The sequence below is a fragment of the Vipera berus genome (assembly GCF_964194415.1).
Source record: "Vipera berus genome assembly, chromosome: 1".
Lineage (NCBI taxonomy): Eukaryota > Metazoa > Chordata > Lepidosauria > Squamata > Viperidae > Vipera > Vipera berus.
In genome coordinates this window covers 114,618,506-114,690,594 of record NC_138202.1, presented here as the reverse complement: position 1 = coordinate 114,690,594, position 72,089 = coordinate 114,618,506, and the positions used below count along the sequence as shown (strand labels likewise).

The window sequence follows — 72,089 nt, the reverse complement described above, 5'->3', positions numbered from 1 at the left end:
CAGTATTGCCATGGCATTGGCTGAATTCCCCCTCAGTCACAGGGCAGCAACACCAAGTGCCAGGGCAATGAAGTTGTGGGAAGAAAGAAATATTTTTGGAAATATTTAAGAGGCAGAAATATTCCCAAGTCGCAAACTCTGTAGAAATGCAGATGTAAACCATTCAGGAAGGTTGAAGCTAGAAGATTAAGATGACAAAGACACCTAAAATCTACATTCCCCACCCAGACTCTAAGACAGAATAGGATTAACCCACAGATGCCAAAGGGCGCACTCAGACTCAGGTCAAAGTTAACACCACAGGAACAGCTCTAAACAAAAGGCTCCAGAGGGTATAAAAACCCACTCCCTACATATGTTCTCTCTCTCTTTTTCTTCCAGAGCCGTCTTCCTGTCTGACTGTCCTCTTCAATAAACTCAAACCTTCTTTCTAAAGCAGTCTCCATGTTGTTTATTCCCGGCTTGGACTGAACCATGATGAAGACTTTTCCTTTAACAAAGCTGAGGCAGTGAGCTTGGGGCCTTTTCCTCAGATGGCAGAGAGCTTCCTTGCTCTGGTAGCTGGCCTGCTTCAAACCTCAGAGCCTTCAGAGTACGAAAGAGCAATTCTCTCCTAAACAGGTTGAATTAACTCCTCCTCCCTCCAAAAAAAGCTTTAATTTCCCTCCTCCACCCAAAATTGAAAGTTGAATTAATTTCTCTCCCCCCTTCCCAAAAGGTTTAATTGATATTTGTTAATTAAAATATTGCAGTGCACAAGGTCCACTGTCGCTATTAATTTTATAAAAGTTTCAAGTTCTAAAGTTTCTAAATTCATAATAAATAAAGTTTAAACAAGTTCAACATACATCCAGAGAAAAAGGGGGAAATGGTGGATGAATGAAAGAGAAAGGGCAATTCACATGTTTTTTCTAAATGTGTTTCTTTTTAACTGTAGTTATCAGTGAGTAGTGAGATGTTTGGTGTATCAGATTACAGACCAGGAATTGGTGAGTTCTAGTCCTGTCTCGGGCAGAGAGCCAGCTGGCTGGCCTTGGCCTTGTCATTTTTCTCCTGCCTAGTTGAGAAACTGCCAGGTCACTTCTGGAAAATGCTGCCAGGAAACATGCAGGGGATAGTTGCAGGAGTCTAAAATGACTTAAAGCCACTACGTTCTAGCAGGTATATGATATGCACTATCAACAAGAGCAAACATTACAACATATACAACATATACAAAAGGCCAATACATTACAGAAACTACCCTTAGTCATTAATTCTTTATAGCTTATGAGTCTGTTGCTTTAAGATAAAACCTCTTTTCCCCCTGACTCCTTACCACCGCTGTCTCACAAGGGAGGTAGTTTTACGCTTTTGCTCTGGGGCTTCCCTTCTCTTCTTTTCTTCTTCAAAATTCTCTGGAATGTTTTTACGCTCTGGATCACTTGCAAAAGATCCCTGGGTACTCACGCCATCAGGTTTGTTGTATCGTTGTCCCACTAGATCACCGCTATTCTTGTGCAGCTGACAGCTGTCACTTCTTCACAGCCACCATTCTGGTCTGTCTCCTTCTCCCACCTGACTCCTCTGAGGCTTTCCTGCTTTTTACGGTTCGGACCACCATCCAGGACCGTTCTGCTGGGCACCTCCCTTTTAGATTTCCCTCTGAGAGAACTGGGGCTTTAAAAAGTCCACTGGGCACAGGGAAGCGGCTGTGGAATTGGCGCACTTATTAGGAGTGTCGTCTCAACACAGCCATTCTGTTTGGCAGCTGGACACATGGACCGTCTGTCCATTTCTGCCCAGTCCAAGGTTTTCTCTTAATTATCTCTTCCTCTGCTGGTAATTCTTCATCTTTCCAACTTGAGCAAATACTATTTTCACTGCAGTTAGTACATGTAACATTAAATATACACATTCTTTCTCATAATTTCCTACAATTATGTCTAACAAAAATAATTCTGGCTTAAAAGCTACATGTTTCTTTTATCATTTTCTCTAACCATATATGTATTCTTGACCAAAATCTTTTGGCTTTAGGGCATGTTGTTTTGGAACTGTTGATGAGACCGTTAAAAGTCGTTGGCACTGTTTGAATTTGTTCTACCAGCAGCAAGATCTGACTGCTGGCCCAGTGATGGATTCTACTGCAAATCAGGGCTGTTTCCAGAGGAGTCAGAGGAGGAGAGGACCTGGAGCTTATGGAGCGAAGGAACTGGATGAGGCTGTCGGCAGGCCCAGAGGAAGAGAGAGAGAGGCTTTTGGAGGAGTTGGTGGCGGCGGCAGCAGCGTGCTCCAGGGGTGAAAAGAAGCAAGGCCTCTTAAAGGAAAAGAAAGAGTCAGGATCAGAAAAAGGAAAGAAGGCGAGGTTGTCAGAATACAAGTGAATTTGAGGGCTAATCCACATGGAGACCCATTTCCATCTGTCCTGTTTGCCATCGTTCACTCCCTAGAGACTAAAATGGACAATGTGAAATTTGAGCGGGCCCCGAACAAGAAGTATATATCGGAGGTGGTGACCCTTTGAGAGCTGTATGCAACGAAATTTCATTTTGATGTATGCCGATTGGTGTACATTTAAAGTGACAATAAAGTTATCATCATCATGTCCACCAAAGATAATAGTATGTGCCTGGTTTTTCTCTACATTTCCAACAATTGGTAGACATATTTTTCAACATTTTTGCTAATGTTCAATGCCATCTGTAAAACATTTTATATAGATTTTCTAAGCCACTGCCTTTGTTATTTTAGAGATTCTTTCCCAAAGGCTTTGCCAGTTTTCTAACTCTATGTTATGCCCAAAGTTTTTGCCCATGTTATCATTGTTTCTGTTAGGTACTGGGTTTGATGCGTGATTGACGAGATGAGATGAGTGAGTTCAGCAAGAATCATTCTTTATTGGTTGCAGGAACTGAACTGAGAAAAAGGGCTGCGAATGCAGCAATTTATACCCTGGCCTCCAGGTGGCGGCCAATAGGTTTAAAGCAACCTATTGCCACCCTAGAGGCAGCCAATGGCGGCGCTGGAGACGGATTGTCTGAGGAGCTGGGAGCCATTAGCCAGCTTCCCTGCTTAAGCAACCTTCCAGCAATTAACCCCACGTGATGTTCCTAAGCAAAACAAAGCCCAATACATTACAGTTTCTTTAACTTGTTCCTCTTCGATCTTTAAACTTAACATATATTTATACAGTTTCTTAATCAATTTTCCATCTGATATCAATAGCATCTGGTCAAATTCTGTTTGTTCTTTATAAAATCCAGATGTTTTAGCATTTTTTTCATATCTCGTTTGAATTTGCAGGTGCGACCACCATGATAAATCAATGCCCTGTTCTTCCAATTCTTGTCTAGATTTTAGTTTCCCTTCAATTTTCAATATTCAAAATGTCTTTATAAGTCACAATTTTCTCATAGTTAATTAAGTTTACGTGAACAAACACTTCCATTGTTGAAAGCCATCCACGTATTTTTGTATAAATTTTTGCTTTTACCTTTTCCCATTCTAGAAGAATTGCATTTCTTATATAGTGGTTTTGAAAGTATCTATGTATTTTATTCTTCCCATACCATAGGAAGACATGCCATCCAAGTTATAGATCATGTACCTCATAATAATCTTTTATTTTATTTATTTTTATTTTAATCCCATTTATATCCCGCCCTTCTCCGAAGACTCAGGGCGACTTACAATTTTAAGCACAAACCAATGTGCTTAGCAATAGCCTTCATTCTATGTATATGCCTGCTTATTAGGGCTTTCGCCCCCCCCCCAAAGCGGCATTATTACAAAGTCAGCTTATTGCCCCCAACAATCTGGGTCCTCATTTTACCTACCTTTTATCTCTAAGAGTTATCCATTCTTTTAACCATGTTAATACAGATGATTGATAATATAAAGCCCAATCTGGCAGCCCGAATCCTCCATTTTATTCACTTCTTGTACCATTTTCAGTCTAATTCTGGCTTTTTTCCTTGCCAAATAAATTTCAAGATCAATGTATTTAATTCATCAAATAATTTACCCCCGGTTTTATAGGTATTGTTTGAAATAAAAACAATAATTTTGGTAAATTATTCATCTTCACCATTGCTATTCTCCCTAGCATTGAAAGTTGTAGATTTTTCTATTTTTCCAAATCTAGTTTTATTTGTTTAAATAATTTTACACACTTGTCTTTTATTATTTTATTTATATTTATAAAATTTTCTCCAAAGTCATTTCATTTAGTTGTTGAATCATAAATTGCCAATTTATGATATCAAAAGCCTTCAGTGCATCTAGGAGTATTAGCGCCATCTGCTTCCCTGGGTGCATTTCATACTATTTCAAAGTATCTAAAAATCATTCTTAAATTATTTTTATTTGTCTCTTTGGTAATAATCCATTTTGGTCTGTATATATAAATTCAATCAAAAATCTCTTTAATCTTTCTATTATTGAAGCAAAAATTTTATAGTCCATATTTAATAGAGATATTGGTCTATAATTCTTTATCTGTGTCAAGTCTGAATCTTCTTTGGGTATTAAAGTAATGTTGGCTTCTATGCAAGTATTTGGTATTCTAGCCTCTAAAAGTACCTCATTGCACAGTTCTTTCATTAATGGGCTTAATGTATCTTGTAAGCATTTATAAAACTCTGCAGGTAGCCCATCTGGAACCAGGGTCTTATCATTTTTTAGCCTTTTTATAGCTTCTCTTACCTCCATCGCTGATATTTTTTCATTTAGCATATTTTGGATGTTCTCTGAAATTTTTGGTAAATCAGCTTTTTTTATGTATTGCTTTATTTTTTCTTGAGAAGTTTCTTCTGTGTTGTAAAGTGTCTTTTAAATTCTTTGATTATTTTTTAATTATGTAGTTTTGAAATTGTAAAATGCCTTTTGAATATTGCAATTTATTTATCAATTTTTTCTCGCTTTCTTTTTTCAGTTTGTATGCTACTTGGCTTATTAGCATTTTCAAAAAAAATGTTTTGCCCTGTTAATTTGTTAGGCCATTTGCTCAGCCTCTGTTAAGTTTAATTTATGTTTTATTATTTCCATTTGCTTTTTAAGAGTTTTCTTTTGTGAATCTCTTTGTAGTTCTGATTTCAACTTTATAAATTCCTCCTTTAACTTCGTTTGTTGTTGCTTTTTTCTTTACTCTTTTTCACCATGTAAATTATAGACAAACCTCTAAAGTATGCTTTAGTTGTATCCCACATATTTTGAAGCGCTGTCTTTTCTTTTTTGTTTATTTTAAAGAAAAATTCCATTTCCTTTGTTGTTATTTGTATAAATTCTTTCTCTTTCAGTAAAGATTGATTCAGAGACCATCTTAGTTTTTTCTTAGCTCCTCTCCAAGTCATCTTTATCAGATTATGGTCTGCCCATATATTGGTTTCTATCTCAATCTTTTGTATAATTATGCTTAATTCAGGGGATATTCATATCATATCTGTTATGTACTGGGCTCTTGAGGGAATACCACGTGGGTTACAAGTCTCCTGTGCTGCAATTGGCTATCTCCAGGTGGCAAGGGTTGATTCAAACCTATTGGCTGCCACCTAGGGACTAGACTATATATTGTGGCTAGTTGCAGCCATTTCCCCAGTACAGTTTCTGCATGAAATAAACTATGAGTTACTTTGTACTCAGTTCCACGTCTTTCATTCCTGTGCCAAAGAACCCGCTATTTAACAGTGGTGACGAAGGTGGGATCCTGCTTCACTGATTGAAGAGTTGAAGTCTACAAGGAAAGGCAGTGCACGCCGGAGGGAAAAGGCATTTCCCCCCCCTCTCTCAAGGTCGGCTAGCAAGCTACGCTAGTGACCTCGTGCTCAGTGGACTCATCCCTTGAGCCTGGAAGCAGGATTCAGAAGAATGCAGGAACCAGCAAAAAAGAATGCCGAAGGTTGGAAAACTGCGAGAATTTGACATGAAACACCCGGAGGAATAGCCATCATATTTATCACAAGTAGAAAACTACCTCAGGATTGCGGAAGAAGGACTGAAGGCCGCAACGCTACTCTGCATGTGCGGCCCAGCAACCTTTGATTTCGCTGAGAACCTTTTCGCGCCGTCACCAATTGAAGCAGTCTCCTGCACAGATCTCAAAAAGAAGCTAACCAAGCATTTCCAGCCCAAGATATCTGAAATGGCTTGAAGGTTCAGGTTCGACCAAAGAGTGCAGCTACCTTGTGAATCAGCTTCGGAATTCATAGCGGGCCTAAGGCAGGCCACATGCCTATGCAAATTTTCAAATTTAGAAGAGCAACTACGAGACCGGCTCATCTGAGGCCTACGGGACAGAATGCTTCAGCAGAGACTCTTTGCTAGGCCAAACTTAACGTTTTCTGAAGCACAAGATGAGGTGATGGCCGACGAAGCTGCCGGGGGTGCAGTTCAAACAGTACAGCCCACCAAATCGACAAGGTTTGAAGAAACGGTCCACTTTGAGGACGCCAAATGGACTGAAAAATCTTTTGAGGAAGAAGAACCTGAAATAAATCAACTCCAAAAGCAACCCAACGTGCAACACCGCAACAGCCAGCAGCGAGAGGACAGTTACAAGGCAGTTCTCTTACCGAGATGTAAGGGGTGTGGCGGCAACCATTTTTGCTCCAATTTCAGATTTTGATCAGCCATGTGCAGAGTTTGCGGAAGGACAGGCCACATCGCAGTGGTTTGCAGAGCCCGCCAGAGAGACCGGCCACCCAAACACCAGTCGGAAGAACCGACTAGGAGAGGTACTGGGGCCCAGGGTCCAGTTAGTGTGGGGTTTTTCAGAAGCCGTAGAAGCGTATGCTGCACCGGGGCTCGATGCCCCCTCAAACCCAAACTTTAGCTCATGGTAGAGCTACAAGGAGTTCCATGTAAGATGGAATTGGACTCTGGCTCTGCAGTCTCAATTATTTCTCAAGACACTTTTAACTTCGTGTGTAGGCACAGTAACAATTGGGCCAAAGTAAGACCCTCAGATATAATCCTAATGGACTTTCAAAATGTTCACATTAAAGTTAAAGTTGTTGGTAAAGTTTAAAGGGTTTTGGGGGCACCTAGATGTAATAGTAGTAGGGGGCCAGAGAACAAGTCTCATTGGACTCGATGCCTTAGGTATTCAGATTACTGGCATAAACCGGACACAAACTGCAGACCTCGCGTCAGTATTTGATTCAACCCTAGGAACATACACAGGCCCGCCTATCTCATTTAAGTTAGATCCCAACGTAATTCCAATCAGAGTTAAGCCTCGTAGGGTCCCCTTTGCCTTAAAACATAAAATTGATTCCGAAATCGATAAGCTTGTAGAACAGGGCGTGTTACAGCCTGTTGATGGTGGGGAGTGGGAAACTCCTATAGTCACTCCACTTAAAGCCAACAGGGAAATTTGCATCTGTGCTGACTATAAATGCACTCTAAATAAAGCCCTCAAGCAACACACTTACCCGGTCCCAGTGGTCAACCTTATTTTAGCCTCCTTGCAAGGGGGGGACTATTTTTGCTAAACTTGATTTAGCACAGGCCTATCAGCGATTGCCAGTTGATGAGCCCACAGCCGCGGCTCAAACGATCGTGACTCACAAGGGGGCTTTCAAAGTTAAACGCTTATAGTTTGGAGTCAGTGTTGCACCGGGTATTTTTCAAGGAATCATGGACAATACACTCAAGGGTATTCAGGGTGTCTGCCTTTATTTTCATGATGTTATTATTGCAGGGGAATCCCCAGAAGTGTTGGCCAGTAGGCTCAGGGCTGTCTTGCAGAGGCTTCATGAAGCAGGCCTCAAATTAAAAAAGAACAAGTGTAGTATTGGAGTTTCTTCAACAGAACTCCTGGGTTTCTGAATTGATGCTAATGGCATTCACCCCGCTGATTCTAAAGTGAAGGCCATTAAAATGGCTCCTAGGCCCAAATCAAAAGGAGAGCTACAAGCATTCTTGGGTCTCCTAAACTTCTATCACACATTTCTACCTCATAAGGCCGCAATAGCAGAGCCCCTCCACAGGCTTCTAGATAAGAAAGCTCCATGGAAATGGACTAACTTACATGAAAAAAGTTTCCAGGATGTAAAAGCACTATTGTCAGAAAAGTCCACTGTAGCTCACTACAAAGAGTCTAAACCTGTATGTCTTGCATATGATGCATCTCCCTATGGGGTGGGGGCAGTTTTAAATCACATAGAAAAAAATGGGAAACAGGTTCCTATAGCATTTTACTCAAGGACATTGTACTCTGCTGAGCGCAACTATGCTCAGATTGACAAAGAGGCCCTAGCCATCGTTGCTGGAATAAAAAAATTCCATGACTATTTATATGGTAGGGATTCCATGGTCTACACTGATCACAAACCTCTGTTTGGACTTTTCACAACAGACAAACAAACCCACCACATACTATCTCCAAGAATGCTAAGATGGTCTATTTTCCTATCTACATACAATTTTAAATTAATTCACAAATCAGGGAAGGAAATGGGCCATGCTGATGGCCTCAGCAGACTACAACTGCCACTAATGGATCCAGATCCGTCTCCAGCTGCTAGAATATTGTCCATACAGGACATACCTGAAATTCCCCTCCATGCAGGTGGGAGGAAACACATACTCCCTGGTCTAAGGTTCACATAGACTATGCTGGGCCCTTTCAGGGGCAGCTCTTCCTGATAGTAGTGGATAGCCACTCAAAATGGCTGGAAGTAATTCCAGTTCCTAACATGACTACTGCTAGGACCATCCAGGTGCTGAGAAAACTCTTTGCCACACATGGGTTGCCAGATGTCTTAGTTTCAGACAATGGGGCCCAATTCACTGCTGCTGAATTTCAGGCCTTCCTTAGAGCTAATCTCATCAGACATGCAACATCTGTGCCTTTTCATCTATCTTCTAATGGTCAAGCTGAATGCATGGTGAGGACAATGGAAGCACTCAAGCGCATTGTCACAGGTGACTGGCATCACAGATTGGCAGATTTTTTACTCTGCCAGCATTCTACGCCCTGCACTGTTACTGGCAAAAGTCCTGCAGAACTACATTGGGGGAGGCGTTTGATCACTAAACTGGACAAGTTGCATCCAGATAGAGTGGCAGCAGAAGCCTCTCGACCAAAACTCCCAAGGGGGCTGCACATGGGTGATTGGGTTTGGGCCAGTAACTATGGTCATGGGAATCTTTGGGTTCCTGGTCAAATTACCAAGGCATCTGGACCCCTATCTTATGAAGTGGGGTTGGAGGGAGGGCGAGTTGTCAGACGATACATTGATCAGCTCAGGAAGAGATAGGGCTCGCAACTTGGGAGTCCTTCTAGATTCATGGCTCTCCTTAGAAGATCATATAGGAGCTGTGACTAGGGGGGCCTTCGCCCAGCTTCGCCTGGTGCGCCAGTTGCGGCCCTATCTAGACCGGGATGCCTTGCGTACAGTCACTCATGCGCTCGTGACCTCTCGTTTGGACTACTGCAATGCTCTCTACATGGGGCTGCCCTTGAGGACCACCCGGAGGCTTCAACTGGTGCAGAATGCAGCCGCGCGAGTTGTGTTGGCGGTCTCCCGATACTCCCATGTTACACCTCTGCTCCACGAGCTGCATTGGCTGCCAGTTGCCCTCCGGGTGAGATTCAAGGTGCTGGTTATGACCTACAAAGCCCTACATGGCATGGGTCTGGATTACCTACGGCAGCACCTGCTGCCGGCATCAACCTCCCTCCGTCCAGTGCGCTCCCACAGAGAGGGCCTCCTCAGGGTGCCTCCAATCAAAGAATGTCGATTGGTGGCCCCCAGGGGGAGGGCGTTCTCTGTGGGCATGCCAGACCTGTGGAACCGCCTTCCGGTTGAGCTCCGGATGGCCCCCGACCTTCCGCTCCTTCCGGCGTGATTTAAAAACCTATCTATTTGAACAATCTGGCCTGGTCTGATGGGTTTGGGGTTGGATTTAAATAAGTTCTTAACACATTTTTAGTATTGTATTCTTGGGCATAATTATTTATTTTTTTTTAATCTCTTTTTTAACTTTTGTATTTACACTTTTGATATTTATTGCCCTGTACCCCACCCTGAGTCCTTCGGGAGAAGGGCGGTATAAAAATTTAATAAATAATAAATAATAATAAAATGGTTTCCAGAGCGGCCACTAAGTGAAGACTGCATCATAAGTCCCTCCCAAGGTCCTCAAACTCGTGGCCAAGCCAGTCCTCACATGGACTATCAGGACTTTTCCTTCTTAACTGAGGTGTAACTGGGGAGTCCTGGAATGCAACATGGGTCCCCTGAAGGAGCAAGCCAACAGAACATCAGCAACCACTGTGCCTACTCTGCCAAACAGTCTGACTCTGGGGTGGGCCAACCTGGAAAGGCCAGCCACAGTGCATCGAATCCCCTTGACTCAGGAGCACAAAGGGACACAAGTCTACCCAGCCCACTGGGTAAGCTGGTAGACCACAAAGTGATGGGAACTCTGAGACGTTCCTCTAGGGCACACAAGCCTCCTTCATATCTTGCAGATTACGTTGTAAAATAAAGAGCTATATATTGTTGTAATTCCTGTTTGCCACTATACTACAGAAACTAGTGTTATGATGTAACTGTCTAAAAGTGCCATCTTCGAAGCCTATTCATTCAGACTTTGTTTAATAACATTGTAACCTACATTGTTTTTTATCTTTTATTAGTATTATCACTTTTACTTTAGTGTGTTTGGACAATGAGTCTTGACAATTGTTGAGACTAATTGGTGTTATTATGGTCTGTTCTAAGAGGGGAGGGGTGTTATGTACTGGGCTCTTGAGGAATACCACGTGGGTTGCTGGAGCAGCTAATGGCTCTCCAGTAACCCAGTTTACAAGTCTCCTGTGCTGCAATTGGCTATCTCCAGGCGGCAAGGGTTGATTCAAACCTATTGGCTGCCGCCTAGGGGCTAGACTACAGTATATATTGCAGCTAGTTGCAGCCATTTCCCCAGTACAGTTTCTGCACGAAATAAACTATGAGTTACTTTGTACTCAGTTCCACATCTTTCATTCCTGCGCCAAAGAACCCGCTATTTAACAATATCAATTCTGGACCATGATTTGTGCCTGTTTGAGTAAAAATGTATATTGTGATTTTTGGGGGGTTCTTTTCTCTTCATATATCCTGTATACAGATTTTTCTGCCATTTTAAAGAAAGTCTTAGGTAGTATATTCCTTCCTTTTTTCCCTATTTCACTACTTCTGTAATCCAGCTTCCTGTCTACAATTGCATTAAAGTCTCCCATTAAGCAAATATTTTGATATTCCAATTCCACTATTTTTATGTAATTTTTTTATAAAATTCTTCTTGTTTGTTATTAGGTGCATATATTGCTACTACCAATATCTGTTTTTGATTTATCATTATTTCCACCATTAATATTCTTCCCTCTTCATCTGCATAGATTTGTTTGGGGTTCATTGTCTCTTATAAAGCTATTCCTCTTTTCTTTTGTTGTGCTAGTGTGAAGTAGAGTTTCCCAATTTTCAGTTGTTCCAACAGTTTATAGTGTTGTCTCTTAATATGTGTTTCTTAGAGAAAAATTATATCCGTTTTTAATGTTTTTAGTTGTGTAAAAAAAATTCTTTTTGCAGGGGAGTTCAATCTGTTTATATTCATTGAAAGAAATCCATTTTCCTTTTCCATCTCCTTCAGTTATATTTAGGTTTTATTCTCCTAGTTGTTCTTATCTGTCTCTGTTCTCTTGCCCCTTCTTCTAATGTTTGTGTTGTCTGTTTCTTCTTCTTCCCTTGGTTGGGCAGCTCCTTCTGTTGCTCTCTCTTCCTGTTTTTTTGCTTCTTTCTCTGCATGAAATTCTGGACTTTGCCCTTCCAAAAAAGCTTTGTAGCTCTCATAGAACTCCATTGCCTTGAGTACAGAGTCCAATCAGTATCTTTTCATGTCTCAATTAATTAAAATCCCTTCTGGAATCAGCCATCTAAAATTTACTCCTTTTTCAATTAATTTTCAGGTCAGGAATTGGTATTCTCTTCGTGAATCTCTTATCCTCCTGGGGATCTGCTTCAATGCTACAAATTCCTTTTCACTCTTCTCAATATCTCATCTCTTATAGATCTTTTGATGAATCTAACATGTACTTCTCTAGGGACTTTATTTCTCCTTGCATAGCTTGAATTGACTCAAAATATCTGGTCTATCTCTCCTTCCATTTCCTGTTTTCCGATTTCCAGTGCCTCAGCCAATAGCTCTGTCATCAAGTCAAGGTCCTCTTCCTTATCCTCCATTATGTTTTGAAATCTTTAAAAATAAGATACTTTTTCCATTTCCAAAACTGCCGTTGAATCTTCCAATTCTCTATTTGCCTGCATGAGCCTCTGATTTTCATCTTTTATTTCTTCCATCTTTTGATCATTCTCTACTGACTTGTCTTCTATTTTCTGAATTATTTGTTCATTCTTTGTAACCATTTGTTGGAAGCTTTCTAGTTGAGAATTTATGAATTTCTTGATTCATTTTATCAAAGTTGATTTTTGTCTCCTCATGATTTTTCCTTGTATCTTCTTTGTGAGAGGAGATTGCCTCTTGAATTGCTTGTAATGCCACTTGCATATCCTTCTGAAAATTGTTAGATTTTTCTTGTTGAAGCATTAATTCAATTGATCTCTGATACACAGAACTTGTAGAGGTGGAGGATGGGATGAGGGTATTTTTCTTGCCAGTTTTAGCTAAATTCAGAACACTCATTTTTGTTTCCACCCCTCAAATCTTTTATCAGCTCTAATACTTTTACTCAGTGCCTGCATTAAACAAAACTATTAATCTTATATTCAATACCGCAATATAACATTTAAATTTATCTTAAATAACTCTTATAGTTCTTGTCTATAATATCTGTAATCCAATAAACTCCCGAAAGAAAATGGAGAACAAAGAAAAAAGATACGTAATCCATTTCTGTTTGTAAGGCTCACTTCCAGAGCAGTTATCCAAAATCCAAAGTTATCGCTCAGTCAGAATTTATAATCCACAAGGTCCTACTATTCAAAGTTAATAGTCCATAGGGCCTTCTCCAAGGGAAGTCATGAACAGTTGAGCTTCCACTGTTCTTAAATAGTTCTGAGATTAAAAATCTATAATACAGTTGGCTCCCCAGGCAACAAGAAAAAACAAATAAAAAATAAAAAGGAAAAAAATGGGGAGAGGAAAAAAAGTTTACAATCCACTTCTGTCTTCTGACACCAACTATAACCAATTGTCCCAAACTACAAAGTTGCCAGTCTGCCAAGGTTATAATCCAAAATGTTTTACTGTTGATAGTTTCTTACCATTTACTCTGTCTCTAAATAGTTTGTAAAATTATAAGTCAAGCAGTATTTGTAATCCAAAGAAGCCAGGTGGCTTCAAAATAGTTTGTAGTTTTAGTTGTAATCCATCCTGCAGAAAAGACAGCCCAAAAAGGTTTTCTCTTTTTCCAGCTGCAATTTACAAGGCTATGAAATTCAGAGACAGCGAAGGATTTAGTCTATTATCTATGTCTGGGCTTCAGGCCAAGTTCCCTCACTCCAGACAAAATATAAACAGAACCTGGTGTGGTTCGTTTTTTTACCACTAGATGTTGATAGGTGTCTATTTTGTAACTTTCCAGCCAGGATTTTTTTTAATAAGGCTTTGCTCTGATACACTCCAAGGAAGGTAATTTAAAAAAAAGTATTATAACTCCCCAAACTTTTTTTTCTCTACTGTGTCCAAGTTAATTTTATAGTCTTCTCTATTTCCCCCCAAGACAGCTTAAACCACCACTTTTATTCTGGGAGCAGGGGTAAAAAAAAATCAAAATTAAAGACTCTTGTGCTATTTCTGCACAGTTAAAAGTAGATTGTGCCTGAATCTCATTCTATGGAATCCTGGATCAGCACACAAGATGTCTAAAAGTGTTGAAAGGAAAATCATCAGGTCCAGTCCAAGCTGGGAGTAAACAAAATGGAGGCTAAGACACTAGAAATAAAAAGGAGGCTGCTTAAGAAAGAAGGTTCTTGTTTATTTAGTTGCCGGAAACTTCAGTGACACAGCATGTTTCTGGGGTGGCTGACAAAATGGAGTCGAGAATTGGCTGGGTTTTTATACCTTCTTGGGCTTTGTGTTTGAGGTGCCTGTTTCTGTCTCAGCACTTTGACCTGAGCTTGAGTGTGCCCTTTTGGTATTATAATAGGGTTAATCCTATTACGTCCTAAAGGTCATGTTCCTGTCCTTGGAGTCTTTGTTTTTCTAATCCCATCAGCTCAAATCTTCTTTGGGGTGGTGGCTGAAGGCATTTTGCTTATGAATAGGTGGCATAGTCTTTCTGAATAGGATTATCAAATCTGCATTTCTAAAAGCTGGCTTGCTCAGTTTCTGCTTAGAGGAAAGGTTGCTAAAGCCCAGAATGGACTTCCAGAAGCGGCATCCACACAGAGAACCAGTTGTTCACATATTTGAATCCCACCACTGGACATATTCACATATTATGAGAGCATGAGTACCATTATGGATCTGTTTGTTTCTACTGTTGAGATGGCAGAGAGTTTTCATAGGAAAAGTGTGAGAAGATCCATGGAAGTCAGATTATTTAAACCATCATCATCATCATGGGATTGTTAAGCAAATCACATGATTGTTAAGAGAATCCAGATTCCTGCCAAAAACTGCCAAAAAAGCTCACAATTTGTGATTACATGACACCAGTCATAAATGTGAGCCTGTTGCCAAATACATGAACTGAAATGATGTGTCCCCACCCCCAAGGTTGCTCTGATGGTTATAAATGTGAGTACAGGTTGTAAAGTACTTTTTTCTGAAATTATTACTTTGAACCATTGTTAAATGAATAACCATAAGTTGAAGGCTCCCTGTATTCTTTTGTTTATGCTCTTTAGGCTCTGGGATGGGCAGGATTGGAACCCTGTTTTAATCATGAAGATGGGAGCTATACTTGAGATCATGTCCTTATTTTAAATCTTGCTTATTTTTAAAGAACATTGTTCAGAAATAATTTGGGGGCAAATCATTAGAAGTTATTGACTTGTATATAGGATGAAAAAAGATCTGGGTGTCTTAATGGCTCATAAGTTGATCAGGAGCTAATCATGTGATTCAGGAGCCATTAAATAAAATACGGTGGTATAGTGTCAAGATCAAGAATATCCATTGTTTCTATTCTGGGTTGATCAGAATGCATGAAGAATATTGTTCCTGTACTTCCGGCAGTGAATGATAATAATGATAATAATGATATCTTTATTGTCACTTTGAATGTACACCAATTGGCATACATCAAAATGAAATTTTGTTGCATACAGCTCTCAAAGGGTCACCACCTCCGATATATACTCCTTGTTCATGGCCTGCTCAAATTTCACATTGTCCATTTTAGTCTCTAGGGAGTGAACGATGGCAAACAGGACAGATGGAAATGGGGCTCCATGTGGATTAGCCCTCAAATTCGCTTGTATTCTGACAACCTTGCCTTCTTTCCTTTTTCTAATCCTGACTCTTCCACCTTTTCCTTTAAGAGGCCTTGCTTCTTTTTGCCCCTGGAGCATGCTGCTGCCACCACCAACTCCTCCAAAAGCCTCTCTCTCTTCCTCTAGGCCTGCCGACAGCCTCATCCAGTTCCTTCACTCCATAAGCTCCAGGTCCTCTCCTCCTCTGCCTCCTCTGGAAACAGCCCTAATTTGCAATACAGTCCATCACTAGGCCAGCAGTCAGATCTTGCTGCTGGTAAAACAAATTCAAACAGCGCCAACGACTTTTAATGGTCTCACCAACAGTTCCAAAACAACTAGAAACTCGCCATGCCAGCAAAGATTGTCGGTCGTATGTCGTATGTTACCTTAGTTCCACCATGTTGCTCAAACACATTAAAATCTTCCTGATCATGTGGCCTATAGCCCTTACTATCCCTCCCAAAACTATTCGCCTTCAAGAGCCAATGCAGCCGCAGCCATTCCAGGCGCCGCCATCTTAGATGACCGATAGAAAAGCTTCCCTCGAATGGCAACCTAGAAAGAATTACTTTCCATTAGGTTCAATACTGGTGCAGCTGAGACAAATGGAAACTAGTACTGATTTCTCCATTTCTTAAACCTATTATTTAACTTATTAATCTTTAAGTTGAAGGGAGGCTTCCTTCAGTTAGGAAACTGTACTTTCAATAGTTCAGTAGTTCTTTTGAACTAAAAAAATGATTTGGTACTTGAATTTAGCTTATAGAACAGGAAGACAAAGTTTTGGATTTTAAAAGGTTTTTGTGACTTAGCTGCTTATTTTAATTAGGAATTACTCTGAGGAATCTGCTTCTGTGATATTCAAGGCTGTATCCTTTCCCTTTTTTTCATTTCAAACTTTCATGATAAGGTTATTTTGTTTTTACTTAGCTCTGTGCTATTTGGTTCAGATCTATCAACTAAGGTAACTTGGAGAAGCCCTTTCTCTGTTTGGCTTCCTCGCTGTTTTTTCTGAGAAATCATAGTGTAATTATTCCCTTCAGCCACCAGAGAGTGATATTTAATATGCTGAGAAAAAAAGCCAAAGTGCAGCATATTCCTGCAGACTGAACTTCTCTTAAAATACTGCTACAATCCCTAGAAGCTAAATTTGATAAAATTGAAAAAGTACTCTAAATTATCCAAATTAGATACAATTCACTATCAGAAATGAAATGATAGAAGGTTTTGAAGCCACAGTGATCATCCAATATTGGAATTCAACATTGTGGAAGCACAAGCAATAGACAAAGTCAAACTGGAGTCTTGGACTTTAAGAGAGCTAATTTCAATCAACTTGGGAAGGATTCCATGGTTGAGAATCCTCAAAGGGAAAACAATCCAAGAAGCTTGGGAAACTTTGAAAAGTGGGATTATAAAAGCCCAGTCTAGCACAATACCAACAAAGAAGTAAAATAACAGCTCTCAAAAGAAACCAGCATGGCTACATAAACAACTCTCCGATAAACCGAAAGACAAAAAGGGCAAGTATGAAAAGTGGAAAGAGGGGCACATAATTAAGACAGAATATCAGCAAATAGCCCAAGCCTATAAAGATGAAGTGAGGAAAGCTAAGGCTCCAACACTGGAAGTTTTTAAAAAGAGACTGAAATGGATAGAGTTTCCTGCCTGAGCAAGGGGGCCCTAGAAGACCTCCAAGGTCCCTTCCAACTTATATTATTATTATTATTATTATTATTATTATTATTATTATTATTATTATTATTATTATTATTATTATTATTATTATTATTATTATTAAGCACTGATTGCTCATTTGAAATTAACCTTACTTCCTTTCCATCCACAAAATGCAATGCCTTCATGTACTTTCTTTTCAATTAAATTTTGAAAATATTCTGGAAGAAAAAAACAGTATGATTTCTGAAGCACTTTAGAACAAGTCACCCAAATGGTTACAGCCCATAACATTGATCTCTTCTGCCTGGGTACAGAGCACTGATGGAGATGATCATTGTTGTCCTCACAAGGAATGGCACCCAGGGTTGTTCAGAATGTCAGATAAGGAGTGAGGATGCAACATTAAGTAGGAGAAAGGAACATGAAGATGAAGAAAAGACAATTAGGCTTCCAAAGTTCTGTCTTTGCAGCACTGTGAACTGTACCAAATCAATTATTGAGGTTTTCCTTCGTTGTGCCAAATCCCCTCATTTTCACCACTCCTGCTTTGCTATGCTCTCTCTGTCCCCAGGTGTAAAATATGGACTGAGATCAGAGAGCACTATTATCTTGTGAGCAATACAAAGTAATAAGAATTTGGTGTAATGTATTGGGCTTGCTTGTTAACACCATGTAGTAATGGCTGGTAGGCTGCTGGAGCAGGGAGCTAGCTAATGACTCCCAGCATCTCAGACAACGCATCTCCAGCGCTGCCATTGGTTGCCCCCAGGCGGCAATAGGTTGCTTCAAACCTATTGGCTGCCTCCTAGGGGCCAGAGTATAAATTGCAGCATCTGCAGCCCTGTTCTCTAGTTCAGATCCTGCAAGCAATAAACCATGATCTTTGCTGAACTCACTCGCCTCATCTTCATTCCTGCACAATGAACCCAGTACACAACATTTGGAAAGCTTTGATTAGGTTTGAAAACTCAGAGATATGATTCATAAGAGATTCAAACACATTTCCAAATTAAATAGATTTACTCAAACCATTAAATGTGATTGATCCAAATGAATCTGACAGTTCAGACAATTCATGCACAAAAGCCATTTCCCCAAACTTTCCTTTTTCATTTTTCCCCCAGGTTGGATGTTTTGAATGCAGAAATCTCTTTTTAAAAATTACTTTGGCCGTCATTCATCTGTATTGCTGTATTGGTGCTTATCTTCATCTCTTCTAAGGACAAGGCAACAGTCTAGAAAAAAAAACAAGTGCTGGTAATGGCAAAATAAACTTGAAGAAGGAAGATTTTATCAAAACAAAACTCATTAACTTCTTTAATCTTTTTCTAAAAATCAAGCCAGCATAAATTAGTACAAAATTGCAGAAGATCAGATCTCTTTTATTGTATTCACCATTCCTGTAACTGCAGAAGCAGTAAGTGAATTAATGTCTAGCAAACAGGAATCTGAAGCAATTGCTGATATGTAAATCGAGTTCATAGACTGAATGCTCTACCTCTATGGCTTGCTGTGGTTTTTTGCAAAATCTCCCCAGGTCACATAATTGCAACAAGGAAGATATTTTGAAACTCTGGAATTTCAGATGTGGGCTGCCAATGATGTTATCTATTCCTGCTTTCCTGAAATAGTAATCAGCCTGTTCCTATGCTGGAGCAACCAGGAAGTATAACTGAGCCTTTTGACTGATATTTCTCCCCACTTGCAGTGAAAGAGGTGGAAACAATGTCCTTTTACATTGATTGGCTTACATGGATACCAGTGCAACATCAATTTTACCTAAGCAGTAAAGGAAGTGAAACTGGGGTGCAATGCAACTAGAAACAATGAACTTTGCACACTCCAAGACACTTAGGGTTCTCGCCAGTGGTGGGATTAGAATATGTGAACAACCAGTTCTCTGTGTGAATGCTGCTTCCGGAAGTCCATTCTGGGCCTGGGCAACAAAAAAATTAGCTACCGGTTCTGCCGAAGTGGTGCAAACCATCTGAATCCCAACACTGGTTCTCGCACAGAGTAGCACTTAAGTGCCCCTCTCAAGAGCAGCAGCCAGCAGGAAGCTGTGCCAGCTGAAAGAAGGGCTGACTTCACTCCCAACACTACTCTGTTTTGGCAACAAGGTAGTGTTAAAGTTCTGTTTCCACCCATAGCTAGGGAAGGAGAAAGATAGGGTGGAAAATGTCTCATTTCATTTGATGCAAATTACCAGCAGCAGAAAAGCCAATCATACTGTATCTGGCCATGAGTTCCTTAATCCTGTGAAATTAGAGAGCTGGAAAGAGAGAAGCTGTTCTGTGCTCATCCTCCTCTTCTCATGGATCTGATTACTCTGTGGGAACACAAGACTGGCACTAAAGAATCAATTATCTGCTATTTCTCCTGTACATATAATGAGAAAATGAGTGAGTGATTGAAGTGGGGATAGCCCCATGTGTGATTGAAGAACTGGCAGCAGAAAATGGAGAAGTTGTCTTCTTTAAGTTTAGCTCTACTCCTGATTATTGTCTTCTTCTGGATATTGTTTTATTTTTATTTTAAAATATTCTCCAGTGATCTCTCATCCAAGGAAGACAGCTCCGCTTAGCTCCTTAGTCCAGAAAAAGGAACTGGCATTCTAGGAGTCCAGGAAATGATATTTCCCAAAGCCCCTTTATCTGAAACATTACTGTTACAGCAAAGTAGATATTCTGTTAGGGTGGGAACATGCTGCTGTAAAGCAAAACTACAATCATTATTACACTCCCTCTGTGAGATACATTTTGGGAAAATGGGAAACAATCAAAGAGCGATAAATAGCCTGGGTGGGGAAATTTACTAATCTGGGGTAACCACATAAGAAAATTTAAACGAATCATCACCATCACCATTCCATAATCATCATCATCATCAATCAATCATGCTATTATGGAACTTAACTAAGATGTGGTACAGATCAGTGACACAATAATTACAAGAAGTAATTGTAAACCCAATTTAACAACCAGATCAAAAGCAGCTGTTACAACTAAAGCAAGTTTAAACACATTGTCAAGGTAAGGATTTAATAGCTAAACAGCTTATGTAATGATGTAATGGAATATAAGGTGGATGAGGCAATGATAGTAATGATTCAGCAGGGTCTGTGTCCCTTTAAGAGTGATTCACTATCCCATCCCCAACAGAGGATTTACCCAGCTTCAGTGAAAAGGAAGAAACTACTCTATGTGGTCAGCTTATCCACTGATTGACAGTTCTTATTGTCAAGAAGTTCTCCTTAATATCTAATCTATATCTACATCCTTGAAGCTTCATCCTTTTAGTTCTAGCCTTATCCTTCAGAGCAAGTGAGAACTCTTTATAGTGGGACAGCATTTCAAATACTTGAAGACAGCCAGCACGTCTGTCTTTTCTCTTCTGCAAAATAAACATTCCTGTCTTTTAACTGTTCCTTTTAGGACTTGGTTGCAATGCTTTTACAATCTTCATAGCTCTTTTCTGGACTTGCTCCAGTTTATTATCTTTAAATAGAATGTACAGAACTGAATGCAATAGCAAGAGCACTTAGGCTTTTATACTTCCCCTTATAGCACTCTCTGGGCAGTTTACAATGTCTATTATTGCCCCCAACAATCCGAGTCCTCCTTTTACCAACTTCTGATGGATGGAAGGCTAAGTCAACCTTGAGCCCTGTCAAGATCAAACTCCAGGCTTTGGGCAAAGTTTGTCTGCAATACTGCATTCTAAGCACTACGCCACCAAGGCTCTTTGTTTAAAATGTTCTAAGTGAGATACGACGAAGGTAGGGTAGAGGGGATAATTACCTACTGCAATTGTTAATGCTCTTCAACATGTCATTGGGATTCTTTAAGCTTCATTACACTGCTGGGACATGTTGAATTTGTGATCAAGTAATACACCCAAATCCTTGCCACAATGTACAGTACAACTGATTGATATTGCTTGTATACTTTCCATTCCTGGAGGCTCTGGGTGGCTAATAATCTCAACATAAAATAACATTCCCCTCCAAACCCCACATTTATATTTTTAAAAAGACTAAAAAACAGGCAATAAAAATGTCCTAAGCCAGTGAATTTTGTCTCAAGTCATAATACAGCCTCTTCCTGTACAAGACAGATAGGACTTCACAATTTTTCTAGAATCCAGGAAGAAACTGATCAAATATCTTCTGGTAAGGAATTCCCAAAAGTGGGGTGACCTCTGAAATTGCCCACTTCTGAGCCCCTACCAGGGTATTGATGATGTTACCTAGTTTGGTAATGAAATGTCTTGCAGAAAACAACCAAGTTCAGAGAGCACCAAGGACCTAACTTCTGTAATGCTTAAGCACTAGTTGCTTAATGTTAACACGTTATACATACTCAATGTGGTTGGTTATTTTAAAAGGAAGGTAGAGAAGGAGAGAGAAACCCCTACACATCTATGCTCCTAGCATTCAGATAGATGGGTCATTCACAGTCCACAGTCCACAAAATGGAGCCCAGTTTGAGGGTGGCTACCCCACTGGTCTCCCCTGTCGATTTTGATTCAGTTGACTGACAGAGTGTTAGGAGGTGAATTACTGTGTGAAAGCTTTTTTCTAAAAATATTAAATATAGATTCATTATAGATTCCTTCCCATTAAACTAACAAACTCATTGGAGTTGGAGAAAAGGGAATTCAGAATACGGTTGCAAGTTCAGTTTCTGTTGAGAAATCTCCCAGTGATGCAATAGAGTAATTCCTATGGGAACATCGTTTTATGCAATAGTTATTTAATATATGCAGTTGTACTGATAACACAAGAAAGTTGATTGGAGAACTGATATTGAGATCAGAGAAGGCAATGCTATTCACTTGTTCATGTGATGTATAAAGATAGACAAACACAATTACTTTGTAAATGAGTCATTTAATATATAGTAGCAAGTAAAAACCTGTTTTTACATACAAAGATCGTATAATTCCAGCAAGAAATTGGACTTTGGGAATTTCCTTCAAAGCTTTCTATAGGAAATAAAACTGAAGAAAGTTTAACTCCTTTTCATTACAGATACAGATACAGATACAAAAAACAAAGCACATACATACATACATACATACATACATACATACTCTTTGGCAAAAGACTTTGAAGCAGATAGAAAAAGAAAACTCTTTTGACATTTCATATAGTAACACATTTATTTTTGTATATTCTTTCATGGATCACAGTCTACTAGTTGAGGGAGTGTTATTCTAAACAAATAATAAATAAATATGAATACCTATATAAATATATATTCCTATATATTCCTATAGTGTTGTGTATTTGCTGCAAAGCTGGTACACTCTGCTTGCTCTGATTTGTTTTCTGCACCTGAATGTGACAATACAACAGCTCAGTTCTCATTTCTGTTGAAATATTTTGCTTCTCTAGGACATTGCTATGTATTGCAAGAAAATACTCATGCAATTTTCTTGGCAACAACATGGAAGTGATTTTGAGTTGCCTTCTCCGGAAATATTTTTTTAAACTCCATGATGTAACCTACACATATTTCTTCATGATTCCTTCCCCCCCTCCAACTATTTATCTAGCCTGATCTTGCTTAACTTTTTTTTTGTACAAGGTTTTTTATTTTTTTAATATTTACATTCAAATATTTATGAAGTAATACGGTGGTTGGGTAATCAAAAGTAAACAATAGCAAATAACAAGTTATTTGTAAATAGCTCAGGTTGCATCAACAAGGATTGCCTCTCCAATTCCCTTAGTTATAACATAGTCAAATTAATACATTTCTAATTGTAAGCTAGTCAATTAAAAGAATTTTTAATATATTTTCACTAATACATATCAATGTCCCGTTTTTAAGTTTTATCTAATTGCAATAAAATAATCTAGAGTAGCCTATGCTATATCGAAGACAACTTAATTTTGGGGTAACCTACATTTCCCTATTATCCTGTCTAAAAAACTTACATTGTTCATTTCAAAGTATTATTATTTTTTACCAGTAAAGTCTATTTATTATTTTAACAATTCACCAATTATTAGAAAAATATCTTTTGTTATACCTTTCCAAATTCTGAAATATACATCAATTCTAATAGCCAACTTTCCTTTAAAAGTTAAATATAAGATGAATTTCTATCAATATCATTACAACTAATATATGCTATATGTCATCTTAACCGCACATCAATTATTAAAATACTGTCTTTTGTTATATCATTCCAAATTCTATAATATAGTTCAGAGTTATATTGTAGAAGCTTAATTTTGTTTTCCCTTAAAGATCTAAAACCTAAATATAAAATTAGATTATATTTTTAAAGATTCCCCTTAATCCATTAAAAGAAATGTTTTAAGCTCTATCCTCACAATCCAAAAAAAGAGACAAATTTAATTTTTTAAATCTAACTCTCACCTTTTTGTGCCAATCAGGCTTCCATATTGGTGCCTTTAAATTCTCAAATGTATCTCCCTTTCTTCCTACACCCCTTATTTGAATCCAGGGAGACCATCCAAACATCAGTTTTGCAAAGAAAGTGTCCCTTTTGTAATCATTGAAGTGTTGCTTTGATAGGTCAGTTTTTGATGCTTGATGTAATATAGTTGTCATTATTTCAGTCTGGTCTTTTTCTTCTTCCGATTCCATCTGGCTTAGGTAGAAAGTAGTAGCTGGTATTATGGTTATCATTTGATTAGCTGAATCCTCAACATACTGTATTTGAAGGCCTTTAATATCTTCACTCTTAGTGTTGCTTTCTTCGGGTGCTATTATTTTTTGAGTTGTAGGTTTTGTAGTTGAAGTTAAAGTTTGGACTTCAAGTTTGTCTGTAAATTGCATTTGTTGTTATTTGAAGTCTCCTATTTTAATGTTAATTTCCACTTCTGTTTGTTTTCGGATTGTCAGTTCATTATTTAAGGTCAAAGTTTGATTTGGTGGCTTTAAGTTGTCAGATTTATCTTGCAGTTTGGCTTTAATTTAATAATAATAATAATAATAATAATAATAATAATAATAATAATAATAATAATAATAATAATTTAATTTAATTTAATTTCTATACCGCCCTTCTCCCGAAGGACTCAGGGCGGTGTACAGGGCAATAAATACAATAAAATACAATGTACAAACGTTAAAAAGAATTAAATAAGTAGCCCAATTACAATAAAAATTAATAAAATTAATATTAAAATACCCCAAACCCATCAGACCAGGCCGGCTTGTTCAAATAAGTAAGTTTTTAGGTCACGGCGGAAGGAGCAAAGGTTAGGAGCCATGCAGAGCTCAACCGGTAAATGGTTCCAAAGGTCTGGCGTGCCCACAGAGAACGCCCTCCCCCTGGGGGCCACCAGTCGACACTCTTTGACCGACGGCACCCTGAGGAGGCCCTCTCTGTGGGAGTGCACTGGACGAAGGGAAGATGATGCCGACAGCAGGTGCTCCCGTAGGTAATCCGGACCCATGCCATTTAGGGCTTTATAGGTCATTACCAGCACCTTGAATCTCACCCGGAGGGCAACCAGAAGCCAATGCAGCTCGCGGAGTAGAGGTGTAACATGGGAGTATTGGGAAAGCCCCAACACAACTCACACGGCCGCATTCTGCACCAGTTGAAGCCTCCGAGTAGTCCTCAAGGGCAGCCCCATGTAGAGAGCGTTGCAGTAGTCTAAACGAGAGGTCACAAGTGCATGAGTGACTGTACACAAGGCATCCCGGTCCAGATAGGGCCACAACTGGTGCACCAGGCGAGCCTGGGCGAAGGCCCCCCTAGTCACAGCTCCTATATGATCTTCCAAGGAGAGCTGTGAGTCGAGGATTACACCCAAGTTGCGAGCCCTATCTACGGGGGGTAATACCTCACCCCCATGATTAGAGGTGGAATAATCTGAATTTCCCGAGATGCCGGCACGCACAACCACTCAGTCTTGTCGGGATTGAGCCAAAGCCTGTTCCTCCCCATCCAGGCCCGAACCGCCTCCAGGCAACGGGACATCACATCAAGGGCATCACTGGGGTGGTTTGGGGTAGAAATGAAAAGCTGGGTATCATCAGCATATTGATGATACCCAACCCCAAAACCACAAATGATCTCACCCAGAGGCTTCATATAGACGTTGAACAGGAGAGGTGAGAGGACCGACCCCTGAGGAACTCCACAAATGAGAGGCCTCGAGGCCGACCTCTGCCCTCCTGCCAACACCGACTGCGCACGTCCCAGGAGGTAGGAGGAGAACCACCGTAAAACGGTGCCTCCCACTGCCAACCCCCTGAGACACCGCAGTAAGATACCATGGTCGATGGTATTGAAAGCTGCTGAGAGGTCTAATGGGACTAGGACAGAGGAACAAACCCTGTCCCGAGCCCGCCAGAGAACATTCACCAGTGCGACCAGTGCCGTCTCCGTGCTGTACCCGGGCCTGAAACCCGATTGGTACGGGTCCAGATAATCAGCTTCCTCCAGGAACAAAGGGAGCTGATGCGCCACCACGCTCTCAACAACCTTCACAAGAAAGCGAAGGTTGGAGACCGGAAGATAGTTGTTTAAAACAGCTGGGTCCAGTGCAGGTTTCTTGAGGAGGGGTCTCACCACTGCCTCCTTCAAGGCGGTGGGAAAACTGCCCTCACTCAAAGAAGCAGTTATCACTGCCTGAAGCCAGCCTAGTGTCCCCTCCCGAGCCGCATAAACCAGCCAGGAGGGGCATGGGTCCAATAAACACGTGGTGGAGCTCAGCTTCCCCATGATCCTGTCCACCTCTTCCAGAGTCACAGGATCGAACTCCTCCCAGATGATATCACCAAGACCGCCCATGTCCTCACCATCAGACTCTGCCCAGTTGGAGTCCAAACCGGTCCGGATCCGAGTGATTTTGTCCGACAGATATTGGCTAAACTCCTCGGCATGACCCTGCAAGAGCTCCTCCCTCACCTCCTGATTAAGGAGGGAGCGGGTCACCCTAAACAGGGCGGCCGGGCGATTATCTGCGGATGAGATGAGGGTAGCAAAGTAGTTAGACCTTGCCATCCTCATCGCCACGAGATAAGACCTCATAGAGGACCTTAGTCACAATTGGTCAGATTCAGACTGGCTGGACCTCCAACAGCTCTCTAGGCCCCATCTCCGACACTTCATCTCCCGGAGCTCCGCAGAGGACCACGGAGCCCACTGGGATCTGCACCGGGTTAGGGGCCGCATGGGTACAACTTGGTAGAGTGTCTCCGTGGCTGCCTTTTCCCAGGCTTCCACTAAGGCATCGGCCAAGCTGTGAGCAAAGGCGGCAGGTGGGGACCCAAGTGCCGCCTGGAACCACTCAGGGTCCATTAAGCGCCTAGGGCGGAACCATCTTGGTTCAACGACCCCACGACGGGGAGTGGCAAAATGGAAGACCAGCCGCAGAAGATGATGATCGGTCCATGACAGGGGCATAACAATTGGGGAACCCCCACCCAGATCATCTAACCACCGTCCAGATAGGAAAATCAAATCGAGCGTGTGACCCCCCCCATGAGTCGGGCCCTGAATTACTTGCACCAGGTCCATGGCTGTCATGGAAGCCATGAACCCCTGAGCCAACTCAGATGATTCCCCCAGGGATGGTAGATTGAAGTCACCCAAAATCATAAATTTGGGGAACTCAGCCACCAACCCTGAGAGGATGTCGAGAAGCTCAGGCAGGGCTGCTGCTACGCGACTAGGCGAAAAGTACACCAGCAGCAAGCCCAACTGAGCCCTAGGGCCACATCTCAAGAGGAGAGACTCACACCCGACTATTTGGATAATGGTGGCCTCCCGCGGACATAAGGTCTCCCTCACAACTACCGCCACACCCCTGCCCCTACCCTGAGCCTGAGGCTGGTGAAGCACCCGGAAACCTGGTGGGCAGATATCGACCAGAGGAACACCTCCCTCTGGGCCCAACCAGGTCTCTGTAATGCAAGCCAGGTCCGCACGCTCCTCCTCAACCAAATTTATTTTATTTTATTTTATTGCATTTATATACCGCCCTTTCCCTGAGGACTCAGGGCGGTTTACAGGGAGTTAAAAATCAACCATACAAAAGTTAAAACCCAATTTAAAAAATATTAAATCAACCCTGTACTATTAAAAACCCCAATTAAAATGAATGTCTCCTCAGCCTGGGCCCGAGAGCTCAAAGAGCCAGGTCTTCAGGCCCCGGCGGAATGATCGGAGGTCAGGAGCAGTCCTCAGCTCCACCGGCAGCTGGTTCCAGAGGGCAGGCGCCCCCACTGAGAAGGCCCTATCCCTGGGTGTCACCCGCCGGCAATCTCTTACCGGCGGGACCCTGAGCAGACCCTCCCTGTGGGAGCGCACTGGGCGAAGGGCATTTGATGCCGGCAGCAGGTGTTCCCTCAAATACCCCGGACCCAGGATGAGAGGAGCCTTATTGCTCAGTTATTGCCAAGATTGTGTCCAGTATCAGTTTTTAATTAAGTGGTGGGATATATTCATCCATTTCATTGGTGTTTACAACTAAGTCTTTCATGGAGGCTATTTTAATAAAAGTCAATGACTATCCATCTCCACTATTCCTAAGAGTTGTTTTCAGTGCCAGGTGTTCCCACTCTTATCTTGAAAGTAATGTCAAGGACAGCTCTGTTATTCAGTCAGCTCTCACAATAGGAAAAAGGTTTACTTGCTATACCAAGTTTCACCACAAGATGTCACCAATAGCGTATAGAATAAGATGTAAAGGTTTTTCCCCCAGATTAATATAAAGCTTTTGTACAATTAGTCCATTTCTTTTTCTCCTTAATTCACAGCTTAAACAGAAAATAGGGTAGTAGATCCCCACCAAAAATAGAAGCTTTTTAATAAGCACATATAAGATTGCTTGATTTCTTTGCTTAGTCACTTTATTTCTTTTAAGGCTTTAAGGCTTTAAAAATTTGTTCCCCAAGTATACAATCGCTGTTCTTTCAAAGGAGGGGGAGGAAATTTTCAGAAAAGTCCCACAGGAAGATGGTTAGGGGAATAAGAAAGGTAAAGTCTCACCCAGGTCCTCCAGATTGCTTTTTAGTGCTAGATAGTGCTTTGCGCTTTTGGCAGGGAGCGGCTTAATGATCGGCCATCTTAATGGCCGATCTCTTCTTCTTTGGGCCAAAGGAGCTGCTCCAGATTCAAGCAGAGGGCTGCTGCCCTTCTGCAATCACAAGGAGAGCCTCCTCATGGTGGTCATCCCTCCAGGGTGACTTTCAACCCTTTTCAGGGTCCTCCAGGGAAGAAAGATCGGACGGCAGGGAGCGGACTCTTTCTGCACATCCACAAGCACCACGCGTGCAAACCGGAAGCCAGATCTTGCTTAATTTTGAAACCAGTTGTGATGCATAAAAAGCATTTGCACTATATTTGATATTTATTCTCTTTCTCTCTCTCCCCAATCTATGTTCTATTTTCTATTAATACCTCTTCACACACACATACACATTCTATTCTCACTCCTATGGGTGGTGTAAGTCTTTCTCAATCTCAGGTAATCTACTAGAGGCCTGAGAGTTTGAAGGTTCTATGCAGAATCTTAGCTGTTCCTATTACTGCATTCTTCTTGTCAGAGAGCTCTGATGTTATTCCTAGGATCTGTTAGAGCCACTCTCCCAGTTTAGGAGTCATAGCCCCCAGTGATCCTAATGTTACTGAAACTACTTTGACTTTGACTTTTCACATCCTTTCCAGTTCCTCCTTCATGTCCTGGTACTTCTCCAGTTTCTCATGCACTTTCTGTCTGATGTTGCTATCACTTGGCACTGCTACATCTATTATCACTGCTGTCTTCTGGTATTTGTCTACTACTATGGTGTCTGGTTGATTGGCCAGTATCTGCTTGTCAGTCTGGATCTGGAAGTCCCACAGGATCTTAGTCCTTTCATTCTTCACAATCTGTTGTGGAGTCTCCCTTCTGGACTTCAGAGTGTCTAGCCCCAAATACTCTATACATGTTCCTGTATATGGTGCCAGCTACTTGGTTGTGCCATTCAAGGTATGTGTTTTTGCATGCATTTTACCCCCGTAACTATGTGTAAGATTGCTTCTGAGGCCTCTTTGCATAGTCTGCACCTTGAGTCCTGTCAATCTGGTACCTGCTTCTATGGATCTGGAGCATGGTGCCTTTTGGTTCATCCCTTTCCAGTCACTGGTAGGATTTCCCAATGTCTGCCACCTCAACTATCTATCAATGGAATATCCCATGTAGAGTCTTCTCTGGCATTTCCTTTATTTCATCTTCCTCCCATGTCTGTTGCTGCATCAGGCATTCCGTCAGAGGGTCACCTTTGGGTACCATCTTATTGATTTACATCAGGATGTTCTGGGTCTCATCCAGGACAGTAGTTTTGTCACTCACTCACTCTCTTTCCAAGTGGTGTACAATTTCTGTATGTTGGACTTTGAATGGAAATCTCCATACATTCTGAGGAGTTTCTAAATCTTCACATCAGCAGCTTCCATGCCCTGCTTTGCTCAACTCATTATGCTGGCAGGATATCTGATGACAGACAGGGCATATGTATTGATAGTGTGGATCTTGTTCTCCCTTTTGAGTGGTCTCTTCAGCTTTCTTGAGTTGATTTCCAGTATTGTCTTCCACAGACCCCTTGAATTCCTAAGGAAGGTCTTTAGTCTCCTGTTGATCTTGTACAACTCCAGGCTGTCAACACTGCTAACATCGAATGTTATTGCTTGACAAGAGATGAAGAAGTAGCTATTTCATATGTTAAACTTGTGTATTGCTTTAAGACATTTAGTTTAAGGTTGGGAGGGGGATGAGTAGGATTGCACCTTTCAAGGCCATCTCTAACTAAAAAGATAAGACCTTGGCAGGTTTTCTAACAGAAGGGAAACTGATTCTTTAAATTAATTGGAGAATATGATTAATGACAAAATTAGAAAGGTGGAGAATTGTGTTTTAATATATTGTGCAAGGGGCAGAGATTTCAGATTCCAGCTTCCTTCGAGCAAGCATTTGCCAGTGTATTAGGCTAATAAAGGACTTTTAAGGTAAACAATGCCTCAGAGTCACTTGAAAAGCCCATACGTCAGAAACTTGACATCAAGCTGGAATCCACACTACTTTTTAAACTAATTAGGGAGTCCCGACCTCCTGTCGCTGTCTCCAAGTTTGGGAGGCAGTCTGGCAAAGAGTTGGGGAAGATCCCATAATGGAGGGAGTAAAATTGCCTGAAGCCAGCTCCCCGGCATCAGCAGCCACCACAGTGGGGGAAGGGCCAGCAAAGAAGCCAGCAGGGAAAGAGTTCCAGCAATCCTCCCAGCTGGGAGCTAGAACCAAACAACCAGGAGAATTGGACTGGTCATCAGAGTGGATTAAGCCCAGCAGAGACTCCAGGAGCCTCGGAGCAGCTAGGCCAGCTGAGATTGAATACTCGGGTGAGTGGAAAATCCTGTCTGCAGATCAGACTGCTTGCCAGACCCAGGAGTCCCCTGCCAAGCCCTACAGACCCATAGAGACAGAGGACCCTAGCCTTGTTTTTACTGACTGTATAGAGCTTCTCCATCTTTGGCTGTAGACCACATAGGCAATCTGATTACTGTGTTGACCGTCTGGTGATGTCCATGTGTAGAGATGTCTCTTGGGTTATTGGAAAAGAGTGTTTGCTATGACCATTGTATTCTCTTGACAAAATTCTATCAGCTGCTTCATTTTGTACTCCAAGGCCAAACTTGCCTGTTATTCCGGTTATCTTTTGGCTTCCTACTTTAGCATTCCAATCCCCATGATGATAAGGAAATCATTTTTTGGTGTTAGTTCTATAAGGTGCTGTAGGGCTTCATAGAACCGGTCAATTTCATCCTTTTCAGCACTGGTGGTTGGGGCATAGACGTGGACTACTGTGATATTGAATGGTTTGCCTTGGATTCAAACTGAGATCATTCTGTCATTTTGGGGATTGTATCCCAGTATTGCTTTTCCTATTCTTTTATTGACTATGAAAGCTACTCCATTTCTTCTAAGAGATTCTTGCCCACAGTAGTATACTTGATGGTCATCTGAATTAAATTCACCTATTCCTGTCCATTTTAGTTTGCTGATTCCTAAGTTGTCGATGTTCAGTCTTGTCATCTCTTGTTTGACCACATCCAGCTTTCCTTGATTCATGGATCTTACATTCCAGGTTCCTATAGAGAAAAAATCTTTACAGCATTGGACTTTCCTTTCACCACTAGATACATCCACAGCTGAGCGTCCTTTCGGCTTTGGCCCAGTTGCTTCATTCTTTCTGGTGCTACTAGTACTAGCCCGCTGCTCTTCCCCAGTAGTGTATTGGATGCCTTCCAACCTGAGGGGCTCATCTTCCAGCGTCATATCATTTTCCCTTTTGGTACTGTCCATAGGGTTTTCATGGCAAAGATACTGGAGTGGGTTGCCATTTCCTTCTCCAGTGGATCACGTTTTGTCAGAACTCTCTGCTATGACCTGTCCATCTTGGGTGGCCCTGCACAGCATAGCTCATAGCTTCATTGAATTACACAAGCCGCTTTGCCACGACAAGGCAGTAATCCATGAAGGGGTCTTTGAAGGTAAACAGGCTTAATTTTAAAGCTAAAGCTTTTCACAATTGCTGGAGCCTTTCAGTCTCGGATTGCAACATTGTGACATGTGACACCCCTGAGGCACCTTAAAGAAAAAAAACCTCGGAGTTTATGTGTTTCCTTATTTTATGAGCCTTTCTTGCTTTGCACTTGACTTCTGTGTCTTTAATAATAATAAACCTTTATTGTCAAAGTACATGTGTACATTGAGATTAGCTGAGCCTCCCCCCATGCTCTCTCCCCCCAACACACAGTGACAACAAACCCTCCATCCTACCACACCATGTGAACCAACTACACCACACACCGGCCTCCCAAATCAATTCTGCATAAGTTCACAGAGATTATATCCCATTTAAAAGCCTAACAGCCCACAGATAAAAGGTATTTTTCAGTCTGTTGGTATGGCTGGCTATACTCCTATATCTCCTACCAGATGGTAGGAGAGTAAAGAAATACCATCCAGGGTGTGAGTCATCCCTGAGAATCTTCCTCACTCTTCCAAGGCAACGAGCCCTGGCGATGTCATCCAGTGGTGTCAGGGGACAGCCCAAAATGTTTTGTGCTGTGCTCACTACCCTCTGTAATACTTTCCTGTCTGCAGCTGTCAGACCAGCATACCAAACCACAATACCATACGAGAGGACGCTCTCTATAGTAGACCGGTAAAAGAGGGTCATTAGCTGTTGTTCTACCCTGTTCTTCCACAAGACCCTAAGAAAGTGAAGCCTCTGTTGGGCCTTTCTAGCCACCTGGGTTGTGTTAACGTTCCAGGTCAGATCTTCACAGAGGTAGACTCCCAGAAATTTAAAGGAGGAAACTCTCTCCACACAGTCCTCCCTGATGTAAAGTGGGGCAGGTTCCTCCTTTTTTCTCCGGAAGTCTAACACCATCTCTTTCGTCTTGCCGATGTTCAGGTGCAAGTTGTTGTTACTACACCATATGGATAGTATTTGTACCTCTGCCCTATATGCTGTCTCATCCCCACCTGTAATAAGACCCACCACAGTTGTATCATCTGCGAACTTGATTATCGCAGTGGATGGGTCAGATGATACACAATCATAAGTGTATAAAGAGTACAGGTAGGGGCTAAGCACACAGCCCTGTGGTGTGCCGGTGCAAAGATTCAGGGGGTGGACAAAGCAGATCCGACCCTCACTGTTTGTAACCGATCCCTAAGAAAGTCTTGAATCCAATCGCAGATGGCGGGGGAGAATTTCAAGTCAGTCAGCTTCTCGATGAGAATGCTCGGCAAAATGGTGTTGAAAGCCGAGCTGTAGTCAACAAAGAGCGGCTTCCAGATGGCAAGGCGACGCTGGAGGCAGCCATTTCTTGGCTGCCAGCCTCGCGGCTCCGTAGAGCCGCCGAAAACAGCGTCGATCAGCTGTTCGGCGGCTTGGAAGCCCCCACCTTGGGCGAAGAGGAGGGGGTGAGCGTCCAGGTAGGGGTAGAGTTCTCCGGGGCCGCCAGAACTTAGAGTTTTGGTGGCGGAAGGATTGAGCCCCCCCCGAAGCCTGGGCATGCTCCGGACTGCGAGGCGTCTCTGCTCCGGGTTTTTTGGAGCAGAACAGGGCGTTCGCAACCATCCCTGCTAGCAAGGAAGAGCTTATGAGAACGAGGACGCAGGCAGAGCGATGCAGGAGATTTTGGTGAAGATGATGTTTTGATCTTTAACTCAATGGACTCTGCTGAATCTGCATGTGAAAGTGCATAGTTAACAATAGAGGGTGCAAATGGCGGCTATATCTTCTAAAGTTCCTGCCCTGAGGCAGCAGTCTTCGGTGAAAACTTTATTGTCCTCTGCATCTGAATCTGTATCAGCTTTTACAGTAAAAGATTTGCAGAGTTTGCTCCAAGAAACTATGGAAAAGCAAATGCAACAATTTGTTGAGATAATGGAGAAAAAGTTGGAGGAGAAGTTTACAGAGAAATTAGCAGAAATGAGAGCAGACATCACATCTGTAATGTTAAATTTGGCTAAAAGCATTGAGATTTTGGATGAAAAAGTGGAAGATCTTGTTCAAAATGATGTTAGAATGGAAGCCAAAATGACAGAAACTGAAAATGTGATAGAGAAAATGGATTATGATTTGATTTCAACACAGTGTTCTCAGATGGAGTTTGCTTTGAGAATCAGAGGCCTAAAAGAAAATCCTAAGGAAAATTTGACGAAAATGGTTTTTGAGGTTTTGGAAGGGGTGTTGGAGCGACCAGCAGATGAAATAATGGAAGATATAGATAAAATCTTCCGTGTCAATTCGAGGATTGCAAGACAAAGGAAATTACCCAGAGATGTGGTGGTTTATTTCACAAAGAGAAAGGTTAGAAATGAAGTTATCCAGGCCTCCTATAATATTGATTTTGTAATGGATGAGCAAAAAGTTTTGATTTTAAAAGAGATTCCTGCAAGAATTTTAAGAAAAAGGAAGGAATTTGCTTTTTTGACACAAGAATTGAGACGACGTGATATTAAGTTTAGATGGCAAATACCAGAGGGTATGGTGGTGACTTATGAAGGTACAAGGCATTGTCTTACCACGGTGATTCAGGCACGTGACTTTTATAGTAATGTTTTAAAAGCAGTCCCCATATCGTCTTTGGAGTCTACAAAGAAAAAAGGTGACAGAGAGCCTCAACGTTCCAGAGAGAATTCACAAGATGTTGAAGGGTTAACGCAGACAGATGTGAAAGCTACAGGAGTGGGTCAAATTTCATCACCACGGGAGAAGGCCAGAAATTGGAAGAGGTGTGCTGCTTCTGGAAGAATGAAGCAAACCTGAGGATTTAGCTGCATAATTGCAAGAGATAATAATGTAATAAGGATGCTAGAAGGATTAAGTATTTGGGGATTCATTTTTCACCCTTATAAAATAATTATATAATATTTTGTGTTGCTTTAGTTTTAAGATGATTATGAAAATTTAATTGGGAAGATTTGTAGTAGTGTTTATTGATATTCTGTAGGTTATGCTTTGTTATTTGGATGGAAAGTTTTAAGCCTGGAAGGTAATGTATGGTGTTTTAAGTTGTATAATACATTAGGAGAAGGAAAGGTTGTATAAATTTGGTTTTAGTATGTTAAAGTTTAGTTGGATAGAAGAATAGTTTTATAAAACTGATATAAATTGTTTTATGTGTGATTGAAATTAATTTGTAATACTTTTATGGGCAATATTGGAGTAGGTAATAGAATATAAGAATATAAGAATGATGAGATTATATAAAAAAAATTAAGTTTGGAAGTAATCTATGGTATTTTAATTTGTATAATATATCAGGATAATATGAATTTAAAGCTTAGTTGGGAAGAAGAACAGCATTAGACAATTGATATAAATTGTTTTATTTGTGATTGTTTTTATTGGGTAGATTGAAAAGTATTATCTTGTTTTTGAATAATTATTGATATGATATATATATATATATGTTTGGAGTTTATCTATATGAGTTAAAGTTCGATAGTCTATATAGTTCAGGATTGTTTGCGTAAGCTAGATTATGATTGTTAGTATTTTTATACCCTGTATTCTGCTCTGGGAAGCAGGGGGGGAGGGGAAAGGGAGGGTGGGGTTGGGGAGGGTTGGGGAGGGTGGGAGGGAAGGAGGCTGGGGGGGGGTTTCTTTTTCTTTTCTTTTTTTTGTTTTGTTTTGTTTTTGTTGTTTGTTAAAGATAAAATGTATTCTAAAACTTTTTAATAAAAAAAAACCCAAAGAGCATCCTGACATAACTTCCAGGTCTTTCGAGATGACTTGCTACAGAGTGTGAAGCAGTAGCTATGGCATCGTCTGTTGACCTATTTCCCCTGTAGGCAAATTGATGTTTATCAAAGTCCAGTGGGAGGCATGCCCTAAGATGTTGGAGAATCAATCTTTCAAAGCATTTCATGACTACAGACATTAATGCAATAGGTCTGTAGTCATTCAGGCACTCAACTGCAGTTTTCTTGGGGACTGGAACAATGGTAGCTGCTTTCAAGCACGATGGTACACATGCCGTTTGCAAGGAGATGTTAAAAATCCTTGTCAGGACCCCTGCTAATTGATCGGCACAATTCCTGACCACTATCCCCAGCACCCCATCTGTGCCTGCGGCTTTGCTGGGATTCACAGCCTTCAATACAGCTCTTTAAGGCTATAGGGAAGGGATGGGGGGTGCATTCTTACTACACTGTGGAAGGAGAGCTAAGATAGGCTGACCAGCTAGCCCAGGTCTACAAACGTAGCAACTTTTAAGACCTGTGGACTTCAACTCCCAGAATTCCTCATCCAGCCATGATGGCTGAAGAATTCTGGGAGTTGAAGTTCACAAGTCTTAAAAGTGCCAAGTTTCAAGACCCCTGAGCTAGCTGGTAGTAGTGCATATTAATAAGCATGGATAAATTCATCATCCATTTATCAGTGCAATGGGAAAGTGATTCAGCAAAGGAATAGCCACCAAAGAAATTAAAACTGGTACTTTTTCCATTTTTTCTACAGTTTGTAATATTTTATTAGATTATAGAATAAAATACAAAAATACAAAAGCAAATAGTAGGACACAGTGAGGAGGAAAAAGTGAGGGGGAGAGGGGGAAAAGAACAGACTTTCTCTTTTGCAGTAGAAGGAAGCATTAACATTGAACCTTAACTTTTTTACTTTTCCATAATATAATAAACTAGCCATTTCTATAACAACAAATGAATCTAATCAGTAAAACCCAAAATCCCCCCCCTTTTTTAGTCATCAGTTTTTTCACATCTTGCTAAGCACTGGTGGTACTGATATATTGTCATGTCCTAAAAGTGGTACAATCTGTGAAAACGTTGAAAAGCCCTGCACTACACCATGCTGGCTCAGGAATTCTGGAAGTTGAAGTCCACAGCTCATAAAAGGACCATAGTTCCCCACCCTTGCTGTAAAAGGTGATCCAGTTGCCAAGCACCCAAAATGTGATTACGTCATCATGGGTGTTGGTCACATACCTTTGGGAGAAGGGCTGCTGTGACTCTGAATAGTCTAGGTCATTTAACATGTTGGCCTCTGCTTTTCTAGTCTGTCTGTCTGTCTGTCCATCCATCCATCTGTCCATCCATCCAGTGATGGTGAACCATTTAGACACTGAGTGCCCCAAACTGCCCACCTCCCTCTCCACCACCCTCCACCCTCACCCTACCCGCCCCACTCCGCCCAACACACCCCTGTTCACCACCACTGTATCCATCCATCCCTCCATGAAGAATATTTGGGCTGTGGATTGGGAGGATAGCATGAGATTCTTTTTCAAGATAATTTATTTATGTATTCATCAAATGTACATGGACGTCAAACTCATGAAAACTGACTGTTTTATAATGTTGTTATATGCCACTCAATCAATAGATAAAAACTATTATTATTAAAATGATTTTAAAATCACAAAGGCTAAGAGAGAACAGCAGGTGTTCATAACAACGGAGCCATCCCAATTCCTCGCTGGTATTTATTTTATTCCTGGTAATAAGCTTTGTGCCAGACCTTTCCTGATTCCTTCAGGGAGCTGCAGAGGGAAAGAGAACAGGGGACACATTCACCAAAAGCACATTTTCACAGCAGTGAGTTCTTTCCCGCCACTGTCCACTTGAGATATTCTCTTGCCCCACTGATCTCCCCATGACGAAATGCCTGCAAATGGACTTTCCTGGGGCTCGTACTTACCGCACTACATCTGCAAAAGCAGTGATCATGGGCTTGCACTCATACTTAATGTTATGCTTGGCACACAGGGATTTCACCAGGGGAGCCACCTTGTAAAAATTGTGACGAGGCATGGTTGGAAAAAGACTGTGGAAAGAGAGGAAAAACTGTCAAGAGGACAAGGTAGAAGATACTTCTGTAATATGGATCCTGCTGTCATTACTGCCCTTCCCATCTCAGGGCATACAGGCAGGTTCATACAAGAGATAATCTTTCACCTGCCTGGTTCCCAAAGAGTTTTGGACAGGGATGAACCAGCTAAAGTTCTTTGGATTATTGCTGAACCACGATCCTTCCTAATGAGACCCTTTGTATTAGGAGCTGCAGTTCAGCAGAATTGTGGAGGTGCTCACAGGTTTTAAGAATTTTGAAGGTTAAAAAAACCCCAGCATTAGACTTGGTCCAGAAATGAATTATAATTATCAACCATTTGATCTGCTATTAAACTTGAAGTAAGATATGAAAAGCCCAGCTCTAGACATCAGTTTCATTGTTGTATTTTGTATGAAATACTGCTTCTATGCATTTTTACATGATAGGTCACAAAGTCTAGTCTGGAATGGCCACAGCATGTATAACTGGGAAAAGATCTGCCTTCTTTAGACATAGCCAAAACTCTTGGCCATCGCCATTGTTTGCATTAAAACTTGAGCCATAACATACACCTAGTGCTTAGTGGGGATAAAAGCTGTACAAAACCTGCATTATAAACTGTACAATTTTCCCATATAGCTTGTACTTACTGATGTTCAATCTGGAAATTTAAGTGCCCAGTGTACCAGTCATTGAATAGAGATTGATCCACATTACATGTTGCTGTGAGCTAAGGGAGAAATTAAAACATGTAGAGTTTCAATGACTTCCTTCATGTTTCTTCCTAGTTTCTACCAACAGCACAGTAATTCTATCAATTTACAGTATTATAGACCTTCATTCATTTCCAGATGTTTTTTACATTTATAGTATGGTCACTGCCCAGAAAGACATTAGAAATATTTCTGAATCCAGGCCAGGCAATCCAGGCCAACTATTCCACTGATGCTATATGCGTGGGATGAAATCCAAAATGAAGTTGACTTCTCTGAGAGCCATCCTTACTGAACTATTTCTTTAGAAGTAAACATGAAAATATTATGTGATTACTTCTGTGAAAGTTAGAACATTAGTTAGGATCAAGGACAGTAGCATCCAATTCTCCAGCCATTAGCAAACACATTGAGATCACTTCCACGATTTTGGAATATATTCAAAATAATATTTAATATAAAACTTTTCATAAAACTACTTTTATGGGCTTTAATTTTATTCCAAACAGAAATCAAAACTGGGTATAACAAAATCATATGAATTAATGTACCCCTTAATTTTAATAAAAATAATAATATAAACATGCATTAGCAGTTAACAACTTCCCACCCCCAGGAGTTATATCATGCTACTATAAACATAAAACAAAACAAAACAGAAATTAGAACAGGAAAACTGTGTATGAATAAACCAACTTTAGAGCTACCTTAAGAACTGGAAGTAAGCCCCATAAAGAAAAGGTGGAATCCAAATGAAATATATACATGGCTAACACAAGGTTGTTGAAACAATAATTATATAATAAAGAATGGCACTAGTTTATATTTGGAGGACCTACAAGATGATATACAACTAGCCATGATTTACTGTTAAAAAAAGATAGAACACCTGTCTTCATCATCTCTTATTCTCATTTTGTAATAGGTCAGAAGCCATCTGTTATTAAATGTTACAACATTATATGCTGTTTCTCTTGTTGACTTACATCACTGTGATCAGGTTTCAGGTGTCATGTTTAAATTGCTTAATGCTTGCCAGAGGACAGTTCATATAATCTGTTCATTTAGACTCATCCCTTAATTACCTTGCCTAAACCACAGTGTGAAATTTTAGTGTTACAGACATAGAATGTATCCTACACAATCTCCAGTCCCATAATATTTGTTGCAAAGCCCTAAAGGAAAAGGGCAGCGAGAAAGTATGAAAAAATGCTTTAAAAAAATCATTGGGTTGTTTTTCCCCCCACATGTACACAGTCATTCTACATTCTCAAGGGCTGCCCTTGAGGACCACTCGGAGGCTTCAGCTGGTGCAGAATGCAGCCGCGCGAGTTCTGATGGGGGTTTCCCGATACTCCCACGTAACACCTCTGCTCCGCGTGCTGCATTGGCTTCCAGTTGCCCTCCGGGTGAGATTCAAGGTGCTGGTGATGAACTATAAAGCCCTAAATGGCTTGGGTCCGGGATATTTGAGGGAACACCTGCTGCCGGCATCAAGCTCCCTTCGTCCTGTGCGCTCCCACAGGGAGGGCCTTCTCAGGGTACCGCCGGCAAAAGATTGCTGGCGGGTAACACCCAGGGGGAGGGCCTTCTCTGTTGGTGCGCCTGCCCTTTGGAACCAGCTGCCCGTAGAACTCAGGACTGCCCCTGACCTTCGTTCATTCCGCTGGGACCTGAAGACCTGGCTCTTTGAGCTTTCCAGCCAGGACTGAGAATTTTAATTGTAATTTTATTTTAATTGGGTTTTAATTGGAGTTTAATAGGGGTTTTATTTTATTCAAGGACTAAATTTAATTATTTTAATTGTTCTTAACTTTTGTAATTTGCATTGTTATTTTAAATTCCTTGTGAACCACCCTGAGTCCTACGGGAGAAGGGCGGTATATAAGTCCAATAAACATAAACATAAACATTCTCTGGGGAGATTGCTGGAGATTGCTCCACCAGGAGCATTAGATTTCCTCCAATATGTTCTTCTCTACAATATCAAGAGAAAATGGCAGTGTTTCCTCCCTCACCATCAATGTTTGGCCACTCCTATCTGGAAACAATATGTATGGCTCTATGTTCTCATTCTGTAGATCAGGGGTGTCAAACTTGCAACATCACATGACATGTCACGAAATATCATGACTTTTTCTTCATTGCTAGCAATGGGGTGGGCATGGTTTCAGCATGACGCATCTGGCCCGCAGGCCAGCAGTTTCACACTCCTGCTGTAGATCAATGGTTCTTACAAAGTTAATTTTCGATGCCACTGAAAATCTGGTTCATAACCACAAAAAGAACAATTATGTGAATTGGAGTAGAAAAAGGGCATCACTGAGCAATTGTGGTTTTCCCAGAAACTGCAATATGAGAGAGATTTCTAGCTGCCACCACAGGCATTCCATTTGCATTACTTGCTCTTTATAAGACCATGTTCCCATGAAGATAAGGGCATGAAATATTTGAGAAAATAGCAGCATAATCTGCCCCTGTGTTTCAGAACTAAGGAACCAACATTTGTGAATAAAAGATTATCCAAAGAAAGGAAACTTCCCCTTTAAATAGAAACTATCTCACCTGGGCAGAGAACCAATCTAAATTCTGATCATAGTCAATATTCATTGGAATGTGATTCATCTGTGAGACCCAGATAAACCATGCAGCTTCTAAATACCTGTGTAGACATACAAGCAGTAACAATAGTCATTCAAACAAATTCTTTAAACAGTTTATTCACTAGTAAAAACTACTTTGCTTTTATTAGCCAAAAGCATGACATAATAGTTACTATTACCATGTCATTGCCTTAACAGACTATATGGAAAAGTAAATTTTTATAGGTAAAAGCAGGGAATTAAAGCTATGGTGTTTTATAACAATCTTGTATTATATTATATTTATATTTATTAAATTTTTATACCGCCCTTCTCCCGAAGGACTCAGGGTGGTGTACAGGGCAATAAATATCAAAATACAAAATACAAAAGTTAAAAAAGTTTAAATAATTATGCTCGATATAATACAATAGTTAAAAGCTATGTTAAAACCCAAACCCAAACCCCGAACCCATCAGACCAGGCCGGCTTGTTCAAATAAATAGGTTTTTAGATCGCGTCGGAAGGAGCGAAGGTCAGGGGCCATCCGGAGCTCAACCGGCAAGCGGTTGCACAGGTCTGGCACGCCCACAGAGAACGCCCTCCCCCTGGGGGCCACCAGTCGACATTCTCTGATCGGAGGCACCCTGAGGAGGCCCTCTCTGTGGGAGCGCACTGGACGGAGGGAGGTTGACACCGGCAACAGGTGCTGCCATAGGTAATCCGGACCCATGCCATGTAGGGCTTTATAGGTCATCACCAGCACCTTGAATCTCACCCGGAGGGCAACTGGAAGCCAATGCAGCTCACGGAGCAGAGGTGTAACATGGGAGTATCGGGAGACCCCCAACACAACTCGTGCGGCTGCATTCTGCACCAGTTGAAGCCTCCGAGTGGTCCTCAAGGGCAGCCCCATGTAGAGAGCATTGCAGTAGTCTAAACGAGAGGTCACGAGCGCATGAGTGACTGTACGCAAGGCATCCCGGTCCAGATAGGGCCGCCACTGGTGCACCAGGCGAACCTGGGTGAAGGCCCCCCTAGTCACAGCTCCTATATGATCTTCTAAGGAGAGCTGTGAATCTAGGAGGACCCCCAAGTTGCGAGCCCTATCTACGGGGGGTAATAACTCACCCCCCATAGTAAGAGATGGAATAATCTGAATTTCCCGAGATGCCGGCATGTACAGCCACTCAGTCTTGTCAGGGTTGAGCTGAAGCCTGTTCCTCCCCATCCAGACCCGGACCGCCTCCAGGCAACGGGACATCATGTCGAGGGCATCACTGGGGTGGTTTGGGGTTGAAATGAAAAGCTGAGTATCATCAGCATACTGATGATACCCAACTGCAAAACCACGAATGATCTCACCCAGAGGCTTCATATAGATGTTGAACAGGAGGGGCGAGAGGACCGATCTCTGAGGAACTCCACAAACGAGAGGCCTCAAGGTCGACCTCTGCCCCCCTGCCAACACCGACTGTGAACGTCCCAGAAGGTAGGAGAACAACCACTGAAGAACTGTGCCTCCCACTCCCAACCCCCTGAGACGCCGCAGCAAGATACCTGGTCGATGGTATCAAAAGCCGCTGAGAGGTCTAAAAGGACTAGGACAGAGGAACAACCCCTGTCCCGAGCCCGCCAGAGATCATTCACCAGCGCGACCAATGCCGTCTCCGTGCTGTACCTGGGCCTGAAACCCGATTGGTACGGGTCCAGATAATCAGCTTCCTCCAAGAACAAAGGGAGCTGATGCGCCACCACGCTCTCAACAACCTTCGCGAGAGAGCGAAGGTTGGAGACCGGACGAAAGTTATTTAATACAGCTGGGTCCAGGGCAGGCTTCTTGAGGAGGGGTCTCACCACTGCCTCCTTCAAGGCAGCGGGAAAACTACCCTCACTCAAGGAAGCAGTTATCACTGCCTGGAGCCAGCCTCGTGTCCCATCCCGGGCCGCATAAACCAGCCAGGAGGAGCACTGGTCCAATAAACACGTGGTGGAGCTCAGCTTCCCCATGATCTTGTCCACATCTTCAGGAGTCACAGGATCGAACTCCTCCCAGATAACATTGACAAGACTGCCCATGTCCTCGTCATCAGACTCTGCGCAGTCGGAGTCCAAACCGAGATAGATTAATCTATCACACTTTAAGCCCTCATATCCAGTTAGATGTTTTCGGTATTCTAAAGCTGTGTAAACTCACATTCTTCAGAGTTCTCAGTTAAGCAAGTAGTATTATTCATTACATGATGAACTGCCCACATGTGGATTACCCATTGGGCAGGAAAGGTAGATAAAAGTGCTTAAATTCGGCTTAGTTTCTAAAGAAGGGGCAAAGATTTCACAACTCCTTTTCCACCATCTCTCTTCCCATTTGCAAATAATTCTCAATATATTTTAAAACCAGCCTGATTTCTCCACTGTGTTCTCACTATCAATTGATCAAAACACTTTTAGCTCAATGTTAATTATATATTTGCAAGTTTGGATTCCACACATTTCACCCTGAGCCGATTGTTGCTCAGTTTGAACTGGCCAACAGCTAACACCAAGAATCCCAGCCACTAAACATCAATTCTTCTGGCTTGAATATCACTAGGGGTATTGTCTCCAGAGCTTTTAGTGGGCATATGAGTTACAAACACCGCCTTCCTCTAACCTGACAGAAAATCTCAAAGAGGTTTCTAGTCCTTCCCCATGCACCACTAGGCATTTTGCAGCACGTATATGTGTGTTTGTCAGTTTGTTAAGGAAACAATCTTTCAAGTAGATTGCTAGCCAGATTGTAACAGAGGACTGATTTATGAAAATGTTAAAGAAACCTAAAAATCATTCATTTCCCTGGTGCAGGATCAGCCTTAAGGCTAATTGATCCAACAAGTTCTGAGATGGTTTTAAGGGCTGCAAAATGGCATGACAGCAAAACTGCCTTTGAAGCCTTTTGCCTTGAGATACACAAGATAGGAGACGGGTTGTATATGCATATGGAAGCAGCTCCCCAAAGGCCCTCATTCCTTGGATAAAGCCACTGAGATGCAGTTTTTATCCAACTATGAATTGCAGGACAAATAAATAATGTTTTTTTTCCTGAGACTAAGAAGTACCAGGCCAATCTTTAAAGAAATTTCTACTCCTCTACCAACCTGTCAAACTCGCGACATCACGTGATGTCACGCAACATATCGGGATAGTTTTGCCATTGCCAGCAATGGGGTGGGCACGGCCTCCGCGTGATGGAGCCAGCCTATGGGCCGGCAATTTGACACCCCTCTGGTAATTAGTAAAGTACATTTGAGACATAGTTGGAGGCTGTAAAAGTTTTGGTAAGTAATAGTTTGATAATTGATGATAACCAAACAATAACAGGACTTTGCTCAATATCATTGTGGTGGGCTATGCTCCTTTTAATGGTGAGCTATGTTCTTTTTATTTTTCATTTACTTTCATTTTTATATGTTATAAACTAGTTTGAGGTGAGGTTGAGGAAGGATGACATATCATTTTTTAAGTTAAAAAGCCCAAACAATATAGACATAGACATAAGCTGACTTTGTAATAATGCCGCTTTGGGTGTGTGTGAAAACCCTAATAAGCAGGCATATACATAGAATGAAGGCTACTGCTAAGCTTGTAAGCCGCCCTGAGTCTTCGGAGAAGGGCGGGATATAAATGGAATTAAAATAAAAATAAATAAAATTAGAGTAGAGTAACTACATGGGTCCGGAGTACCTTAGGAATCACCTGCTGTCAGCGTCAACGTCCCTCTGTCCAGTGCGCTCCCACAGAGAGGGCCTCCTAAGGGTTCTGCCATTCGGAGAATGCCATCTGATGGCTCCCAGAGGGAGGGCGTTCTCTGTGGGCGCGCCTGACCTATGGAACCGTTTACCGGTTGAGCTCCGGATGGCTCTCGACCTTCGCTCCTTCCGTCGCGACCTAAAAACATATCTCTTTGAGCAATCCGGTCTGGTCTGACGGGTTCTGTTGTAATTATTGTTTTAAGGAAACTATCTTCTGCATTTGGGCAAAATTAGGGCTTAATTTGTTTTCAATATCTGTATTTGTGCATTCTGTTATTTATGTCACTGTTAACCGCCTTCCCTTGCAGGGTCGAGCCGAGGAGGTTAGTCGATTTCTGTCAGACAAAATTGCTCGGATCCGGACTGGTCTGGACTCCAACTGGGCAGAGTCTGACGATGAGGATACGGGCAGCCTTGTCGATGTAATCTGGGAAGAGTTCGACCCTGTGACTCCTGAAGAAGTGGACAAGATCATGGGGAAGCTGAGCTCCACCATGTGTTTGTTGGACCCGTGTCCCTCCTGGCTGACTTATGCAGCCCGGGATGGGACACGAGGCTGGCTCCAGGCAGTGATTACTGCCTCTTTGAGTGAGTGTAGCTTTCCCGCTGCCTTGAAGGAGGCAGTGGTGAGACCCCTCCTCAAGAAGCCTGCCTTGGACCCAGCAATATTAAACAACTTTTGTCCGGTCTCCAACCTTCGCTTTCTGGCAAAGGTTGTTGAGAGCGTGGTGGTGCAACAGCTCCCTTTGTTCTTGGATGAAGCTGATTATCTAGACCTGTACCAATCGGGTTTCAGGCCCGGGTACAGCACGGAGACGGCATTGGTCGCGCTGGTGAATGATCTCTGGCGGGCTCGGGACAGGGGTTGCTCCTCTGTCCTAGTCCTTTTAGACCTCTCAGCGGCTTTTGATACCATCGACCATGGTATCCTGCTGCGACGTCTCAGGGGGTTAGGAGTGGGAGGCACAGTTCTCCAGTGCTTCTCCTCCTACCTTCTGGGACGCTCGCAGTCGGTGTTGGCAGGGGGGCAGAGATCGACCTTGAGACCTCTCATTTGTGGAGTTCCTCAGGGATCGGTTCTCTCGCCCCTCCTGTTCAACATCTATATGAAGCCACTGGGTGAGATCATTCGTGGTTTTGGAGTTGGGTATCATCAATATGCTGATGATACCCAGCTTTTTATTTCGACCCCAAACCACCCCAGTGATTCCCTCGACATGATGTCCCGCTGCCTGGAGGCGGTCCGGGTCTGGATGGGGAGGAACAGGCTTCGACTCAACCCTGACAAGACTGAGTGGCTGTTCATGCCGGCATCCCAGGAAATTCCGATTATCCCATCTCTGGCCATGGGGGGTGAGCTATTACCCCCCGTAGATAGGGCACGCAACTTGGAGGTCCTTCTAGATTCACAGCTCTCTTTAGAAGAGCATATTGGAGCTGTGACTAGGGGGGCCTTTGCCCAGGTTCGCCTGGTGCGCTAGTTGCGACCCTATCTAGACCGGGATGCCTTGCGTACAGTCACTCATGCGCCCGTGACTTCTCGTCTAGACTACTGTAATGCTCTCTACATGGGGCTGCCCTTGAAGTCCACTCGGAGGCTCCAACTGGTGCAGAATGCAGCCGCGCAAGTTGTGTTGGGGGTTTCCCGATACTCCCATGTTACACCTTTGCTCCGCGAGCTGCATTGGCTGCCGGTTGCCCTCCGGGTGAGATTCAAGGTGTTAGTAATGACTTACAAAGCCCTATATGGCATGGGTCTGGATTACCTATGGCAACACCTGCGGCCGGCGTCAACCTCCCTCCGTCCAGTGCGCTCCCACAGAGAGGGCCTCCTCAGGGTGCCTCCGATCAAAGAATGTCGATTGGTGGCCCCCAGGGGGAGAGCATTCTCTGTGGGCGCGCCAGACCTATGGAACCGCTTGCCGGTTGAGCTCCGGATGGCCCCTGGCCTTCGCTTCTTCCGACGCGATCTAAAAACGTATCTATTTGAGCAATCTGACCTGGTCTGATGGGTTAGGGTTGGGGTTTTAATATGTCTTAATTATTGTTTTAACCTTGGGCATTTATTTAATTGCTTTTAACTTTTGTATCCTGTTTTGTATTTATTGTCCTGTGCACTGCCCTGAGTCCTTCGGGAGAAGGGCGGTATAAAAATATAATAAATAAAATAAATAAATAAATTACATGTTGCCCTTTGGTGGCATGCACCTTGTGGAAGATTTGTATTGCGTCTCTCAAATCTATGTTAAGTAACTACATCCATAGCAAATAAAAGCCTTATGATTATAATAGGACTTGCTCTTGTGTAGAAACCATTGTGTCATGTGAAAAGAACAGTAATAGTGTATACTAATTTTAACATGTGTTTATTTGTTTTATATCCCCATATTAAGTCAACAAGAAATGGAGTGCTCATTGGGGTTTTTTGGCTATGTACAAAGCTATGTACATATTGAAGGTCTCCTTTTGGCTTCACAGTGTTTAAAAGCATCATTTGGGTGATAGCAGCAGGGTAGAGTTTTACATTATTATTATTACCTGGCTAACCAGTAGTAAACCATAAAGCTCTTAAATCCCATTAAAGGAATATACATGAGGCAGACACGGAAGTTAAAGAAAAGATTGATAAACAGCTCCTGTCAAAGAAAAAGAGTGTTAAATAAGCACAACAGTAACAACAGGTGGATCATTATTATGAGTTGCTCTGTTAATTTCAGATTAATTAGCTGCAAAGTGGCAAATAGAGAGGCTAAAGGCTATAATGCAATAAATGCAGAGTAATAGGCAATCTGCAGTGTAGTGCTGAAGGACTTTCAGGGTCTCTTCATTTGTGCATGTAGCAAAACTCCCACAATGGTGAAAAAGTGACTTCCATCTAGCTTATGAGTAGATTTTAGAGGGATATTGTTATTGATCTTAGTGTTGGTACTTTGTATATAGTTATGTTAAAGGGGAGTTAAAGCACATTATGAATTTGGTTAATTGAATATTATGCAAATTTATTATTTAGAATATGATTATTATAACTATAATCCTGTATTTAGCTCTGGGAAGTGGGGGGGGGAGTGGGCGGGTTTGGGGTGGGGGGGATTTGGGGATATATTGTAAAATCCTGTTTTTGTAAAACTCTTTAATAAAAAAAATGGTGAAAAAGTGAGGATGGAACATAACTAGACTCACTTCTACAAAAACCTTGCTTTACATCAAAATGGAAAGAATTGCTGTAGGACAGAAGTGGAATTCTTGAAGCTACTAAAGGTCTCCATTTCTTTTGCAGTGGCTGAGAATTGCAATGGATAGTGACATGACTCAACCTGAGTAGAGTTATTTTTGCACCCTTGGGGAGGACTTACGTTTTCTGCCCACTATTTATTTATTTATTTATTAATGGGACTTATATCCCACCCTATCTCATATATCTAACTGTGGAGCATTGCTGTTGTTATTATTATTAAACTGTATCTGTACTCCCCATATCAGTGCCCCAGATAATCTCTCCCCCATCACTCTGCAAATGCAGCACAATATCCATAGCAGTTAGGAATGCAATCTCCAGGCAATCTCTTCCTCTGCTGCTCATCACTTTCTGCTCCACTGTTGACACTTCCACTGCCTGGAGGAGTGCGTGCTTGTTTTCTGATTTTCAACTTGATTTGGAAAAGATTCACAGTCTTGGAGATAACTTCACTAATGTCTGAGGTAACCCAATGGAACAGGCTAATTGTTAACATCAGGGTAGATACTGTGGTCAGCTCTTTGCAGCTGTGACAAGCATTCCTTGGCTTTCATTGTACAATTTGCCTACAAATTGACTTACCAACCATTTTCTTCTTTTAAACACATGGCGATAAGGAGTCAATTGGATGCCAACCGTAAATAACAATGGTGCGAAAACTAATATAAAAATGCAAAAGGAGAATACAGAAATGATTGTGTGACTAAAATACATATATATCCTAGAAGAAAAAAAACAGCATCTGCCTTTGAATCCGCCCTGAGTCCTTCGGGAGAAGGGTGGTATAGAAATTCAATTAAATAAAATCCCATTTGCCATTAAATCAACCACCTTGATCCCTGACCTATGGCCCCACTGCTCATCAGGGCATTTCTGTAGTGACTGAGTTAAAGTTCTGATGTAGAGGGAACAGGGAATGGCCTTGAAAGCCAGGAGGAAGAGTTGCTATCAAGGCAATGAGCCCTTTCCAAGAAAGTAATTTGAGTAAATGTCTCAGGCAGCTCCCTGGTTCACATAAGGGGAGGAAACACATTTATATTCACAAGATCCGGTTAAGCTAGGTGTTCCAATAAAAGTAATCCTGGCCTATATAGCATTGATTTCTTAGTCTGTTCTGCTCTATAGTGCTGATATATGACTTTATTGGTTATTATTCTCCTCCAAATTTAGGCTCCTGTGAACATGGTAAAACACTTACAGGCAAAGTAATTATGTTGGTAGTGGTAAGGCATATACTTCTTTTTCTTCCTTCCCAGCTGAACATGGAGAAAGAGAGCAAACAGGTAAATTGACAACTATGTAAATTCCACATCAGGCTCATGTTGTCATGACCCATTCTTTACAATATAGATTCTTGAAAAGTTTGATCTTTGCATTTTACTATATCACAGATTGTTTGATCTGTGTCTCTTCCATTTCTGCCGTACACACGCTTTTGTGGCCTCAGGGTTGCACCTGATCTTTAAGAGAAGCTACCTTTCCAAAATAAACAGGGCCAGGAAAAAACATGGACAAAACAATAGCAAAATTAAATGTGATTTCATTTTAATTTGATCTTTTGTCTGTCTAAGACTTTCTATTTATTTACCTCAAAAGAAAGTTTCTTCCCCAGGCTGAAAAAGATAGGGTGCGTGTTGAGATCAGGGTCTTTGCGGAAGCAGTTGGGTTTGGCGTGATGCTGGTTATGCAAGTGGTTCCATTGGCTTACCGGTATTCCCTTGAGAAGCACAGAAATAGAAACGTGAATTCCATCCAATCGTGAATAAAGCTGTATCCTATATATTCCCCACTGACTATCTACAAACAAAACAAAAACAGCTGCAGTTCTGTTGGTTTATACTTCCTTCCGTCTGGCACAAATTGAATTGTGTACAATGAGAGCGCTCTGGCCTCCATCACCTCCATGTAAGCTAACTCCATTTCTTCTCCTTCTTATTAATTATCTGAAAATACTGCTCTCAAGACTGACTATTGGAAATTCCAGTTTTGATGCTAAATGTATTAGTGTGAAGGAAAAACAGAGTAGAAATACTCCACTAGTTTCTCTTCAGTAGTGAAAAAGTAAAGCAAGTATAGTGCAGTACTGTTAAAAATGCTTCATAACTATGAAATATAGACTGGCTACATTTTTCTTAACCCCATCTCTCCTTTATGTAAGGAAGTACTACTAGTACGATCATTTTTTGCAGGTTTGTGGCAAAAATGATCTTATATTTTCAACACTTCAATGCTTAAAGTGTGCTAAATAAATGCATTATCCTTATCCTATTTTTCAAAACCCTAGAAACAGAAAATAACAATGGATTGGCAGATCCAATTTCAAATATATAAATCATCACAAGTCATCACTTAAACCATCCCTTCTTTTGGATGGATTCTGACCTTAAGAATGCCAAGCACCACATAGTGAGCTACTCTGTTCCACTTGAGCTTTTCAAAGACTGAAACATGGCCAAGATCATGCTGGAGAAAACCATATTGTATCTGGAAGTAAAAATCAACAAACATGACATATATGTACGTAATTTCTCCACATATTTTCTGAATGGAGTAATTGGCACATTTACATCATTAATCACCATGAATTAATCAAAAAGAACCCCTGTTATACTACATATGTTGTGTGATTATATACTGTATGTATAGGTATTTGTTTATGTCTGTGTACTATATAGTACACAACTATATAATACTTTATATGCTGTATGCTGTCAGTAAATATAATAACAATAACAATAACAATAATAATAATAATTGGAAGGGACCTTGGAGGTCATCTAGTCCAACCCCCCTGCTTGGGCAGGAAACCCTATATCATTTCAGACAAATGGCTGTCAGTCTCTTCTTAAAAACTTCCAGTGTTGGAGCATTCACCACTTCTGGAGGCAGGTTGTTCCACTGGTTAATTGTTCTAACTGTCAGGAAGTTTCTTCTTAGTTCAAGGTTGGAGAAGCATGCCTTCCTTCCAAACATTTTAATTTCAGCAGACAAAAAAGATGAAGCAATATCATTCATATTCTGCAATGTAATTTCCTCAGGTCCTGAAACAATGGGAGTAGCACTTTTCTTAATCTGAAGCAATAGGAATACCACTTTTCTTAATCTGTGTGTTATTATTACCACATTATTACCATGCCGCCCTGAGTCTTCGGAGAAGGGCGGGATATAAATGGAATTAAAATAAATAAAATAAATATATTACCACATTCAGATTCAACAGCTGAAAGAATTGAGAATCTAGATAAGTATACAAGATGTGAAATTACTAAAGCAATTAAATTGTTCTAAATACGTTGAAGACTGTTTGACAACTCTGCTATGTTCTGCTATGCAAAGAGGTTACCTGTGCAGTGGTGAACATTGCTATTCCAAGAAGGAAAGGCATCCAGGATTTTCCAAAATACCAGATAGTAAACCAAGATGTAATGTCTAGTAGGAAAGCATGCAGAAATATGAAAACAAAAAAGCTGAATCTTGACTTCAAGAGCCCCATCTTCTCCACTGTTGCACGCAGTTCATGAAAATCCTTTACCAGCATTTCCTACAAGAAGTGATGACAGTTTTTTTACTCACACCAGAATGTAAAAACCCTTTTGGTAGACTAGACCAAAAGCCAATGTATATATTAAACTTAAGGTTGGATTTGCACCAGGATGAACCACTTGACCATACATCTTATTGGGTAACTTAGGACCAGTTGCTCTGTCTCAGAGCAAGCTATAACACAGACTTGCTGGGATAAATTAAGGAGACCCCCATTTATGACATCTGGAGATTCAAAGAAAGTGGACGATATAACTAAATAATGATCTATTCTATCATCTTGATTCCACAGCCAAAGGTTTTTGGATTCTCACATGTGGGGCATCATATCTTCTCAATCATATCTCCTCAGCAATGGCAACTAGAGTGTTTTCAAAAATTACTGTGCATTCTCCTTTCAACAAAATAATAAAGGGAATGGAGTTAATACCCAAAGATTTATTTCAATTATGCGACTTGATGACCAGAAAATATGATCTTGGTCATTGACCAGGTCATTGTTTCATATGGAAAATGTGTCCCACTGCACTTCTGTCTTTATGCTAAGCAGGACATCCAGATCTTAAAACAAAGAACCAATCCATCAATATTTGGTGTTGATAATATAGCGGCAATAGAAAAAAATCTGTAATAGGGATTCCCTGGCTCCTTTAAAAAGCTCTCTTTCAGTACAAGCACAGATACTAGTCCTAGATTTTCAACAATAGACTCCTTTTTGCCCTATGCTTCTCACCACTCTGGACCATAACACTTGTAATCTCTAGAGAAGCTGAAGATCTCCTCCTCCATTGCCTTGGCCCTTGTGCTTTGAGGAATACACCTAAAGCAATTCTCTTTCTCTAGTGGAATGTGCACCTGCAGCAGCAGAGAGGAAGAATTTTGCCAACTGAGAACTTCCACAGACAGAGACCCAGATCAAGAGACAACACAGTTCAGAGCTGAGGGGGAGGGGAAAAGTGAAACTAGAATTTCTCAGGATATGTCAAGTAGTTTAGAAAGATAAAACAAGATTCTGTGTATTACATGTAAGTAAATAAAGGTTTGGGCTCGATTGGATCTCAGTGTCTCATCTCTGGGCTTGAGCGTGACATTCTCCAATTAACTGTACTCAATTTGAGTGAGATAACTAATGTGCAATCATTGCTTGAACTGGGTATATGAAAGCACATGACTGTTTTCTAACTGAGTGCAGTATTGAAAGCGGCGTTGGATATGCACTACATCTGACTTTCGTTGCCTTACATTCCTATCAGACATGCTGTTGAGCCAGATAGAAATGTAGCTTGAGTAGATATCAGCTTGCTTTTATAATGTTCTGGAGCTTCATAACAATCATATATTCAAGGTTCTACCATTTAATGCTGTATAATGTTATCAAAGATTAAGATAATTTTGTTTGAGAGAGAAAATGGAATGAAGGATTGCATTTAAATGCTGAAAAATTAGAGAAAGTACATGAATTTGTGTCCTTTGATAGAATGTTAATTAAATATTGAAACTGGATGGAGAAATGTTAGGCTGTCCAATGGCTGATATGAATGCAGTGGGTAGTATGTGGTGTGTTGCAAATAATAAATGTTTGTTAAAAAGAAGTCAAATTATCTGCACATAAGAGCATTATTCTGCAAATCTGCTTAAATGGAAATTTGCTATATCATGAGAAACATACAAGTAAATGTAATGCAGTGGGAATGAGGTACTGAAGAAGTAGTAAAAGAAGGAGGTAGGGTTAAAAGATCCCAAATGAAGGTTGTTAAATATAAAAGTGAGTGACTGTATGAAATAAATACGTTGAGGTGGTTTGATCAGTGAAAAAGAATGAATGAGGACCCAACTGCAAAACAAATTAGTAATTGGTGAATGGGTCAAGGGGAAGACTGAGAAAGTTGTGACTGGAAAGAGCTGGTGATATCCTTAAAGTCAGAGAGAGAAGAAGCTAAAAGTGCAATAGACAATGAATGAAATGGTAAATAGAGATGAAACAATTACAGTTTGTAAGAATATCTCTTGTCTGTCTATCACATTTATGGTAGCCATTCATCTTCACTTTCTATAGAAAAATATGAACAGATAAAGTGAATAGTATAGATGTCACCTAGATTTAGCTGTATTTTCCTTTTTTTAACCTTATAGCTTTCATTCAATTGGTTTAATGTTACACTTCTGCATTTTGTATAATGTTGTTTGCCCTGAAAGGGATTAGTGTGATGGGGACATACACATACAAAAAAACATGTGTGCCTAAGTTTCTACAGTAAAGGTTCAGCAAAAGAAATCCAACAGCTGAGATCACCCAATACTCACATTTTTGGTGGGCTCACAGCACGGTTGATCTGGGGCAAGCTCTCCAATTAGGAGGGAATTCAAATATTTCTTTACCAGATCCTCATCCTTGTGGAAAGCTACAAAGGCATCCTAAATACACACACACAGACAGACAAACACACACAAAAATAAGGTTAACATGGCTAGGTGTACTTTTGGGAAATAATGAAAAGTGCACTGTAGGTGATGCTTCCCAAAGGACTATGGAGGGAGCCAACTCTATGATCTTGATTATTTTGAGGACTGAAGCTGTGTTTTTGTAGTTTACCTGAAATGAAAATAAGCATCATCTTCCCCTGCAAAGGTTGGACTTATGGAGATGTCTTTTTCTATTGGCTTTGCTCCTGATTCACCCTGTCCCTCAGCATGGTGCAATGCAAAGAACTTGTTGTTATATATGAAGCAGCCTGATGAAGAGGTTCCTACATTAACCGCTTTCTAGAGCTGCAATTTCTGTGCTTTTCTATGGGAGACAGCATCAAAGAAACCCTTAATGGTTATTTCTTTTGCTTAAAAAGAAGAACAGGGGCATTTCTAGCATTTGTGTCAGGGAAAAAAACAAAGTTTGGCAGCGTAGCTGCCTCCTGAGTGCTCAGGCCTAAAGGCTGGAAAGAAAGGAGTTCAAGGCTGACTGTGAGAAATAAAAAGGAGGAGGAACTTTTTTTTTTAACAAAAAGGAATGGAATTACACGTTTGTCTGTCAGAAGCAAGAATGCAGAAAGTGAAAAAAAGGAAAATGGCTTTTTCCCTCCTGTCCAGTGGCGTAGCGTGGGGGGTGCAGGGGGGGCCGGCCGCACCGGGCGCAACATCTGGGAGGGGGCGCGCTCGCACTCGGGAGGGATGGAAGATGCGCCGAAGCGCCCTTCGCGCGGCTGGAGTCCCGCGGGGGGGATCCGGGGCTGAGGCGCACTCGGGGAAGCAGCAACTCACAACCAGCTACTCTTGGGGGACGGAGGCACAAAGCCGGCCAGACAGGGCTCGGAGCCATCCCAGACCACAGCTGCACTTCCACCTTTCCCAGGGCAGTCCCCGCAGACGGAGCGCAGTGCAGGGCACCAGCATGCCCCACTGCCAGAGAAGCGCCCGCTGGTGCGGCCCCGACTCCCTCACCCCGCAGCAGGTGGCGGCGGCGTAGCGGGGCTTGCGAAAAGCGGGGCGGTCAGCGGCGGCTGCTCCCGGCGCTGGGCAAGGGTAAGCAGGGCAAGGTCGCTCCTGCTCAAAAGCCAGAGTTCAGCGGCTGGCGAGGCGCTCGCGCGGGGCTCTCCCGGGGATGGCGGGCCGAACGGGGACCGGCCTCCCCCTCTCCGCGCTAGAGCGGCCCCAGCGGTGGCGGCCCGGCGCACGTGGCTGAGGGGGCGGCGGTGGTGGGAGGGGGGTCAGAGGAGCGAGCCGAGCTCTCCCGGGGCAGCAGGTGCGGGCTGGTGCGGCTCCAGGCTCAGCCGCAGCTCCGGCCAAGGGCTGCCAAGCTCACGGGGCATCGTGCCGGCCCCCTCCCTTGCTCCCTGCGCCCGGATGCGCCCCCGGCAGAAGCCCCGGCCAGCCGCGGTGCATGCCTGAGCGAGACGGGCAGCTGCGCTGGCGGGTCCCGCTCTCTTCCAGGCATCAGAGGTAAGAAAGGGACGGCGGCGCCCCCAGCCGCCCCCCGCCGGCTCCGAAGCGGAGGCTCCGCTGCGCCGCCCGCCTCCTGGCACGGCCTCAGGTCCCGGCGCTTCTGCCGCACGTGAGGGAGGGGATGCCGGACCTTCCCCCTTTTCCCAGGGGAGGCGTGGGTGGGGGGTGCGGCAGACGCCCAGGATGCGGGGCTCCCTGCGGCAGACTCGAGTGCTAAAATCCACGGGTTAGGGGGCGCAAATTACTTGCCTTGCCCCGGGTGCTGACAACCCACGCTACGCCACTGCTCCTGTCCCATGGAGGAGTCCCCTCCTTTCCGACCCTGCACAGTTGAGGGGATGGGGTGGTGGTTCAGAATCCACAAGATTGTAGGCATGGCACTTTGGCCCTTTTGTATAAGCATCAACACCTCCACTCTTCAGGTTTTGACCCTCTCCTTGCTCTGCCTATTCAGTTGGAGGAAGAAATCCCCTTGGTAGCAAATTGAGAACCTTCTTTTCACACGCACACACACAAAAGTGAAAATGAAGGCACAATTAATTTTTAAAAATATACAAAAGGAGGGGCAGCACAATCAGACTTTTAAGGTTCTGTTATTATAGCCAATCTCAATAAAAGTAGTTTTATCCTTACTGTAGAATTGATTTCCTGGTCTAGTCTACTTAGTGGGGCTGAAATAAACGTTCAAAAATTATACAACTCTATGGGGACCTTGAGATTATTATTTTTTCACTGCTTCAGGAATATTTTCAAGACAGGAAACAGGATACATACAGCCACCATCAATCGAAAACATGTTTGACAACAGACTACAAAGACTTTAAATGAACAACCCACATGGACATCCCCAGATGGACACAACACTGAACTGGATTTCTACATCTAGTGCTTTCACCAATAAACCCAAGTCACAATAACCAGTTAAAGAAAAAGCTCCTCACCCAATGTATTTATTTACTTACAAAATTTATATAGCTGTCTACTTGCTCATAGTGACTCTAGGAAACTTGCAAACAATAAAAACATAATATATAGGGGGGGAAATGACTTATTCAGTGGAATCATCTCCACTCCTCTGAAGCTGAATGGGAAGCTACATGTCTGAATGCCAAAGCTTTTACATAAATTCCATGCCCAATATCCTGATAAACAACACGAATTAATTAACTTTCTCCTTCTCTTTTCATTTTCAGGCCTAATGCCTTATTTCAGCAAGGGGAGAAAGTCAGTGCCACCTTATACTTGCTGTGCGGTGACAGACTGCCATGAACTGTAGGGAGGAGGGATGAGTAGGGGGGTGCTTGGGGAATTGAAAGTAGAGACGGTACTTCCTCAAGATGCTACCCCAAGGTCATCCAGCTGAAAGGAGGAGGGAGCCACATACCAAGCTGCATTTGACTGACCATTCCCTTCTTTTGACCTCCTTAGGGATGGGACATGCAATATTCCTTGCCTCCCCACTTAGTGGGTGGCTAATGTGACCGGCAAGAGACAGTCCCTCAGATAACCTGGTCCCAAGTCATGAAGGGCTTTTAAGGTGACAAGCAGCACCTTCAATTGCACCCAGAAGCAAATTGGCAACCAATCCAACACCTACAGGAGAGGTGACGTATGTGCACACTGAGGTCTGAAAAATCCATGTGGGCAATTGCATTTTGAACCAACCAGAGCTCCCAGAGGCTTTTCAAGGGCAGCTCCATGTATAGCGGATTGCAATAGTCAAGACAAGAGGTGTCGAGCCCCGTTGGCTCAACACTTCAAGGGGCGTTCGGGGAGGCCGACCCAGGAGCGGCAGGCCCACCAGCCAGCCGGGCGTCAGTCTTTGGGGGCACACGGTGGACACCGTACTCCACAAGCACCCACCTCGCAGACCCCAAAAGGGCCCCAGGCGTTTGCTGTTCGGCAGACTCGGCAGCCAGCCGCTTCGCATTCCCGGATGCCTGCGCTCCGGCAAACAGCTGATCCGGAGCTCACTCACATGCCTGCATCAGAGGGGGAGGCAGAAGGCCCCGCAGGCACTCACGAAGACAGCAAAGATAGCCTCCAACTGTTGTTTTTGGAGGTGGACACCCGGAGGGGGCCTTGGCAGAGGAAGGTCATCTCTGTGAATGCCTGTGTGACTGTAAATCAGCCATTAACACTGGATGGGCCAGGGCCGAGGCTAGACAGTGGACCATGGTGGGACTTGTGGAAGGGAGCAACTGAGCTGGGTACACGCTGGGTGGTGGAGGGTGGCACGACGAGAGGGTTGGTGGGGATACTTACTAACCGCATGGCCAGTGGGTTGCAGGGGAGCACAGGTGGCGGGACGCGCAAGGAGACAGGAAGAGGGCAGGATTTAATAGAGACCAGCTGGATGCTGGTTTGGGTGGGGAAGGGTGGGGCAGAGAAATGCACCACTATAAAATGAACATTGGGGCAGATAGCTCCCAACGCTGACTTTGTATGTACTTAGAGCTTCGGAAAGAAAGGAATCCTTGTTGTCGACCGTACCATGCCTCATCGATTGCTTGTCTTGCCAGGGACGGTTTTGTTCTGTACCAGCCTACTACCGGCCCTGCAGATAAGGCAGGGACAACCCCTTTTACAAGAAGGCAAGAGGCTGGAACTAAGCCTTCCAAATTTATGAACACAAAAGCAAATAGAGCAAAATAAGACATGAACCATGAAACAGGAACTATTCAAACGGTTGCCTTCTGCTGCAGGAGCCGGGTGAGGGGGGCTGTCAAGGCAGCAAACCCAGGGATGAAAGTTCGGTAATAGTTGGTGAACCCAAGAAGTCGCTGAACATCCTTCACGCGACACGGGGGTTGCCAACTCTGCAAAGACTCAACCTTACTCGGCTCCATGGCGATGCCCTCAGGAGAAATGCGGTGACCCAGGAAATCGATGGTCACCCGGTAGAACTGGCACTTCTCCAACTTGGCAAACAGCCGATGTTCTCGGAGTTGCTGCAGGATCTGATGGAGATGCTGATGGTGCACCTCACGTGACGGGAAGTAGATCAGGATGTCGTCCAAGTAGATCACGACAAATTGATCCAACAAATCCCGGAAAATGTCATTCATGAAATGCTGAAACACGGCGGGGGCGTTGGTTAGGCCAAACGGCATCACCGTGTACTCAAAATGTCCATAATGAGTACCAAACGCCGTCTTCCACTCATCACCCAGTCGAACCCTGACAAGGTTGTAAGCTCCACACAGGTCCAGTTTCATGAAGATCTTAGCCTTCCGGAGTCGGTCCAAGAGTTCGGGGATGAGGGGCAGTGGGTAACGATTGCGCACCGTGATGGCGTTGAGTTTCCTATAATCGCAACAAAGCCGCAATTCGCCCGACTTCTTTTTGACGAAGAGCATGGGTGCAGACACTGGCGAGGACGAGGGCCAGATGAAACTGCAAGCCAAATTCTTCTCCAGAAAGTCCCGCAATGCAGCCAACTCGGGGTCCGACATGGAGTACAAATGCCCCACTGGGAGAGGCACATCAGGGACTAAATCAATGGGGCAGTCATAGGGCCTGTGCGGGGGTAATTGATCCGCCTCTGCCTCGCTGAACACATCAGCAAAGTCGGACAGTTCGGGAGGCAAGGAAACCCCTGGGGAACCCTCCACCTGGCCAGCACAGATATGGCGGGAGTGGTCCACGCACTACAAGCTTGGGAAGGTGACCAAGTTCTGTGACCAATAGATCTGTGGGTCATGCGCCCGGAGCCACGCCAGTCCCAAGACCACGGGGAAATGCAGATCTGAGGTTATATAGAACTGGATGGCCTCCACATGGCAACTGATGGCCATACATAATGGTTGCGTCGCGGCTGTAATTGGCCCAGACAGGAGCACTCGACCATCGATAGTCTCTACTAACATGGGCAGATCCACCGGGCACTGGGTAACAGCCCATTTGGCCACAAATGCTGAGTCCATAAAATTTGTGGTGGCCCCAGAGTCAATTAAGGCATGGACTGGAATCCCCTCTGGCTTGCCAGGAAGGATCAGACGTGCCTCCAATATCAGATGCCATGGAGGTCCACAGGCAGCATCGGAAAGACGTCGCTCAGTGTTGTTGTGGGACGCCCGATCTATCACACCGTCTAGATCGGGCTCGGGGCGTTTCCCGACAGAAAAGTAGGGGACTTTCTCAGGGCAGACTCGGTCACTGATGTCCGCTGTCACTTCTTTGGGCAAAAGGCAGCTAAATGTCCAGGGTCCCCGCAGTAAAAACACAACCCCCCCCCGATCGTCGTCTGTTCATTTCAGTCACTGATAGACGAGACCTGGCGGCACCCAGCTCCATTGGCTCCTCCCTTTGAACTGGGGGCTCACGCACAACAGGGGCGGCAGGGGTCTGTGGGGTGGCATGGTGACTCCTTCGCTGCTGCAACCGAGCATCGATCCGCAGGCAGAGATGGATCAGCCCATTCAGGTCTGAGGGAATATCCACACGGGCCATCTCATCCAACATCTCCTCCGACAATCCATCCTGGAAGGCATCCACAAGCGCAGCCTCATTCCAGGCGGAATCCTGGCTAAGCAGCCGAAAATCGCTGATATAGCCCTGTAGCTATATATAGCTCTGTTGACCCTGCCTCAGAGCTTTCAGGCGTCGAGTAGCAGTCTGCATCTTTATAGGGTCCTCATACATCAGACGCATATGATCACAAAACCCCACAAAGTTGTCCAACAATGGACTAGGTTGAGCCAGCAGAGGCGTGCCCCAACAAGCTGCATCACCCGAAAGAAGGCTTAACACAAACCCCGGTCAGTGGGGAAATCAGCTGCTCTCATGCTGATAAAGAGCTGGCATTGTCCCAGGAAAGCAGGAAACAGTTCTGGATTGCCAGTAAATTTATCCGGCATCGCAACTTGTCATTTTCTCCTGGGTGGGGGTGATGGTGGGGGTGCAGCATGGACCTGAGCTTGCAATTGAGCCACCTGAGCTGCCAACAAAGGGAGTTGCTGGGCGAGGTGGGCATTCTCAGCACGTAGCTGCTCCATAATAATAGTAAGGGGTGGGAGGCTGAAGGCAAACTGTTCTGTACCAGCCTACTACCGGCCCTGCAGATAAGGCAGGGACAACCCCTTTTACAAGAAGGCAAGAGGCTGGAACTAAGCCTGCCAAATTTATTTACACAAAAGCAAATAGAGCAAAACAAGACACGAACCATGAAACAGGAACTATTCAAACGGTTGCCTTCAGCAAACCAGCCCTCCCACGCATTCCCCTTTTAAACAGTTCAGGGCGTGGCTTCTCTCTGCCTCCTTCCGAGGTGCCCCATTGCCTTCCTCTGTTTACGCCTGATTGACTGCCTCCTGCGTCAGGCGTCCTTGAACAGGGCCAGCTGTGGGTCATCTTCATCCACGCTGTCAGGCTCACACAGCTGGGTCTGCGTCGTAACCAGGTGGGAGGGGCCTGGCTGAGGGCTCTCATCAGCAAGCTCTCCAACCCCCTCAGCAACCTCTCCAACACCCCCCTCCTCCTCCTCTGAATCGTCCGACCCAAATGCCAAACCCACAGGCTGACCCTGAATCACAACAGGTTTCGACAGTAAGTCAGCGTTTCCACCATTCTGTTTTCTTGCTGCTGTGTTGTGCTTCGGTGTCCTAGCCGACCGACATGGCTGAGGGAACCCAGGGGGCCGTACCTGCGGCTGAAGGAGGAGAGCCAGCAAGGGCCACAGCACCCCTTGATGTTGAGGAGGTAGCAGAGGCCCTGCCTGTTGTGCGGCCCAAGGCCCGGGACCCCTGCTCTGGGGTGGCTGGCAGCAGGCCCCAGGGGACGGGTGGCCAAGCAAGTGGTGGGGAATGGTGGTTGAGTCCTGTTCTGGGACAGGCAGACACAGGCCAGGAAAAGCCATCTAAACAGAGGGGGCCGTTGTTGGAGTGGAGAGAACGACGTGTCACGGATGAGGAGGGTGAGGAGTGCAGCTATTCCACAGCACCGGGTAGCTACACCCTGGATGTTCTAAGAGACAGATTTGGGGAACCCCAGCCATGGACCCCCATTTAACCCGAACCTGATACTGGACGCTGGTCACAAGATAGAGCCACCCCTGTGCATCAGGGCCAGACCCACTTCCGTCTGGCAAGTCCCCGGTTCTGGGCTCCGCAAGGTATTGGTACACCGAGGGGACCCATGCCCCCTATGCAAGCCCCAGTTGTTGCTCCAGCACAGGGGCCTATAGAGGGGCCCACAACAGGGGATGGCAGTTCCGCACGATGCACAGGACCACCTGCGGGGGGGTTGGCTGGCAACATCCGGGGGCCATGACACAAGGACCACAAGCCCAGATGGGTCCCTGGGGACCTGGCACAGCATGGGGCCGGCCACCCTGACCGTCTAACTATATTCTTAACCCATGTCATACACCATCTAGACATATTCAGACCATTGTATGCCTCCCAATGGGCAATGGTGATGGAGGTCATGACAGCACTTCAAGAGGAGGCTGCGGTGTGGGTGGCTAATTTATATAGCGATCATGTTAGGGAGCTGGGGGATGTTGGATTGTTCTTGGAAGCGCTGTGGGTATGCTTCGAAGACGTCACTCGTGTACACCGCACTGAGGCTGAGATCGTTGGGCTCCGACAAAATGGCCGTCCGGCAACAGAATATGTTCATGAGTTCAGGGAAGTGGCCGGAAAGCTTAGTTCATGGCCGGAGCAGATGTTGATTTACCACTTCCGGACTGGGCTGGACAGGGCTCTCCAGAGGGCTTGTATCATCCGCAGGATCCCTCCTAGACTCCAGGAATGGCTCCGTGTGTCAGTTGAATTGGACGTTGGTTTGCAGGGCTGTAAATGGCGTATAGGAACCCAGGCCGAACCACGACGAGCCCTAAACAAATTGCAGCCAGAAGAACAAAAGCTGGCAACACCAGTGATGACACCTACAGCACCACCACGTCGGGCCACGCTCCGATGCTTCTGGTGTGATCAACCGGGGCACCGTGTTGCGGATTGCCCAGTGCGTGCCTCAGGTAGTGGCAGGTACACCGCCAACACAGGGTCTCTCCCCTGGACAGTCTGTGGAACGTTCCCATGCCACTCATCAGACCCCAGGTGTGACACCCCGAAAAGACATCCAGACTGAGACAGAGAGGCCAACGGGTGTGGACGATGGCACTGAGGAATGGGAGGAGGACACAATGGTAAGTGCACGTATATGCCCCTTCACGGTCCCCATAACGTTGGTGAGTCCCAACATGGGTGGCAAACTAGAGTTTAAAGCTTTGATCGATTCGGGTAGCACTCGCTGTTTAATTAACCAAAAAGTGGTGTCCAAGGTTGGTATTAAGGTGGTGCGGTTAAATACCCCTATACGTTTCCAACAGGTGGACGGATCCCTCTTGGGGTGTGCACCCATTATGCATGTAACAAAACCCATACGCTTGGAAACGGGGGAGCACTGGGAATTGTTGCGGTTTATTGTGGTGCCTTCCATGACCGAGGAGGTGATTTTGGGTCTCACGTGGTTAGATAAATGGGGTCTGACCATTTGGTGGGAGGGGGTTGCCATCATCTTTGCCTTGGGATGGGTCCCCAGCCCCCGAACCACGAACGCATGGAAAGAACGAGGCCGGGTAAAGAGAAGGCCTGTGGAGTAAAGTCCAGGATGGAGATTCAAGTACCATCAGAGTATTCCGACTTACTGGAGGTCTTCAATGAATAAGAGTGCGATCTTTTACCACCCCATCTACCCACAGATTGCGCAATTGAGCTAGAGCCGGGGGTGAAACTGCCCAAGCCATGAATGTATGCTATGGCTCCAAGAGAGATGCTGGAGTTATGGCGGTACATAGACAAAAATTTGGCAAGGGGATTCATCCAGCCTGCACGTTCACGGATGGCAGCACCCGTCCTCTTTAGAGAAAAGAAAGACGGTACTCTCCAGCTATGTGTGGACTACCATGGAGTTAACACGGTGTGCGTCAAACATTTGTATCCATTACCCCTAATGAAAGACATGTTGGCCCACCTGGCTAGCGGAAGGGTGTTCACCCGGTTGGATCTGCGGGAAGCCTATTACCGGGTACGGATCAAGAAGGGTGATGAGTGGAAGATGCCATTTAATTGCCCACTTGGCAGCTTCCAGTTCCGTGTGATGCTGTTTGGTCTCCAAGGGGCTCCTGCGGTGTTCATGCAATTAATAAATCAAGTGTTGCATGAACATTTGGATAGAGGGGTCCTCGTTTATCTCAATGACATTTTGATCTATTCAAAGACCATGGAGGAGCACATTGCCTTGGTACGGCAAGTGTTAGAAAAACTCTTGGAGGCCTGGTTATATGTGAAACTCACAAAGTGTGAGTTTCATACCTCTTGCTTGGACTATCTGGGCTATAGGATATTGGCAGCCGGGATTGAAATGGACCCCAAGAAAGTGAAGGCGGTGCAACAGTGGCAAGCACCAAAAACACGATGCCAGTTGCAAAGTTTCTTGGGGTTCACCAATTTTTACCGGCAGTTCATCCCATCGTTCACTGCAGTTGCCTTGCCTCTGACGGATTTGCTGCAGACCAAACAGCTGTCAGTGAAGCCACGTCCAGGGTTAAAAGTGGCATGGTCTGCCAAATGTCAACAGGCATTTGAGTCATTGAAAAGGATGTTTGCCAAAGAACCCATTTTGTTACACCCAGATGCTAACGTGCCATTTATCATTCAAGTGGATGCCAGTGACATGGCAGTAGGAGCCATTCTGCTGCAATGGAACGATAGCGGAACACTACAACCATGTGCATATGCATCAAAGAAGCTAACGGCCACCGAACGGCCTGGGCTATCTGGGAAAAGGAGGCCTTTGCTGTTCAGTGGGCATTGGAAATGTGGCGGCACCATTTGGAAGGTGGGGAAAAACCGTTCAAGGTCTGGACGGACCATAAAAACATCGAGGAGTATGTAAGGAATTGCAAAGTCTGTGCCACCACTAAACCCCATCCTGGAAAGCCTTTGGGACTCCTGCAACCAGTGGCTGATCCCTGCAGACCGTAGCAGGATATAGCCATGGATTTTATAGTGGAGTTACCGGAAAGCCGAGGGTATACAGTTATATGGGCAGTTTTGGACCTGTTTTCTAAACAGACCCATTTTGTGCCATGTAAGGGACTGCCATCGGCCCGGCGATTGGCATGGATGTTCCTGATGCATATTTATCGCTTACACGGTGTGCCCAGGCGGATCATTTCGGACAGAGGGGTACAATTCACAGCTAAATTTTGGCGGGAGTTTGTCCAGTTCATTGGGTCATCCCAGGGATTGAGTTCCGGATATCATCCTTGTACTAACGGAGCAGCCGAACGAGCCAATGCCACTGTAGTGCAGTATCTGTGTAACTATGTCTCCTACCAGCAAACAGACTGGGTGGATCTACTGGCATTCGCAGAGGTGGCCCATAACAATGCAGTGCATAGCAGTACCAGTTACTCCCCATACAAGGTGGTATTGGGATATGAGTTTATTCCTATTCCGGAATGCATCCAGGGGACGGCTTCCCCCTGCCAACCTAAAGAATGGATGGTTCAAATGGAGGGGGTATGGAAAGCGACCAAGGAGGCACTGAAAAAGGCAGCTAGCACAAACAAGGAGCAGGCAGACAAGAAACGACAGCCTTTTCACACCCCGAAAATCAGGGACTGGGTGTATTTATCCACAAACTATTTGCGCTTGCAAATACCTAGCAAGAAATTGGGCCCCAAATATATAGGTCCGTTCCAAGTCACCCAAGTCATTAACCCAGTGACAGTACGGCTTAGGATACCCAAGTTCCTTGGCAAAATCCACCTGGTTTTCCACAGCAGCTTGCTGAAACTGGCCCCCACATCTGCAGGGGTGGTGGAGAAGGGGTCTTCCAGTCCTGTCCATAACGGATATTACAAAGTACAGGAGATCATTGACTCCAGGATACGGAGGGGAAATGTGCAATATCTTCTGTTATGGAAGGGGTATCCGGCATCTGAAGCATCATGGGTGGTGGAGGGGGATGTCCAAGTACCTAGCCTGGTTCGGGCGTTTCACCGTAAATATCCAGAGAAACCCGGGAGGGGACGTGTAGAGCCTGTTGCCCACATAGGGGTATGTGTAACATCTTCCTCTTGCCTTCCAGGTGAAGCCCTGGCAAGGAGAACCACCTGTTGAGCCCCATGGGGCGTTCGGGGAGGCCGACCCGGGAGCGGCAGGCTCACCAGCCAGCCGGGCGTCGGTCTTTGGGGGCACACAGTGGACACCGTATTCCACGAGCACCCACCTCGCAGACCCTAAAAGGGCCGCAGGCGTTTGCTGTTTGACAGATTCGGCAGCTGGCCGCTTCGCAAACAGCTGATCCGGAGCTCACTCACACGCCTGCGTCAGAGGGGGAGGCGGAAGGCCCCGCAGGCACTCATGAAGACAGCCCGGATAGCCTCCAACTGTTGTTTTTGGAGGCGGACACCCAGAGGGGGCCTTGGCAGAGGAAGGTCATCTCTGTGAATGCCTGTGTGACTGCAAAGCAGCCGTTAACACTGGACGGGCCGGGGCCGAGGCCAGACAGTGGACCATGGTGGGACTTGTGGAAGGGAGCCACCGAGCTGGGTACACACTGGGTGGTGGAGGGTGGCACGACAAAAGGGTTGGGGGGGATACTTACCTACCGCATGGCCAGTGGGTTGCCGGGGAGCACAGGTGGCGGGATGTGCGAGGAGACAGGAAGAGGGCAGGATTTAATAGAGATCAGCTGGATGCTGGTTTGCATGGGGAAGGGTGGGTAGGTAAGAAAATTCACCACTATAAAATGAGCGTTGGGGCAGATAGCTCCCAACACTGACTTTGTATGTACTTGGAGCTTCAGAAATAAAGGTGACTAGGCCATGAGTGACCATGAGTAGGGATTGTTGGTCCAGGAAAGGGCATAACTAGCACACAACCTGCAGTTGCACAATACTCGCAGCAGGGAAAAATAAAATGCCATCTAAGGCTCTAAAAATGACAATGCTTATTTATTTATTTATTGTAAGTATTTTATTAGGATTTTTTAACATAACATAAGTCATTATAAAACAAAATGTTGTCTGGGTAACATTTATAAGACAGTCCTTAACAATTAATTTCTATAATCTATATTCCATATGTTATGATTATTTGATTTCCCCTTTCCCCAATGTATCTTTCTTTGCAAAAGATTACATTAAGACAGTTTTATTTGCTTAACAACAGTTCAATATATAGTTTCAATAATCCTGTATATCATTTTAGTTGCCTTATCATAAATCCTGTCACCATGTTTATTTCAGCTTATTTCTCCCCTTTTTAACACTTAACTATATTTACCTTGGTGGATTTCATTCTGTTTTTTCGTATCCTCTCATATTTTTATATTTCCCAATCAATAATTAAAAAAAAGATAAATAAAAAGAAACAAAAAAAGAAAGAAAGAAGAGCAGCTTATTTCTCCCTCCAAATTCTAAATTTTCTTACAAATAACAATCAGTTCAACATTCAACTATATTTACATTAGTGGATTTAAGTACTAAACCAAAAAAATAACATATGAAAATATGTATTTCTCCTAAATTAATATATATTTATTCCCTCAATTTCTCATTCTTTTTAACCATAGCTAAGAATGTATTTAGTTTAAATTTTGAACATTCCATTCAATAGTTCTAATCATTTAATCCTTTAAATCTCTTTCAAAACACATTTTTTTATATTTTTCTTATCATCACATTTAAGTGGCTAAAATGTTTTCTTTTGTTTAAATCAACTCAACTCAGAAGAATAGGAAAAAAAAGAAAACAAAACACAATTATATTGATTTGGAGGAAGAAAAAGAAGAAAAAATTTCCCTCTAAGAGTAGTATATTAAAATTTTCCCATTTCTTTGTTGTTGTTGTTGTTAGCTGCGAAGTCGTGTCCGACCCATTGCGACCCTATGGACAACATTCCTCCAGGCCTTCCTGTCTTCTACCTCATTTCTTAGCCATATTCAAACAAAGGTTTCTTTTTGAAATATTCTTTCTGAACTATTCTATCTTTTTCCTGCTGTTTCATCATCATTTGTTTCCCTAAAGGGAATTTTTTCTCATTCTTTTCCTTATCTTCAAAGTTGTTTCCCATTTGGATTAAATCATAACTCTTTATTTTATATGATTCCATCTTCAAATTTCCATCCTCAAAATTATATTTAATCATCTCTGTTATATTTTCATGAAAACATTCTTGGAGTGAAATTAAGTTGAAAATAAGTTGATTCATGCACTCACGTTTATTCTGCATTTCCTTGTAGTTTAAAAACATTGTCCTTTGAAATTTTTGCAGCTTATCATATGTTTCCTTTTGTGAAATGAGCGGTTTATAAGGTTCCTTTAAGTCTCTATATTCAGAGATTCTTTGAGTCATCTCTACTGTATTTTCAGAGATTTCTTGGAGTGAAATTAGGTTGGAAATAAGTTGGTTCATGTTTTCAAAGTTGTTGTGAATTTCTATGTAGTTTAAGGTCATTGTCCTTTGGAACTGTTGTCGCTCATCACATGTTTCCTTTTGTAGAGTATTCATTGCTTCAGCTGTGTTATCCAATTTGTTTAAGCAGGTGCATTCAAAGTTTAAGAGTTCAAAGGGGGAAAAAAAGAAAAGAAAAAATTCTCCTCCACCAGCAGGGGTCAGCATTTGCTCATTTTTCATGTCTTTCTGGTTATTTTCCTTCTCTAAAGAGCAAATTTCGCCGCCCAAGTGAGAGAGAAGGAACGGAGTCCCCCTCCCCCTTTCTTTCTTCGGAGGTCTCTTATTTTGGGGATTTTCTTCTTCAGGAAAGTAGGTAGAATAGAGAAAATCAATATTCTTACCCAGATTCAAGCATTCTGCTTTACTATTTGCTTAGTTTAATCGCTTGTGACTTCCATTTGGTTCAGCTGTGGCTGAACATGGCGTTAGTCAGCCTTTTCCTCTGTTGGTTTCTGGGAGGCTTCTCCTGGACTGTTTGGAGAGACCACCGTCTCTCCTAAGTCCCTAGGATTTCCTTCCTTCAGTCCACCCCTTCAGGGTGGATTTTGGCCACTTAGGGTCCCCAACAAAAAGAAATTTCAACCAGAGAATCCGATGTTTTGGATTCTCCAACTGCTTCGCTGAAAACCGGAACAGGAAGTCGATAATGCTTTTTTAATTAAACAAGCTGATAAAGGAGGGATAGTTGTCATTATGAATGTGGCTTATTAAGTTCATGAAGCAAAAAGGCAACCCTGTACCACACTGAGATATCAGAATGAACTGCGCAGTCTCACCTATACAAGAGAGACTACATACTCCCTAACAAATTTGAAATCCATTGACAACATCCCTGAAAGCATGGACAAGCACAGACTTCAAATTATCAAGAAAATAATAACCAATGACAACCCAGCTCAGTTTATCACCAGACCTCATGACTTTCATTCATCACTATTTTTACACTGGTAACAGATATATCTGCGTATGAATGGCACACTTATGTGCACATACATCACTCTGCAATATGTTCATGGAAGATTTCAAATGTTCTCAACTATTAACTCCTGAATTTATATGAAATTTATTGATGACATTTTCATAATCTCTACCCAAGAAAACAGTCCCTCTTTAAATTCCATCAAGGACTTCAATGCTTCCAATACTTCAATCCCATTAACAACCCAAGTCATGATGTATTCAACAACAAATCCACTTTTCTGATAATAGACCATCATGGATGCATAAACTACATAATGGACACATAAACACCAAGAAGCTTATAAATCACCATGCATACCTACATGCTTCCAGTTTCCATCCAGAATATACCATCAAATGGACAGTCTATACTCAAGTACAGATTCACAAAAACCTTCACCAGCAGAAAAAAATGTGAGACAGCTGTATCTACATATATCAAGAAGTAGCAGGCAATCTCAGAAGGCTTTAACAAAGACAGTGGGGTTTTAACCCATCATGATTACAGTAGGTAACCTGTTTCAAGGAACCCTCATCTGCTAATTCCTCAGTTTTCCCCTTTTCTTTCCCATTCCCAGATGTTTTTGAGCCTCAGCTACTGATCCTTGTATATGCAAATTACAACTGGTAAATGAAAAAGTCCATCTCTGACCTGGGAATTTCTTATTTAGCTTGTATTTATGTATTTTATACACTGAAGCAATAATGACATAGAGTTAGTTATACATGTATGTGTGTGCATACATGTGCGAGTATGCATTTAAACATTTAATCAAAATAAATATTATAAATAAGTTCTGGGTCTATAAACTATTGTTGAAATGTACAATAGAGTCTACAGATTCTAAACTTACATAGAATTCAGTCCCCAGTGTATTTACTAAAAAATCCTAAAATTCAACAAGCCGTGGTAGAGCATGCACTTCTCTGCTACCAATATTACTCATATTGAGTAATACTGGTAGCAGAGAAAGTCTGCCTGTGAATTTTGCTTAGGCAAAATATAAGCTGAGTCCATGTCCATGCAAAACACCTTCTGAGCAGGTCTTCAAACCTAAACTGTATTTTGTTCACATTGTCTAGAAGTCAATAAAGTTAAGTAGCTCAAGTGCAGGCAAACATTGACCCCCAAACTGAAAAATAGAAAGTTGGCAAATCAAAGCAACTTGTATGTCTGCCAGGCCCCTGCCCTGTCCTTTTTCCAATAACACTTCTAAATTTTGTTCAGATACTACAGAATTGCCAAGCGATACAACCACCACCTGGAGCTTCTTACATTGTGTCAAAGCATTGGACTGTCCAATCCAGAATGATATTCTGTAATGCCAGAATTCCCTATGGCTTCTGACAAGAGAGATTCTTTCCTCTCATTCTTCTATTCGAGACCCTTGGAGAAAGACTGAGGAAGAGACAGCCTCAACCTGGAGTGTGTGCATACAAAGCAAGTGTTTTGTGGCAGCCTTCAGGTCATTCCAACCCTCTTTCCCCTCAGCAAGGACTTACCGTGGCATCTTGTCCAGAATAGTGTCTGATGAGGCGAGGCCCACCGGGATGCTGCAAATAGAACTGACTTACATCATAAACTTTTCGGTTGATTACCAGCCATCTCTCTTCCTTCAAGTCTCCATTGCCTGTGCGGAGCCCCACCTCCTGCCAGGTGAAGAGACGTGGGACCCCTGGCTCGGTCTCTGGATTCCCTACACTGGCTCCTGATTGAGGAGGCATCCTGGCTGGAAGCACTGAGGGATGCTGTTCCACTAACTCCTGGGCGGTTTGTTTTCCCCTGTGGAAAGTTGAAATGACTCTACCTCTTCATTCTGTTAAATGTTGCAGACAACTTTATATACACCTTTATCAACTACCCACACTGCTATTAACCTTTTGTTGCTCCAGATTTATTCTTGAAAGGCTTCCATCTCCTCCCTCTGTAGGAGGTGTAAAACTGGATAGTATTAGAGTCTTGAGCTGATTTAATGAGGATATTATTGTTGAGGGTTTTAAAAAATAATAATAATAAAAAACAGAATAATAAACAACTGTGTAAAATATTCTGGGTAAGAATTGAATATGTTCAGTAACAGCTCTCTATAGGAGTCTAGCGGCCTCATCACCAGCAGTTACTTTTAAAGGGCTTCCTTCTGAGGGTTTTTTAAAAATAATAATAATAAAAACAGAATAATAAACATCTGTGTAAGAATTGAATAAGTTCGACAACAACTCTCTATAGGAGTCTAGCAGCCTCATCACCAACACTTACTTTTAAAGATAAGATAAGAAAGCAGAGAATTGGGAAACCCATTCAGGGAGAGAAGTATTGCAAAGAATCAGCATTTCATAAGGCTGCTTCCAAGACTCTAAATCCTTCTAGGCATGGGAATGCTCCAACCACTCACTTTTTCAAGTACATAATCACTTCTAATTTCATTCCCGATGCCAGTGCATGCTCAAAATGGTATAGAGACACTTATGTCAACAACTATCTGCCTTCTTGAAGCTTTGTCTTATGAATGAGTATTTCAATCAGCGTGGCTAATAGCCACGGATTAAAAGAGCTATAGTCTAAAATATCTAGAAGATTGCTAACATGCTGTAAACCTGGCTGAAAAATTAATTTTAGATATTTTCTATCTCCCCACCTCAGTCCTGTTCTGCCTCATTGTTGCAGTAGACTTCAGGACTCTGGTGTTTCTCAAATGAATCCTGGGAGTATTTAGGATTAGATTCTCCTACCAAAGTCAACAAATCTATATATACCTATATAAGGGAGCAGCAGTGTAAAATACAGAAGCTAGATTGTCATTTAGTAACAAGACAAAACAGTAACTTCATACTTAGAGAATGCAATGGAAAATCACATGGATAAATAAAATAAAGTGATTGAGAAAATAATGATAGATAATGGCCATCTCAAGTCAGATAATCCACACAATATGAAGACAGAGTGTACATCTTGCAGACTATTTAGTGCTTATGAGGCAACAAGATTAAAGGATTATAAATATTTAATTAACAAAGATGTCATGCACTGAAAGAAATTCCAAAGATGCAAAGATAGTTACAATGGGAACAGGAAAGGAAAAAAGTATCAGTGTGAGAAAGTTCAAAATAGTGAAAAATGAAATGAATTCATTTAAAATATGAAGCATGAGCTAATTGAAATAGACTTAAATTGGATGCTTGCCTTTATAACCAGGAAAGAAACAGCAAGGGCAGTACTTGGGTACAATGCAGTCAAGAACTGAATAAAGTCAATTAGACTTCATATACAACATTTTAAAATGACAGACATCCAGGTTTATGATCTAATCCCTAATGCAGAGTAGGTGGTTGACATGTTTTGTGGTAAACTTCAGTCCTGACAGAAACTGGAAACTGGAAGTGTTACCTATAGTTGGGGACTAGAATGTCAAAATTGTATTTTGTA

General features: G+C 43.0%; 1 protein-coding gene across 1 annotated transcript; it reads right to left on the bottom strand.

The window, feature by feature from the left end:
• Positions 1–37,090: 37,090 nt before the first annotated feature.
• Positions 37,091–70,390, bottom strand: LOC308661071 (acyl-CoA (8-3)-desaturase-like; the record flags this gene model as incomplete). The annotated part of the gene is made up of 12 exons (XM_081315799.1): positions 37,091–37,142; positions 37,301–37,426; positions 38,083–38,162; positions 40,711–40,807; positions 47,057–47,154; positions 48,336–48,412; positions 48,952–49,009; positions 49,342–49,470; positions 50,136–50,237; positions 51,097–51,294; positions 53,601–53,711; positions 70,169–70,390. The coding sequence occupies 12 exons, from the start codon at positions 70,388–70,390 to the stop codon at positions 37,091–37,093; spliced, it is 1,350 nt and encodes a 449-aa protein (XP_081171925.1).
• Between the last annotated feature and the right edge of the window lie 1,699 nt (positions 70,391–72,089).